Source organism: Euleptes europaea, chromosome 6, assembly GCF_029931775.1.
Source record: "Euleptes europaea isolate rEulEur1 chromosome 6, rEulEur1.hap1, whole genome shotgun sequence".
NCBI lineage: Eukaryota > Metazoa > Chordata > Lepidosauria > Squamata > Sphaerodactylidae > Euleptes > Euleptes europaea.
In genome coordinates this window covers 99027587-99089368 of record NC_079317.1, presented here as the reverse complement: position 1 = coordinate 99089368, position 61782 = coordinate 99027587, and the positions used below count along the sequence as shown (strand labels likewise).

The 61782-nt window shown below is 41.2% G+C and overlaps 2 protein-coding genes across 2 annotated transcripts; one reads left to right on the top strand and one right to left on the bottom strand.

Annotated features, from left to right (window-relative positions):
* Window positions 1-4909: 4909 nt before the first annotated feature.
* INCENP (inner centromere protein) lies at window positions 4910-44618 on the top strand. The gene is made up of 17 exons (XM_056852161.1): window positions 4910-5043; window positions 7375-7482; window positions 12689-13422; window positions 14580-14628; window positions 14855-14888; window positions 17521-17602; window positions 28707-28758; window positions 29431-29545; window positions 29623-29760; window positions 35779-35888; window positions 35977-36088; window positions 36480-36578; window positions 37121-37266; window positions 39730-39841; window positions 40040-40120; window positions 43073-43223; window positions 44392-44618. Exons 1-17 carry the CDS (start codon window positions 4910-4912, stop codon window positions 44607-44609), a joined length of 2475 nt encoding a protein of 824 aa, XP_056708139.1. The 3' UTR covers window positions 44610-44618.
* A 4565-nt stretch (window positions 44619-49183) lies between these two features.
* On the bottom strand, window positions 49184-60750 carry NLRP6 (NLR family pyrin domain containing 6). The gene is made up of 7 exons (XM_056851983.1): window positions 60468-60750; window positions 55612-57262; window positions 54822-54893; window positions 53080-53250; window positions 52081-52230; window positions 51055-51228; window positions 49184-49370 (listed from the first exon to the last, which is right to left on the bottom strand). The coding sequence occupies exons 1-7, from the start codon at window positions 60748-60750 to the stop codon at window positions 49184-49186; spliced, it is 2688 nt and encodes an 895-aa protein (XP_056707961.1).
* Window positions 60751-61782: the final 1032 nt, after the last annotated feature.

Below are 61782 nucleotides of genomic sequence, written 5' to 3'. Positions count from 1 at the left end.
TCACATGACACCTGCAAGGCCGGCTCGTTTGCATAACGGGCGTTCATTGGCTCTGACCTTTGCAAGCGCCGCCCCGCTTTCATTGGGGGTGGGTGGGCAGGCGGGCTTCGTTTGCATATCGGGCGTTCATTGGCTCTGACCTTTGCAAGCACCGCCCCGCTTTCATTGGGGGTGGGTGGGCAGGCGGGCTTCGTTTGCATATCGGGCGCTCATTGGCTCTGACCTTTGCAAGCGGCGCCCCGCTTTCATTGGGGGTGGGTGGGCAGGCGGGCTTCGTTTGCATAACGGGCGTTCATTGGCTCTGACCTTTGCAAGCGCCGCCCCGCTTTCATTGGGGGGTGGGCAGGCGGGCTTCTGGCACCACATTCCCCCTCCCCCCCCAGGTCTATTGTAAGCACCAGATACTTTTCATAGCAACTTTGGCTAACTCAGTACTTTGGCTAACTCTTGTGCTGCATTTTCCATTTTTGAACCCTTAAAGAGTGTTCCCCCCACTTAAATGAAATGACTGCAGCGGAAATGTTTGGGGTCTGGGATAATGCACTTTTGGACGTCCATTATAAAGATGAATATAAAAGCAAATGAAAGATTTGTTGCAGACCCACAAACCACCCTTAGCTATAAGAAACATGTTGTGCATAGTTTTCCCCCATCTTTTTTTTAAAGAGGGATATGTTACTAGATCTGCATTCTCAGTTTACCAGAGTACGAGGGTTTCTATTTTACTGGACATCTATTGCGAACCTTCGAGCGATTCCGAATTTATGCAAGGTGGGGATACACTTGATTTAAAAAAAAAATTCGTGAAAAGAAAGAAAGGTCAGGATGGGTAGCCGTGCTGGTCTGTCGCTAGCAGTAGAAAAGAGCAGGAGTCCAGTAGCACCTTGAAGAATCCTGCAAATTGAAGGCTGTGGCTTCCTTTATTGAGTCCGTCCATCTCTTGTTGGGTCTTCCTCTTTTCCTGCTGCCCTCAACTTTTCCTAGCATGACTGCCTTTTCCAGTGACTCTTGTCGTCTCATGGCATGACCAAAATACAATAGCCTCAGTTTAGTCATTTTAGCAAATTTTGTTAATCTTTAAGGTGCTACTGGACTCCTACTCTTTTCTAGGAAAGAAAAAGCGTGCAGTATCTTTTGTTAGGACCAACCGAACAAAACGCAAAACATTGGGCAAGCTTTCGAGTTCACCAGAACCCTTTATCAGGCCGGATCGCTGCAAATGTTCAAAAGATTACAAGGGCAGGATGTCGCTGACCTTCTCTGTCAGACCCAAGCAAGCAATCAGCGTAACTTTAGGGCTGAGTTGCGGGTGGGTCTCTGGGTATTCACTCCATGGGCGAAAACATGCAATGTTTGGATGCACATTTTCCCCATCTGAATTCTCAGAACTCTGCATGGGGGGGGGGGGGCTCATTGTTGCGTTTTGAGAATTTGACGGGGAAACGTGCATGCAGAGAGCAGCAAACCCAAAGCAAAACCTCCCAGGCGTTTGCGCATGTCCTCCCCTGGCTCGTTCGGTCTCAGAAATAAACCACGCCCCTTCCTTAGTAAGAAAAGACCCGCCTCTTCCCTTCCGGCTCTCCCTTCCTTTCCCCCCCACCCCTCAGTGGCGTTAAGTGACACCTCAGCCAATAGAACGCGCCGCTCCGGGAAACGTGGCCTCCTATTGGAGCGCAGGGAGGAAGGCGTAGTTTAAAAATTGAAGTGAGCGCTCTGGCGGCTTCTTCCCTCGCTCTGCGCGTGCGGTGTCGTTAACGCCTTTTGGGGGTGGGGAGCGCGCGCGCTGGCCCTGGCCGGACTGAGCCCTCCTTTGAGTGGGGGGTCGTGGTGAGTAATTTGTGAAGGGGGGTGGTGGTTGGGGGGCTGGATCCCTGGGGTAGAGGGGGAACCCGCTCGTGTGGCGGCTCCCCTCGCCCGAGAGGACTGTTGCACCGAACTGAATGTGATGGGGGGTGGGTGGGGGGGGGTAGTAAAGCTATTCAGGCCCTGAGGAAGCTTACTCGGAAGAAAGCGTCGTCGGTTTCAGTCTGGGTTGGGCCTTCACGTTTAATTTGCACTCTGCCAATGCTCAGACGTTTAGGGCCCTATAGGTTTTTATAAAGTGAAAAGAAATAATGTATTAGTAGTGTATTAGTGCTCTGTACATGGGGTTTTTTTGTATTTTGTTTTTAATTTTTGTTGTATTATGATTTTTTTTGTATGTCTTATTATAAAAAAAGCAATAAATTTAAAAAAGAAGAAGTTAAGCTGCAGCTGTTTATATATAGTATAAGATAATTTTAAAATACTGACAATACCTCTCCGGAAGTCCATTGGTGGTGGGATGCACATGTAAGGTGGGTGGTGGGTATTTGGGCACTGTTTATTCTGTAATATTATAATGGATGATGTAAAGCTATAGTATAAGTGCTCTTTTTGTGTTTTTTTATGTGATTATAATTATGTTTTTTTATAAAAACTAATCAAAATTTATAAAATAAAAAAAAGAAGTTCAGCTACAGCTACCTATGAAAAGCAAAGATGCACACTGGGGGCAGGATTGCTCTATGTTTTGTTGGGGCGTGAGATTGCCAATAGAACAAAGGAAGTTTAGGGGGGGAGGGAGCCCTCCCACTATGAGGCTGGTTTAGTATTGTATTGTATTTATTGATACGGTCTGTTTGACCAGCCCAAAGTTAATACATAAAATTATCTGGCTTGATAAAACTGCGAAACTAGTATAGTAGTTCAGAAGTTTTCTGTGAAGCTCTCAAAAAAGGGCCGAGTTCTTCCTTGTAGGGAGATGGAGGGAAAGCTTTTTGAACTGAAGCAGGAGGGCCCAACCTTTTTGAGCCTGTAGGTACCTTTGGAAGGGGGTGGGTGGATGCCTGTGGGGAAGTACCATGCTGTTTTGGCGTTTAAGATTAAGTTAAAGGGGAGTGGGGCAAAAGGTTGGGAGGGGGCTGCAAGGGAGGGGGGCTGGGAGGTTGGAGGGGCTGGAGACGTGAGCTGTGGCTCACGAAAGCTCATACCCTACCAGAAAATATTTTTGTTAGGCTTTAAGGTGCTACTGGACTCTTGCCCTTGTTGAATAGTCATTGAAGGCATAATTTAGCATTTTGTTGTTTTAACTGTATTATATTGTATTATGTAGACTAACTGTTGGAAGCTGCCCTGAGCCCGACTTGGTCGGGAAAGGGCAGGGTATAAATTTAATAAAATAAAATTAGAAGATTGTAAGTGGTTTCACAGTGAGGGCCTCCTAATGGAGTCCATGCAAGCGGTGCTAACCTTGCAGCTGTGAGGCTAATTCAGGGTGTGACGTTTGGTGGGGGAGGTTAAAAGGCATTAGCTTCTCCCTGGTTTTTTAACAATTGATAGGTAATTTATTTGCGGTACTTAGCCAGTCAAAACATGATAAAACGGAAAGCATGGACTATTCGATTCTTACAATCAAAGATTTTTAACAATTGTTTTTCTGTCAATGATAGTTTTTGCTAGGCAGTTTTGATGGGTTTCCTTTGCTTGTTGTCAGTTGGGAGCATTTTGTTTTTGTTTCACTTTCTTTAAAATAAATCTTGATATTTTGTAAAGCTGTTCTTATTGGTGAGTGCAATTGACCTCAGAAACGAACCGAAGGCTGGAGAGACAATCCTTGAGGGAAGGCAAGCTCTCAGTCTTGTTATTAAATGAACCGCACCTTGCTGGCCTGGAATCTGCTGGGGCTGTGGTCAGCATTCAAGGCCAGGGTGTGAGGTTGTGGGTTCATATAGTGCCCCTACAAAACGGCTGCTGCAGGAGGCGGAGGCAAATACAGACCTACCTGGAAGGGGGAATGGGAAATATAAACATATGGAAATGGGGTTAAGGTTATAACACACACAAAACACATAGAGAAGATGATGGAAGGGGTAAAACACATATACAAGACTGCCAAATAGGGACAGGAGAAAACTAAATACACATCTTTTTTTTCTTTGTATTGATTTTGTGTATATATTTAGGAAAGACTGGGCCAGAAATGACTGAAGAAAACTCTCCAGTTGAAGAGTGTTTGGTCCTTTATGTCTTTGCCTACAAATGCTTTATGTACAAACATTTTGTGTATCTGTTAAAGGACACTTCTGTTTAGATTACATGTTTCTGGAATAGACTTGATTAGTTCCTCAGCTGGTTTAGTGGATCTGTTGTCTGGTAGGAATGCCTCTTTACCTCTACCTGTGCTATCCCAGTGCATTTGTGTAAAAAAAAAAAGCAAATTCTACAAAAAGCAGTAAGCTTCCAGAGAGAAAGCATCATATGCACATGTTAGACCTTGGAGCATCTCACCACTGGGAGAAGTAGAACACCTGTAGTAATGTTCATGCTTACTTAGAAATAAGCATGAATCTGTTCAGTCTGGGTTTACTTACAAGCAAGTGTGCATAGTGCTACAGCCTTTGCTTAAAAGGAAAGCAAAGTACTATTGTTTCACGCTTTATAATAATTGTTTTTCTCCTATTAGCTACTTCTGAACGCCTCTTGCCTTGGAAACCCTACAGGGTTGCCATAAGTCAGCAGTGACTTGATGACACTTTTAATCACCACTTGCATACACCTGCTTGTGAGGTTACTTAGGTAAAAAACAGGGTATATACTTGGTTTCGTAATTACAGTTGCTCTTAGTGCTGTTGTATATAGATGTATTAAAAGATCATTCCTACTTTTTGGCTCTTGAAGCAGTTTGTTTTGACTCCAGTTAAGAATTCGTGTTGCTAGCTTTTGCATGCCTGTGCATATTTGGGTTCATGTCACTTAAAATATTTGGAATAATGTTGCTGGAGTGGAGAGCCAAGTCAAGGGTTGTGACTTAATGTTAAAATTGGGGCTTTAGGCGGGCCACTGAGGTAATGAAATTTTATTCTGTGACTTCAGCAAGAACTCCTTGAGGATGAAGATGTTGGACATTGGATGCCTGGAAGAAAAAGGCGACAACAACCTTTCAGAGTTCCTTCGCAATGTGGACAACAGAGACTTTATATGGCTGGATGAGATTCTTGAAGAAGCTAAAAAAATATTCAAGAGGTAGGAGCTAGAGTGCAGACAATGCTGCAAAAATACTGTTCTATCAGTGAAAGAAAAACAGTACAGAAATTGACTATAACAAAGTTGTGGCTGGATTTAGGATTGCTGCCCGGTCTTGGTTACCAGAATCACCAAGAGAAAAAAAAGATTTTAGAGGGGCAGAGATGTTACTCAGCTGCAACGAAAATAAGATGTGGGCTGTGGCCCTCCCCGTTCTGTATGTAGCTTTGACTAGAAAAAAACAAAACCATGTAATCCCTTTTATTGAGGACAAACCGCATGCCGTAAAACATTGTTCAAACTTTTTGAGTTATATAGAATCCTTTATAAGGCAGATGTTGCAAAATTTAAAAAGTGAAGGAAGAAAAAAACAAATTTTCCAGTTCTAGATATTAAGACCTTGCCATGCTGATCTTTGACGTTGGGTGCTTGCGGGTTCTCAGTTTGATGGCTGTAGATGTTGGATTACAGCACTTGCTTTGAAGTAACTTTTCCATTTTGAAACTCTTATGTTTCCAAAGCAGGCATGCCAACCAGTTTCTAGAACAATTAAACAACCACTAAATGTGGCATTTATTCAGTTTAGAAATATAATCTCAGACCTTTGGTGATGCAGTTTTGTATTGCAGGTTTATATCTGCTTAAAAACAAGAGACAGCTCTTTCTATACTAAACTTGGCAGTATGGTCCAGGAAGGTAATAATGCCACTTTGTAGGTGTCACTGGCGGATTGTGCCAACGCCCAGGAATAACCACCAGTACCAGTAGAGCTTGTAGAAAATGCAGTTGTTTATTCACAGTGCTATACACACACTCTTCCACCACTATCTCCCGACATAGACTCATGGAGTCAAATACTTATATACAGATGCCATCTCCAGGCAGCAATTAGTGTTACAAGGCTGAGTCACCCTCCAGGTGCAACTCAGTCTCAGGCCTTCTGGGGCTTTCCAGGTTATTACATCAGCTTAGCTTGACACTTAGATCCCCTGAATCTAAATCCACCTGTCATAGCTAATAAGAAACAGACTTGCATATTCTGTCAGTACCTTCCTATTTCATCAGATTGCACCCTTGGCATGCTCAGACCGAACAGCAAAAATAGATCCCCAATTTTTTTTGCTGCCTGTGCCCTGCATGCCAAGGGTGTACACTCATATGGTATCGCACCATACACACAGTCCTCTGGTGCTGGCAAAGATATAGCCTGATAACATTTACATCCTGAGCCTATTCAAGTCTGCGTAACCATACCACACAACATGTTGACAGAGGCTTGAAGGTTATGGCCTTGAAGGTCCCCTACCATTTCCTTTGGATGTTAAAAAACTATCCTGTTGAAAAGTTTGAGAAAATGTCAAAACTTTGTTTGTCTGTGTAATACATTGGCATGTTTTATTTAATAATTTTAAATATTTCACGTATATTTGTAACTCAATGCTTTTTAAAATGTTTTGTTTGCTGCCTTGGGGGCCCTAAGCAGGGTGGAAAGGAAACATATTTTACGTAAAATAAATAATAAAATAAAAATATAAGTGATATTGTTTCAGCTGGTCAATAAAGACTAAATTCTTCTTATTAGATGAGTATAAGAATCCTGTGTCAACCAGGTAGGCTTTAAAGCTGCAAGCTAGCCACTTACCGCTCAGCCTTTCCCCCAGATTGAAAGTTTGGAGATATGTCTATGACTGGCCAGGGAATCCTGCTGGAGTTGCCTTAGAACAAAGGAGGGATATCTTCTGTTTAATTCTTTCAGCATGCCACCTCCTTCAGCAGGAGGTGCTGACAATCTCAGCCAACAATAGCTGACCTTCTTGGGTTGGCACAGGAATGGATCTCCTGGCAGCCCCCTGTTCTGCCAGTTCCCTTTTCCAGCCTCCCCCTCCCTTTCTTGCTCACAACCAGGCTGTTATGTATGTTTTTATCCCCCTTATAGTGTGTAATTTAACTTAGATATTGTTTGGAAATGGGGAGCTGATGATGATTTAGGTGCCCCTATTTTAGATATATGCTTTCATGTAAATCATACATTTTATTGTTACTTGCTTGTAAACTGTTGGTGTAGTGTTCTTATCTTCCTGTTGTAAACTACCCTGAGCCCTACTTTAGAGGGGAGGATATAAATATAATCATATTTTTAAGTATTTTATGTTTGGTCAAAGGACCGTAATGAACAATTTATATTATATGTACTATATTAATTGAAACTGTACAAAGATGTAATGGCCTCCTGTACTGAAATTAAGCATTTAATCTAATTATCAAGATTACTAGATAATAGCATCTTGCACAAAAGTAAATAAAGTGTTGCCCTTTTCCCTGTCAAAACAGCAGCTTTGATGGAGAGCCCGAGTTAATGCCAAAAACTCCATCACAGAAAAATCGCAGGCAAAAGAAACGTTTTTCCAAAACTAAGAATGATCGGTTTTCTGAAAAGAGGTAAGAATGGGTCGGGTGTATCTTCTGTGGATGGTTCAGTAAACTGGAGAATCGGATCCGGTTCAAGGTGCTGGTTTTGACTTTTAAAGCCTTACACGGTCTGGGACCCTCGTATCTTTGGGACCGCCTCTCCTGGTATACCCCCTGAAGGACACTAAGATTTTCTGACTAAAATGTACTGGTGATCCCTGGCCCTAAGCATGCAGCTGTCCTCGACAAGAGCCAGGGCTTTCTCGGCCCTGGCTCTAGCCTGGTGGAATGCTCTGCCTAGTAACATCAGGGCCCTGTGGGATCTGAAAGTCTTCCGCAGGGCCTGCAAGACAGAGCTTTTCCACCAGGCCTACAATTAAGGACAGCCACCTATATCAGCTTATATTATCTATACCATCTTACTGGCCTCCCCCCCTTCTCCCCCTTGAGTGGGAACAACACAAGCGAAGGGTTGCCACATGTATGGTCTTTACAGTTTTAAACCTGGTGCGCCATCATGTTAGCTTTTAGAATTTTATTGTTGGTTTTATCATGGATATTTATATTGGTTGTTGTATTTTAAAATGATGTTACCCACCCTGAGCCAGCTTGCTGGGGAGGGCGGGTTATAAGTCTAATAAAAAAATAGTGTTTGCCATTCCCAGTATATACTTCAGGGAATGTCAGGGATTCAACATTTACTTGATCAGTTAAAAAACTTTTAATTAAAATAATATTCCAATTTGTTGGGCAGCAGACTTTTTAAAAACAATTATTTTTCATCTAATGCTTTACTGTTTATGGGAACAGTTCCATCTTTGAAAAAGTTCTCTCTTCTCTTAGAGGAAGGAATGTGCATGCCGTAACATGTGTGCCCAAGCTTTAAAAAGTTCTTCCCCCTTTAGAGTTCTTTTCTGCTTCCTTGTATATTTCTTTATCCATGTTGAATCAAGATTTCTTTGTTCTGGTGACAGCCCTAGCCAAGAAAGTGTCAATAAGCATGTGGACAGGAATGAGCCTGTGGATATTGTGTATTTGGATTTCCAAAAAGCTTTTGACAAAGTCCCCCACCAAAGACTGCTAAGCAAACTTCATAGTCATGGGATAAGGGGACAAGTCCTCTTATGGATTGACAGCTGGCTGAAAAATAGGGAGCAGAGAGTAGGAATCAATGGTCAGTTCTCACAATGGCGGGATGTGAGCAGTGGGGTGCCTCAGGAATCTGTGTTGGGACCGGTGCTTTTCAACCTGTTCATCAATGACCTGGAGTTGGGGTTAAACAGTGAAGTAGCCAAGTTTGCAGATGACACCAAATTATTTAGGGTGGTTAAAACAAAATCGGACTGTGAAGAGCTCCATAAGGATCTCTGCATACTGGAAGAATGGGCATTAAAATGGCAAATGAGATTCAATGTGAGCAAGTGTAAAGTGATGCATATTGGGACAAAAAATCCCGACTTCACATATATACTGATGGGATCTCCTGGCAGCGACAGACCAAGAAAGGGATCTTGGGGTGGTAGTGGATAGCTCAATGGAGATGTCAACCCAGTGTGCGGCTGCTGTAAAAAAGGCAAATTCCATGCTGGCCATAATTAGACGAGGAATAGAGAATAAAACTGCTGATATCCTACTGCCCTTGTACAAATATATGGTGAGACCACACTTGGAATACTGTGTACAGTTCTGGTCACCACACCTAAAAAAGGATATTACAGAGCTTGAGAAGGTGCAGAAAAGAGCAACCAAAATGATCAGGGGACTAGAGCAACTGTCCTGTGGGGAGCGGTTAAGACGCTTAGGGCTGTTTAGCTTGGAAAGAAGGCAGCTGAGTGGACAGGGAGAGGTTTTTCTCCCTCTCCCATAATACTAGAACACGGGGTCATCTGCTAAAGCTGGAGGGTGAGAGATTCAAAACAGATAAAAGGAAGTATTTTTTCACACAATGCATAGTTAAATTGTGGAACTCCCTGCCCCAGGATGTGATGATGGCTGCCAGCTTGGAGGGCTTTAAGAGGGGAGTGGACATATTCATGGAGGAGAGGGGTATTCATGGCTGTTAGTTAGAATGGATATTAGTCATGCTGCATACCTATTCTCTAGTATCAGAGGAGCATGCCTATTTTGGGTGCGGTGGAACACAGGCAGGATGGTGCTGCTGCACTCATCTTGTTAGTGGCTTCCTAGAGGCACCTGGTTGGCCACTGTGTGAACAGACTGCTGGACTTGATGGGCCTTGGTCTGATCCAGCAGGGCCTTTCTTATGTTCTTGTGTTCTAAGAATATTTTTATGAAAGATCTGTTCACATATGGTGGAAATGTCAGGGTAACTCAGTTGACAATAGGGTAGGACTATGAAATCAGGTTGCATACTGTAAAGATAACTGGCCAATTAAGTAAAATGCTTGAGTAACAGAAGCAAACTAATTCTCCAGGGGCTTTAATGGCCAATTTGGCAGATATTTCACAGAATGCATTAAAGGGGTTTGGCCGCAGAAGTCACTTTCATTTGTCCATTTCCTTTATCTTATAAGGAGTCTGAAACATGTCTTTTTAGTGTACATCTTGTCTTTGAAATGTCAAAGGGTGGTAGTAGCTTGGATCCAATGTCTGCAGAACACAACTTCCTTGCCTCACCCTTTTTGCTGCAGCCCCAAATCCATTGCCCTAAAATGCTGTGGGGGGTATCCTCTATTTTCCAGGAGCAGTATTCCAGGGGGCAGTTTGGGCTTCCATGGGGGGGGCTTCTTGCCACAGAAATGCTCCTTTGGATCCTAGACAATATGAAGGTGGTTCACATGCATTTTTTCTTGCTTATGGTTGATTATTTACAAATATCTACTGGGTCAGATTAAAAGATAATCCATTTGTCTTCTCTTGCACAAATATATTAACAATGAAGGAAGATTTCATTCACTGGACATTTTAATCAAAGCAGAATGAATACATGGAGAGCATCATGCTTACTACTTGATGCATGTTGACTGATATTCATTGATACTTATTAGAACTGTCAACCAATTAAAGAACTTTTGATTAAAACTTGATTTAAGCCTGTGCCTAACCAGTTAATCAAAATTTAACCAGTTAATCAAAATTTAAATAATTTATCACCAAAACCTGAGTGTGGGCATTTTTTCAGGTTTTAGAGGAAGCATAACAATTGTATATTACTAAAAACTGTTTCTCAAATTGACCCTAATTTTTGAACTTTTATTTGGGGAAACAAAGAACCAGAACTGCCTACAAAAAAAATTAAAAATACCAATTGAAAAAGGAGACTGAATGCCCTAATTTATATCCCTATTATATAGCTTTTTTAAGGAGCACAAACAAAATGCTGGCATAAATCCCCTTCAGTTTCTGTTTGCCCTCTATGAGCACAAATAGGAAAAGTTTTATTTCTATCTTTGGCTGGAGGGCATTAGGCTCATATAATCTGTGTAATCCAAACACATACTGCCTCAGCAACCAGAAGAATCTGGGAAGAAATTATTTTGGCCCAGAAATTTGACCCATTTTGTACACTCACTGTTAACTCTATGATTGCAACCCTAATGCTAAAATCACAGGCAAATCTTTCATATGGCTGTCATGGGATGAATCTGGTATAATTTCATTAACATACTTGGTAAGATATTAAACTTACAAGATATTAAACTTATATCTTCCTTTTATTGAGCCATTGCCAGTATCTGCAGTTAACTAATTGCCTTCGTACCAAATTTGGCCTGGAGGAACTTGCAGCTTTGGACTTCCCTGACGTGTCATTGCTTTCTGACGTCTATACAATCATCACCCAAAGTGCCCAAATTTGGGTTTAGTTCAGGCTGGTGGTAAAGTTGGTTTAATCAGCAAGCATGCTGAGGTATCGGGGCAGGGAGAGATAACCAAACTGGACACTCTGGAGGGTCTTATTCCAGTGCCTACAGAGGAAGCTCTTGGTCCTGACTGTCAGTCCTTCAACCTTCTGCTACCCAGTATAGGGGGAGCGTAATCTTGATGGTCAGCATCTCTCAGCGCAGTTTTGGTGTGCAGACAAATACAAGCAAGGAGCAGCTTGGTTATCAGTTTGTCCTTGAAACCAAAGTGGGATTGGCCATACACTGGCAAAGCTGTTGAGTAGCTGCTTAAGGTACCTGCACTAACTGGGATGCTAAAGATTTTACCAGTTGTAGTTCAGCTATTAAAGTTAATTTGGGGGGGAGCGATATGGGGGCAAGGGAGATTGCCTACTTTCCCCCCGAAACAATTAAAACTATAGCCCTATGTGTGTGTGTTAAGTGCCGTCAAGTCGCCTCCGACTCATGGCGACCCTATGAGTGAAAGTCCTCAAATGTCCTATCCTTGACTGGACACCGTCTTCAATTTTCAGTTAACAGCCTGAACAAGGCTATTAATGGTAGGACATTTTGGAAGTCATTAATTCATAGGGTCGTCATAAGTCAGAAGCGACTTGATGGCACATAACACACGCAACCCCAAGTTCATTGGCAGTAGCAAAGCCTTCCAAAGGTACCACCCTGCAAACATAGCCCTATACCCTTTATAAAAATGTCCTCCTAAAGAGTACCATCTTGCAATACCATAGGCATGCAGGATTTTTTTCTCACTTTCATCAGGCTGGCCGTTCCGCCAGGTACAGGCAGCTGATAATCTTAATTGTTTGCAGGGTGGTACCTTCGGAAGGCTTTGCTATTGCCAATGAACTTGGGTTTGTGTGTGTTATGTGCTATCAAGTCGCTTCTGACTTATGATGACCCTATGAATTAATGACTTCCAAAACGTCCTACCATTAATAGCCTTGTTCAGGCTGTTAACTGAAAATTGAAGACGGTGGCTTCCTTTATTTTGTAAGACCTGAGCAAAGCTAGTAGTGATAGGGCTTTTTGTACTTGGATGAAAATTATCCCCTACTAATTAATCGAAGCTTTGGTTTATTGTTTAATAAATTAAAGGATGCCTCACTAATCTTTATGCTTCCATGAATTTGTCTAAGTTTTTTTTAATTTTAGCAATTGGCCATTGTAAAACACTGACTGAGTTTCATGGGTCAGTTTTATACTGTGTCGTTTCCCCCTTTCCGATATGCATTTGCACACTTTAGTTCCCTCCTAACTACTCCCACTGCATGAAGGGCTAAATAGTTTGTTCTACTCTTGTCAAGTATTTCTACCAGTTCTGGCCTGTTTTGAACTTGCTTTTATTGCATTCCTGAGAGTGTTTGTGTTAACAGGTTATTGGAGAGAGACAGTAACCAGTCAGGTCCTGTTCAACGCACTTCCAAAAGACTCCAACAGAAGAAGAATGTAGAGAATGCCTCTCCTTATTGTCGGATGACCAGATCTCAGGCTGCCAGGATCTCGAATCCTACGTGTAAGACAGCAGCGGTTGACTTAAGACGGATACCACTAGTAGAAATTAATAACCATGAGAGGCTTAGTGCAGAGTTACAGCTTGAAAAAACAGCCACTCAGAAAACTGAGAAGACTCCTTTGGCCAATGAATCATCATTGAATGATGAGAACCGTTTAGAGACATTGCGACCTTTGTCTAAAGCTTCTTTGCTTGTGATCCCAGACACTCCTGAGACTCAAATAATAAAAGAAGGCCGGAGTGCATGCAAGCTGAAAATAGCAAATGTAACTGTTGTCAAAACCACTGGAACTGAAAAACCCAGCTCTCAAGCGGAAGAATTACTTGCTCAACCACAAGAGAAGAGCCAGGATTCAGAAACCAAACTTCCTCAGAATTTAAATGAGAGTGCACTGACACCCACAGCTCCGAAAGCAAACCGTCAGTCTGTGCGCCGAAGTCTGATGGGTAAAACCTCTATGAATAAGGCTTCACTTGTAGAAAGATGTTCACTGGCTAGCAAAAGGGAAAGAGCGATCCAGAAATCTGGCAGGAGGACTATGTCCACAAGAAGCACAACTCGGGAGCAGTCATCCGCTTGTAGACGTGTGAGCTGTAAGTTTCTGCGTATGAAGACTGCAGGACCTTTCTTTTATCTCCCCCCCATTCTTTTTATCTGATTGTCCATTGAGGTTTTCCAGAGCTGAACAAGAGCACAGTGGCGCTGTCTTGATGTGGCTATGGGAAGTACTTTGTGGGGACTTAGGATATTCCCATGAGAAGCCCATTTTGAGCTTAGGAAATTTTAAAACATGTTGCTAATGTTCAGTAAAATTGCCACTCTTGGCCCGATACAGTGAATGGCAACACTAGAGCCCATCTTATGTACGTTTACTTGAAACAAGTCCCACTCCCATGCAATATGTACAGGGCTTAAACATTTGTGTGATAAGTGGCTAGCTGGAATAGAAATGTCAGAGAAACACTTTTCTTGAAGGGTAGCTACTAGTACCAGAAGGTTAGGTGGTAGAATGGATTAAACCCTCAACATACTGGAACCCCTTTATTTCAGGTCACTTTTCATCCTGTTAAAATGGTCCACCTCTGATTTGTAACAACTTTGAACACAAAAATGAGTTAAGATAGAAGCTGATGCATCTGAATATATTGTGCCAAGCTAAATACGACTTGTGCTTGACATATATATTTGCAGGTTTTATTTTTTCTCAATGTACTGGTATTTTAGGTGAGTATGGGCCAAAATGATCCCATACTTGCTGCTGATAACTAATTGTCTTAATATTTTCTGTTGCTTTTTTTGGACATGATTGAATTTCGGTGTGCCTCCAAAGTAAAAAGGTCTGAGGAACTGATGCAGCCACCATGTCACCTCTTTTTGTGCCCTCCTTGTGCTTGGCACTCTGATGTCACCTTTGAGATGACCCTTGTCCAGTTATAATGCTGACAGTTATCTGAGTTCTCTGCTGGAATTCTTTGTATGAGTTGCAAGGTCTGTGCAAATGCAGATCTGGTTTCTCCCATTTGGGGTTTTAACCCTGACCCTATTTTTGGAACTTTGAATTCTTCTATGAACCTGAAGGTTTCTCTTAAGTTAGTATAACCCCCTCACTACCATCTGTACATGGCTTTATTGTTTGGATGTTTTGACCTGCACTCTGGGGCCATGTTCAGATAAGGGTAGTAAGAGGTAAAGTACAGCTCTATCTGCAGATGGTGAGTTTTGATGCTAATTTGTGTGTCTTCCCCCTCAGGCCGTGTTTCTCTGGTGAAATTATTGCCTGAAGAAATTAATGAATCTAGGTGAGTTTAAGTTCTTCCCTTTCTAAAACTAGGAAGACCCTGTTTCAAAGCATGGCAAGTGTTGACTTACTGCATGCCTTTCCAGAACTCTTTAATATGGAACGAACGTGGAGTGCAGCTGTTTTAGCTGAAGATGATGTATTTGTACTTTCTGCACCATAAGAGTTTGAAAAGAATTATACTATTGCCATTAAATACTACATATTTCTCCCTTTCTTTTTTCTAGACCACAGTTGGATCCTGCTTCCCATTCTCAAGAGGCAAGTTCTATGAAAAGGGAACGTAATAAGAGAAACTAGAGAGGTGGACTGTGGGAATTTATTCTGCCATTTCAATTTATGTATCCCACTTGAGCATGTTCTTTGTGTAACACAGGAAATTAGGGCTACTTGTTGGTTGATGGAACCTTCTTGGTTCTGTTCAGGGTATTTTGAAAATGCACTGTAAGAATTCTTGACTTGGTCAAATTTAGGACAATTCTAAAGAGTGACACTTTAAGTCTGAAGTCAGTGTGCTTAGAATGGTGCAACTGCTTAGGACTTTGCCGTTAAAGACCTTTGTAGTCTACATTGATTCAACGGGGAGTTTAAGTTGCATTTCATGTGTTACCTTTAATTTGCTGAAGGCATATAACTTATACAGTGATGTTACTGTAAACTTAATGGCATGGAATATTAATGCTTGACCTTCTGGATTATCTCTTTGATGGATACTTAGGTGGATGCTTACAAGTAATTCTTAAGATTCTGGGAAGGTCCACATTTGAGTTAAAAAGATAATAATTCTTGGGTTTCTTCTTCCTTTTAGTTCAGTCCTTGTTATGTAGCAGTCAGCCTGCTTTGCAACATTAACTTAAACAAAACCAAAAAACAACCAGAAAAGCTTGAGTCTGCAAATGCTTATGCTTCAGTACCTGCCTTCTTAGATGCTGTAGGTTTCTGGTCAGCTATCCCACCAGAACCCATTAATTCAGGCTTAGTTTGTTTACATTCAGCTGACTCAAATGGTGGGCTTTTATTACACAGAAAATTCAATGTGCATGATGCTTTACAGAATACAGGAAGGAAAGACCCTGCCCCAAGGAGCTTACAATCCAAAATCTGAGACAAGGAAGATGACGCAGAAGTAAGGGAGAAGGTGGAAGTGTGAGGAAAGCTGGGGAAGAATGTGTGTTCATTCTGGTGGCATGTACATGGCATGGGGTTAGTTCCTGTAGGGGAGAGGTGTTAAGGGTTTGTATGAAAGTTTTCAGGTTTTTCCTGGCCTGTACCTCTTGTACACGTGAGGCAGTTTTCCTGAAAACATTTTTTACACCATCTGAAAGAAGATGAGGAAGAGGCAACCTAGCAACTTATTCAGGAAGGCATTCTAGAGCCTTGGGCCATCTGCCGTAAAGGCAAAACTGATGTTCTTACCAGTTAGAATAGGGTTGGCAACTGGCATAGTGAAAGACGTCCTGTCCCTTTAGTAGATTCTTAATGCCTGGAAATAGACAGTTGAAGCTTTTTGTGGCATGGAGGTAAATAATGTCACCTGATAAATGATGTCCCATTAATTCTCTATTAAAGGAAGAGGACATTTTTCTCCAGGCCAGCTGGCCATCCTACACATCTTGGAGACATCATTAACTTGCTTAATGACAGGAAAAAACTGTATTTGGTATTGATGAGACTGGGCTCCTAGATCCAAATTGTTTTTTCAGGGCCACATAGCAGCCAATTTCTTTACATTTCTAGGCATTTACTGTTAATACTGGAATGCACAGTGCTGACCAAGATTCTGACATTTGACATTATTGCCATGTGGAGCTTTAAGGATGGTTGAGATTAAGCTTTTCCTGGTTGGAGCATATGTGCAATGGCAGAGCAGGATTGCATCCATCTGTCCTGCTGTTTTGCATTGGATATTGACACAGTAAAGAAGTTTGCATAGGGTCGACATGTAAGGAGTCCAGCATACACAGGTTTACTCCATGCAGTCATTCCTGGATAGTGATTATTGTTCAGATGCAATTTATGTGTGTTGGATTTCATGAATGTTTGGCAGGCAGGTGCAAGTGATCCCATTTTCTGTGAGCACAGAACCTGTACCTGCAGGAGGAAATAATAGTTCAGTGCTCCATTGTTTCCTCTGCCCAGCAGATAAAGCACCAAAGCTTGGCTGCATACCTGCTATAGGAACAGTATGCAGCTGTAAGTTACTGGTTCTTCAGTATTGCCAAAGGAAATGGATGGTTAGCCTTTAAAGTGATAGGATTTTTGCTATTGGTCGCCATAAGTCGGCTGCGACTTGACGGCACTTTCACACACACATAGCTCTGTTAGCTTCTAATAATGTCCACAGCTTGTTTTTCCAACTGCTGAGCCTGCTGTATTCTGCTGGAAGGGAAAGAAGATACAAGTCTCTCCTAGGGCAGGGTCAAACCAAGTGTTGCTGCAGTTACGGCTCTCCAGCGCACGGTGTCCTCCTTTCCTGAAGCAGTATGTAATTGATTGGCAGGTAGAGCCGTATGGTAGACAGCGTAGTACCCTTCCAGCTGAGGAAAGACTGCAGTGTGCATTACACAATGTTGAGAGACTTCTCTCCACATGAATGGAGTTAGGACAGCTGATAATTGGTAAATCAAGATAACTGGGGTTGCTTTCTGTTTCACTCACCTGAGATAGGTGGTAAGTATTATAGAAGATTCATTCCCTAGTTAAGCAAAGGTAGCCATGGATATAATACTGATATCTAGAGCGCTAAGGCAGTCCTACTCAGAAGTCATCTGACAATAGTAATGCAAGAATCATTAGTAAACTGGGTTTGTGTGGAACTATGATCACTTCAAATGTGTGCAGTCATACTTTGCCGACATTGCTGGAATTTATAATGTGCTGCTCTTTGCCTCAGGTTGCTGATCAGCTGTTCAGTCATTCTCACAACGTCCCCAGGGCTGCAGCTATTGAAGAACAACAAGGCAGCGAAAAAAAAGGTAAGTGACCAGGAGTTCCTAGAAGGATGAACTGGGAAGGTAAACTATGAAACCCAAGAAGCATCTGCATGAGAAGGGTGGACAAGCACTTTGTGTGCAAGTTGCTAGCTTGATGTGCATAAGCAAGGATAGATATCTGTTCTGTGCAGTATCATGGGCCTGAGAGCCTGCATTTGACTGATCAGAACCAAAATTGAAAACTCTGCTAAGTCCAGAAGAGAGGGCTGTCCCAGTGCACAGAACGAGGAAAAGCAAAAAAGCAGTTAATACAGTGGGGAAAATATTTTATTAGACTTAAAGACCCTGGAAAGACGGTCATAACTGATCATTTGAGAAAAATAGTTAATACAACAATATGAGAAGTTGGGAGTCTCATTTTCCCCTCCTTCATGACATCCTCTTTTCCTTTCCTGAAAGCCCCGTGGCCTTTTCTGCTTCCTTCTCTCCTTTCCACCCACCAGCCAACTGGCCTTTATCTGCCCTGCTGTCTTCAGATTTCCTTCCTTCCCCCTGGCAGCATCTCTCAGGAAAACTATGGCCCAGTTATGTGGTGCCAGTTGAGTTGGGCCCATTTGCACTGGGGGGAACCTGCAAGGACTTGCGTAGGGCACCTCACTTTGTCCTGCATACCCTCTTCCCCCATTGTTTCCTCTTTTCCTCATCCCTGCGATTCCTATATCCTCACTTTTCCGTACTTCCTTCTGTCCTACCCACCAACCCACATTTTATCTCCCCCCCCATGTTATTTATTTACTTCATTTACATCCTGCCTTTCTCCACAGTGGGGACCCAGTGCACCTGACATTATTCTCCTCCATTTCATCCTCACAGCAGCTCTGTAAGGTAGATTAGGCTGAGAATGTGTAATTGGCCCAAGGTCGCCCAATTAGTTGCCACAGCAAAATGGGGATTTGAGGTCCCGGTCTCAAACCAGCCACTACGTCGCACTGGCTTTCATGGGGTGGCTGTTGAACAGTAGCAAGTAGCCAGGCATGGATGAGTAAAGCAATTCGGGTGGTATCAAGTTGTCTGGTGTTTGCTGCCAGGCTTGGTTTTAATAAGTCCTCAAAGGCCAAAATAGCCCCTTCCCCCCCCCCGGCCTTTTACTGAGAGAAATCAGGCAGATACCAAGCCTGGAATGCCAGCCAAACTCTGGTGGTTGCCTAGCATGTGCTTCTTTCACCATTTGGTTTTTTTTTTAACTGCCCAATGTATTTTTGTTTTAGATTTCAGGTTTTTCTGGAAACCTGAGGCCTTTTTCAGGTTTGCCAAAAGACCCATCTTTTCCATTCACTGCTGTAGTCTCTGGATTTAAGTATTCTCAGAGGGGCCACACTTTGCTAACAGAATATACAAGTGGGGACCTCAGGGTGTACAGGCCTTTGCTTCCTTCCCTCTCCCCCCTTCTCTAACATTAATCTTACTCCCTCTTTCTCCCCCACCCATTTGCCATCAGTTTCCCCACTCTATTTCCCCCTTCTCTAACGATCTGCTCCCCATCTCTTTCTCCTGACAATGCTCCCCCACCTCTGTCCCCTCCCCCCACTCCTTACCTTGACCTCCACTGGGGCTGCCCTTGCTCAGAGCCACCATGTTGGTGGCAGGGCCCCAGGAGCCCCCATGACAGCAGTCTGCAGAAGTGCAGACAACATTGTTTTGGGCAGGATTTACGCACTCTCACCCCCATTATAATTTTGTAAGTTTAAAGGTTTTTTTGCAAACCTGGAGTCCCCCAAGTTTGGAGAAAAATCTTTCTGTCAGTGTGGGCCCAATCCGCAGATTTAGATGTTCGCTAACCGGCTCACAAATGGCTATTAGATATACATAGATGATAATATTAATGTTTGGGAGCCAGAAACCAGTACACATTGCATGAACCATTATATATTTTGTTACAGGTCCATCATAGGGACATACTATAGAATGTGTGTTATTGGAATTGTAGTTCTTAAACAGAAGGATACAGGCTAGTCTCTCAGATGAACATAAGTTGAACAAAGATGAATAGAGCTAACCTGTATTGTAACACTGCTAGAAACTTGATTTAAAAAATAATGCAAAGTATAGGCTATAAACATGTTAGATTCTGTGCCTGATGAGATATCACACTTGCACAGATGGTCCTAGCAACTTTATTTACTTAGTAGACTTAATCCTGTTTCCCTGTTCAAATGAACACCCAAGGGAGCTAACAATAAATAAATAAAAACACATGGAATAATAGAATAACAGGCATCAATCAATTAAATTAAAAAACATGAAAAATCTAGCAGCCTTAACACTTCAGGGTCAATTACTTTCAAAGACTCTGGAACAGATGCATTTTCAGATTAGCATAATTTGCTATTTAGGGACAGCAGCTTGAAGATCCCCCTCATGAACCACCAATTATATTTTGGGTAATGCAGATTCCTATAACAAGACTGCACTGGCTGATTTCAAAACTCACATGGGTGAAGATGGCCCTTTGGGTACTTTGACCCCAAGCCGTTTATGGGTTTAAAGTCCAAAACCAGCCCCTTGAGTTGGGGCTGACGATGCTGGAAGGCAGTTTAGCTGGTAAAGCACTGGTTTTATGTTCCTCCCACAGCATCTACATCTGAAAACGGACTATCTGCAGGCTCTTCCCTTCTGTCCCATGACTTTCTAATCCCTACTTGCAGCGGAAAGACGCTTCCTCCCTCCCTGAGTATAAATCATCCAGCTCCCTTGGACCCCGCAGCAGCTCCATCTCTGCCTGTTTGCCGTCCAAAATCCAATGGGTGTATCATTAATGATACATATAAGAGGCTGGACTTAATCGAAGAAATTGAATGACTAGCTTCAAAGCCTCCAGATAGTTATGTTAAAATGGTATCTTGGAATATCTCAGGTTGGAACAGTAAAAAACTAGATTTTGATTTTATTAATTATATTAGGAATTTTGATTGCGTCTGTTTACAGGAAACATGGATGTCTGGGAATTTTTAATGTAAATGGGTATTATACCTTATCTCTGCCTGCATATAAAGAAAATGCAAAGGACGCTGCAAAGCCGGCTTAGCCATTTTAATCAAGCAAAATGTTTTCTTCGATATGTTTTCTTAGGATCTTGTAATTGCATTGCTCATGCAGTTTTACTCTTTTATTCCTCTCCTTGTCTCATTTTAATTAATATTTATTTACCCCATTCTGACAATGACAAATCCTTAGAATTAAACTGGCAAAATCTTGCTAACTTTGTTTTAAACATTTCCATCGACCCCGATTATCCTTTTAGGAGATTTTAATTCACTGATTGGACATGATACTCGGAATTGGGCCCTCTCGGTTGGTTTAGATGACACTGAGCCTTCACCTTCGCAGCTGGGTCTTCCTCGCCAATCCCAAGACTCGTGTTTTAATAAAGCTGGCCATAAACTAATTGAATTTTGCATCGAACATGACCTGATAACCTTAAATGGACTTCGTCAATTTCCAGCTTCGCAGTATTTTACATTTAATTCAGGTCAAGGGAGAAGTGTAATTGATTATGGAATTTGTTCCCCCAGATTTTTACCTTTCGTTAAAGCGGTTAATATTGACTTTCGCAAAGAGAGCGATCATCTCCCGATTTCAATCTCCTGGCTCTGTCCGATGGAAAATTCCTCCCCACATGAATCGTTTCCTGCACAGCAGGCAAATATGATCTTGAAAAGAATTAAGTGGTCTGATCCTCTGATTACTTCCCTTACCTCCCTTTTTAATACTAAGGAAATGCTTACACTGAATTAACTATCTTAAACTCTGACTCGCACTCCGAGATATTGTCAGCTCTCTCTCTGATTGAACTACATTGTTTCTCACTGGCCGAACCTATACAGTCTAACTCTAAAAAATCTGCTTCATGGTTCGACAAGGAAAGCCTAGCACACAAAAGACAGCTAAGAACCCTGTTTAGGAAAGCTTGCTTGAACGTCACTTGTGATAGTCAGCAAGAAAAGCAAATGAGCCAGCTAACTGAGATGTTAGCTGAAAAATTGGACACTGTAACAAAAGAAGTGATGGAGATGAAGACTCAGGTTACTTCACTGCAGTCTGATATGAAGACAATGGATGCCTCTGTCAAGAAAATGACTGAAGAACACAAAGAAGTGAGGAAGAAAGTGGAAGGCCATGAAAAACTACAAACAAGAGAAAACCATGAAAGAGCAACTTGCTATGATGGACTTGAAAGTCAGAGAATCTAATCTACGCCTGAGAAATCTACCCGAAGACTGCGGTGCTACAAGAGAATCACTGGTGAAAACATTGGCTGCCTTATTCCACATAGAAAAACAAGAATTAGACCATGCAATAAATAAAATCTATGGGATGCCTTTGCCCCCTAAATTGAAGAGAGCAAAGGCAAGTGATGTTATGATATCCTTCTATGATGTCAGGATGAAAGATATAATCAACAGCATTACAAAGACCCAATAGTCCTGGAAGGTAATGCATTAATACTCCTTAAGGATATACCAAGACATCTGATGACAAAAAGGAATATTTTTAAAGACTTCACAGCAACTCTGAGGAAAAGTGGAATAAGATACAGATGGTTGTTACCATAAGGACTAACATTTACTTACAAAGAAGTGAAATACACTATCACTACAATGGAAGATGTTGGGAAATTTTTGAGAAAATACAGAAAGGAACTCACAAGCCTTATACCAGACCAGAAGCAAGATTCTAGTCAAGAAGAAGATGATGACACAGCGAAAGGAGCAGTGGGTGGACTATAAAATCTATATATTAACACTCTGACAATATGGCTAAAGTTATTTCGTGGAATGTAAATGGTCTAAATAAAAAGGTGAAAAGAGGACGGATTTTCAATTTTTTACAAAAACAAAAATACTCTTTAATATGTTTGCAGGAAACTCACATTTCTAGGAAAGACAAAAAGTACCTAGAAAGAAACTCTGGGGCAAATCTTCATCTCTTCATCAAATACAAAAACTAAAGGAGTAGTTATTGATGCACATGCCTCATTTGCTCCAGAACTAGTATATAAAGATGAAGAGGGCAGAATACTTATAATCAGAGCCAGGATATTAGGTCAAGAAACGTTGGTGGTAGGGATCTACGCACCCAATGAGGGTAAAGCACAATTCTATAAGCAGCTTCACGACATTCTATTGCAACATGCTGAAGAACAAATACTGTTAATGGGTGACTTCAATGGAGTTATAGATTGTGCAATTGATAAAAAATCAAAGGCCAAGGATGATAAGGAAGGCTGCCTTCCTAAGACTTTTTTCCAACTTATTGAGGAATTTAAAATACAAGACATTTGAGGAACAATGATTATGATATCTAAAGAATACACCTTCTGTTCCGCAAGACATGACTCTCACTCCCGTATTGACATATGGGCAAGTAAATCTATATTTACGCAATTACGTAAGGTACAAGTAATGCCTAGAACTTTTTCAGATCATAATCCGGTTTCTTTCGAATGGAATAACAGACAAGCATTCAGATGGAGGTTGAATGATAGGCTTTTACGAGAGGACAAAATAAGAAAAATACATACTCTTATTAAGGATTTTTTTGAGATCAATATGAATGGAGAAACCAGTTTAAATATAATTTGGGATGCTTTTAAAGCTGTGTTGAGAGGATTTATGATTCAAAAGAACACTGCATGGAGGAAAAAACAACTACAACAAACAAATTATATACTCTGGGAATTACAAAATTTAGAACAACAACTTATAATGGAATCTAAAGAAGACCAGAGGAAAAATATTCTTCTAAAGATTAAGGTTGTCAAACATCAACTCAATCTGGTGGTTATGGAAGAAATGAATAAAAATATGAAATATGCAAAGCAAAGATACTTTGAACATGCAAATCGTCCAGGCAAACTTTTGGCCGGTCAATTAAGAGACTCTATGCAGAAGAAGAAATCAGTAAAATAGACTGGAAAAGGACCGGTTTACACTACAACAGACGTACAGAAAGCATTTGTATCATTTTATACCAGACTATACCAAAAAGATCTTATTTCAGAAAAAAAAATTGGATAAATATTTGAGAACAGTAAATATCAACAAGTTATCCTCCCAACAACATAAAGCTATGGATGCTCCAATCACAACAGAAATAGAAGAAGCAATATCTAAACAGAAGATAGACAAAACACCTGGCCCAGATGGAATTACAGCTTTGTTTAAGTTGTTTAAAGATGATCTGAAGAATCCGTTTTTTAAGATATGTAACACAATATTAGATACGGGACTTTCTCCTGAGACGTGGTCTCATGCTTTTATATCATTAATCCATAAAGTTGGAAAAGACCCGGAAAGAGTAACTAATTATAGACCAATCTATTAAATGTGGATTACAAAATATATGCTTCTATATTATCGAATTGCCTAAAACAATTTATTACAACCTTGATTCATGAAGACCAAGCGGGCTTTGTCCCTGGAAGACAGATAAAAGACAATCTGAGAATTTTATTAGATGCAATGGAATATTATGAACAAAATAATTAACATAAAGCTGCTTTTATTTTTTTTGATGCTGAGAAGGCTTTTGACATGGTTTCATGGGAATATATGAAGTTTTGGAAAAAATGAATTTTGGTGTAAGATTTCGCACGGGGATTAATGCTATTTACAATATGCAAAAATATACAATATGCAAAATATTAGTGAATGAATCCATATCCGATAATTGTGAAATACAAAAAGTAACTAGACAAGGATGCCCTCTTTCTCCTCTGCTTTTTATTTTGACTTTGGAAACATTTAAGATACGTGATACAGACGCAATCCACGGTCTTAAAGTAAACAAACAATTCAAAATGAGAGCTTTTGCTCATCCTGAGTGACCCGAATCAATCTATAAACAATTTGTTGAATGTACTGAAGCAATATGGTGAAGTATCTGGATTTAGGATCAGCCAAGATAAGACTCAGATATTGTTTAAGAATCTCTCAAAAGAAAAACAAAAAGACTTTATAAATACTTCAAGATGGGAGAAAACAAAGTAAAGTATTTAGGCATTTGGATTACAAACAAAAGTAAAGATTTAATAGTTAACAACTATATTAAACTATGGGAATTAGTTAAAAAAGACATGATATTGTGGTCCAATAAAAATATTTCTTTTTTGGGTCGTATTTCAGTAATACAAATGAATATTTTACCAAGACTGTTGTTTTTGTTTCAGAATTTGCCAATAATTACACAATAAATACTTTGATGTGTGGAGGAAGGACTTGCTGATTTTTGTTTGGCAAGGGAAAAAATCTAGAATTGCCTATAAGTACTTGGTTGACTCTAAAGAAAGAGGAGGATTTGCTCTTCCAAATTTTAAATTATATGCGGAAGCATTGGCATGGCTAAAGGACTGGATACAATTAAAAAATACACGGTTATTGTATTTAGAAGGTTTGACAACAGATTTGGGTGGCATGGTTACTTATGGTCTGAAACTTAAAAATCATACAGCTTTTCAACATCATATTGTAAAATCCTCCTTAATAAAAACTTGGTTAAGATATAAACATCTTTTAGAAACCAGAACACCTCTATGGATCTCTACACAAGAAATGTTAACATTACGACCACTGAGACCATCTCAATTTGTAACACTACAGGACCAGTTGTTATGGGAGGGCAATAAATGTGCCCTAAAGGATCTTGAAGACCTAATAGAACATCTGACTTGGTTTCAGTATCATCAGATAAAATCTGTATATATACAGGATATGAAAATAGGTTTTACTAAAGATAAATCAACTTTACAACAAATGTTATTGGATAACAAAGATCTAATTTCGAAGATGTACAAGCTGTTGTTGATATATACAGAACAAGATCAAATCAAACCTACAATGATAACTTGGGCACAGACACTGGGTTATAACATTCCTTTGAATAGTTGGGAAAGAGTTTGGTCAAGAAATATGAAATATATACTTTCACAATCATTAAGAGAGAATATTTACAAGATGATCTACAGGTGGTATTTGACACCAAAAAGGTTAGCTAAAATGTATAGAGCAATGTCACCAAATTGTTGGAAATGTCAAGATGAGGTTGGCTCTTTTCATCATGTATGGTGGCTATGTGAAAAAGCCAAGAACTTTTGGGATACGATTTATAATGAGTTAAGACTGATAATACAACAAAACATCCCTAAAACTCCGGAAATGATGTTAAGTATCATACCGGAATCTATACTGACTCAGATCTTTTTTGATATATGCCACTACAGCTGCAAGATTGGTTTATGCAGCAAAATGGAAATTGTCTGAGACACCGGATAAGACGGACTGGGTTAATAAAATGTTGGAACTAGCAGAAATGGCTAAACTTACTGGATTAGTAAATCAAAAGGAGAATATGGAATTTGTGGGAGAATGGGAGGCATGGACAACATACTGTGTAAATGAATTTAACTTGGGAAATATAAAAGGTTATGTTTTGATCTAATTCAACTGATTAAACTAGAAATAATAATGTTAATATTCAGATTAAGTTGAAAAGATATGTAATTAAATTTATAAATGAAATGCTATAATTAATTAGAATTTAAATACAGAGGAGAACAGACATCAAATAGAAGAGGGGAGGTCAACAAGTTAGAATTTATATTGTTTAGATAAATATTGTTTATGTTGTACAATTATGTTAAATTGAATGATGGAACGGAATGTGATTTAAGTAGAAAACAAAAAAAATTTATTAAAAAAAAACGTCACTTGTGATAGTTATGATGACTGCCTTAGAAATAAAAAGCTATTCCTAAACCTAGTCACTGAAAAGAAGAAATCTTCCTACACAGATGGTCACATTTGCTTTCGTCTCTCAAATCTTGTGATAGCAAATCCTTTTGGAAGGCAATCGCAAACTCAGATAGTAACAACTTTTTACCAGAAGTTAGCATCCCTCCTCAAAGTTGGGTTGAACATTTTTCTAAGGAGTTTAATTCACACAGTAACTTCATGCTTAATTCTGATGAAATGATCCCTTCCACCTACCCTAGATGACCAGCTGTAGATGTTGAAGAAATTATTGAGCTAATAGGTAATTTAAAGCCCGGCAAAGCCCCCGGTCCTGACGGTCTCCCTTCCGACTTACTTAAGAAATTTATCGAATGGTGGGCTCCGCTCCTTGCCAGTTTTTCACATCTATTGATCTGTATGGCATTTTGCCTAACTCTTGGCTGAATTCAATAATAATCTCTATTTACAAGAAAGGCGACCCAACCTTACCTGAAAACTTGCCCTATCAGCCTCTTATCAGTCTTAGGCAAACTGTATGCAAAGCACTTAGAACAACGTCTCCTTAGGTGGGTTAAGGACAACTCCATCGTTGGCCCTGAACAAATTGGCTTTTCCAAAAATAAATCAACTTTAGATCACTGCCTGATTCTTGCCACTCTTGCAGAAAAGTACATGAATCTGGGTAGTAAGAAACTTTTTGTCGCCTTCATTGATCTAAAGTCAGCCTTCGACTCTATTAACAGATAACCTTTGGTCCAAGCTGTCTAAACTAGGAATTGATCCCCGTCTCCTATTTCTTTAAAAAAACCTTCACTCATCTACAACTTGCCAGGTAAAATATTCTCCTAAAGGTGACCTTACTGATAAAATTCCTTCGACCAAGGGTGTGAAGCAAGGCTGCATCCTTTTTAACTTATTTCTGTCAGACCTTGCTTGCTCTTTAGATTCCCATCAACAGCCATCCGCCAAAATTAGGAGGTAAAGCCGTACCCCTTCTTTTATATGATGATACCGCCATTTTATCCTACTCCAGAATTGGCCTCGAACGCTATCTAGGGGCAATTGAAAATTATTGCCATCTAAACCTTAATATCAATTACTCTAAGACTAACACCTTAGTCTTTTCTAAGAAGTGGTCCCCCTTCAGCTGGTGTATTGGTAAGGCCAAAATACATCAGGTGAAGAGTTTTAAATACTTGGGCATTACCTTCAACTATAATCTGAAATGGGTAGTACACAGAAATAGAGCGATCGAACTAGGGAGAATATCCTCGAGCCAACTGAAGTCATTCTTTTTCTATAACGGCAACCAATTTGTTCCCGCCTTAGTTAAGGTATTCAATCCCAAAATTTTACCTCAGATCTTATACGGTATTCCAATTTGGGTCAATGCTTTTAATCGCGATTTGGAATCCTTTCAAGCAAACTTGTAGACAAGTTCTGAGTTTCCCGCGATGTGTCTCTTATCATGCAATTTATTCTGAGTTAGGCCAAAGTTTGTGCGAAACCAAGGCTTGGCTAATAACGATTTGTTTCTGGCTTAAACTGTATTTCAGAACAGAGTGTGGTTCTCTTTTATCAATGCTGCTGAAAGAACTACATAACACTACCTGGGACCATATAATTCTGACCAAAATAAAATCTTCTGGAGTCTCCCTGGAAGACGTGGCCTCAGCTTCTGAGGCTCATATTTTAAAAATTGTTAAGCAACGCTTTTTAGATATGGAACTACAGAGGCTGCATCCCACTCAACCCCCGGTCTGCTCCTCATCTGCGCTGGGTCTTATGAACAAAACTGACAGTATTCCCCATTATTTTTATAATTTGGACATCCCTCCCCTTCGTAGAGCCTTCTCTCTTGCCAGGGTCAATGCCTTCCCTTCAAGGATGTTGTATGGAAGGTACTGTCAAATCTCAATACAGGAACGGCTTTGTACCTGTGGGTCCAATTCCCTGGATACGATTGATCATATACTGCTTGATTGCCCCCTATACCAAATATCCCGTGAGAAAAGGCTTAAAAATTGGATACATTCAAAATATTATCTTTCCAATAAAGCAAAATGTCAACTCCTATTAAATGATTTTGCTCCAATGATTACTGTGGATGTTGCCAATTTCCTGATGGATGTGATGAAAATTCAAAAAGCTTGCAACCTTTGATTTTTGAGCTCATTTTATTGATATTAGGTTTCATTGTCATTGTCACAGGTTTTATGTATTTGATGTATTCCATTTAGAATCCTGGGTGCTAAATTTTGCACCAGCAGTGCTCTTCTCTGAATACATGGCTGTAGCTTTAGTCTGTACAGCAGAGAACACCTCAGTCAGCACTAATGGTGATTTTGTTTCTGCAGCAAACAGTCCTGAAAAGAATGCTGAGGTCCAAGAGCAACCTCAGAGTGTCAGGTATGTTTTTTTTTGTTTGCTTGGTTGGTTGGTTCTTTTGTCCAACTCCATGGCCCATTTTGTATAGATGATATATTCTTTGAACCGGTGTCCCATAAGCTTTGGGTAGGTGAATTCCAAGTGCCTATGTCAGAGGCCATCACTCCCCGCCCCCATTCACTTTATCTGGGAACTGGCATGAGGATCCAGAGCATAACCATTGAGTCTAAAGGAAGTAACACAGGGATTTTTAGAGCCAGGCACCGTACGCTGGTGGAAGAAGGATGCCAGAGAAAGCAGATTTCCCCCCTTCCCTATGGGTGACAGGCAGGGCCATGCACTAGTGGGTGATGAAGGGGTCCAAGACTCTAAAGAGGGATGAAAGGAGGAATGATAGGAAGGAAAACGTGGGAAGAGTTTCCAATTCTTTGCCCTGTGCTCTTCTCTGCCAGACCATGCCCCAAGCAGCGTGTGATAACTCCAGAGTAGGTGCCATGGTGGAAGGTTAGTAAATAGGACTAGCACAGTTATAAAGGAAGACTTCATTACTATATAGGAGGAGCCATCTTACTTCTATTTGGGTCCATTGTGAGTCCCTAAGGATTGGAACCATGATCCTTCACTAAGAATAGTGGGTTCTAGACTTCTCCTTTGTACTATTCTGGGTATTGAATACTTTATTAACACTTGCAGACGAAAAGCAAGCTATAAGAGAGCAGTGAATGAGTTATACGATGGGCAGCATACAGAGGATGAGCTCTCTCCTCCAAGGAAAAAGTCGCCATCCCCTCAGTGCCCTTCTAGTAAGGTAAGACATTACAGCCTATCCTCAGGTCCCATTAGTTGCTTTATAAGGACTGGTAATGTTCTGTGCTTTGTTTTCAGGTTGCCCGCCCTTTCAAGACTTTCTTGCACACTGTACATAAGAACAAGGTTCTCATGATGACCCCTGGCTCCGTGAGCCAAAACAGCGCCGTAAAATCATTTCTCAAATACAACACTCCTGTCCAAACCAATCCTAAGGTAAGGGGTGTTGCTGCAAAAAGTAGATGAATTTTGCATCGAAAGTTATTACATTACATATGCTAATAGCAAAGTAATCCAAACCTGAGAATACTTAGGTCTGATGACTGGAGCTGGCAACAGGCAGGTCATATCTTTCTGCAAACCTGAAAAATGCCTGAAAAAGGATTGCAGAAAAATATGAAATCTTTAAAATAAATTATACTGGGAGGTATTTAAAAAAACAAAAATGAGAAACAAAGGGCCTGTAGGTTTAAGCACCAGCTTACCTCAGTTGCTGTTGCTAGACAACTACAACATTCAAAGGCTTCATTTCTGTCAGTCAAAGGCAGAGGGGAGGGGGCATGGTCCTTTCCAGGCCTATTTTGGCCTTTGAGGGAAGATGCATTGAGGCCAGGCCTGACTAGGGTTGCCAGCTGTAGGTTGGGAAATTCCTGGAGATTTTATGATGGAGTCTGAGGAGGGCAGGCTTTGGGGAGGGGAGGGAAGAGGCCTCGGCTGAACACAATGCCACTGAGTGCATCCTCCAAAGCAATCAGTTTGTCAAGGGGGATATGTCTCTCTTGTCATCTGAAGTTCAGATGTAATTTTGGGAGAGTATAATGCAAGCTGGTCCCCACTGTGGAGAAAAATTGGGTAAAAATGAAGCAAGTAAATATAGCTGAAGATGAGAAGCAGATGAAAGGTAAGTTGGTGAATAGCTGAGGAGGAATTGGGGAAAGGGGATTGGATATGGGGGTTGCCAGGAGGAGGGAAAGAGGAAACAGTGTGGGGAGGGCCCAGTGGCCAGTACCATACAACTGGGTCACAGTTTTCCTAGGTAGAAGCTTCTGGAGGAGGAGAGGGAAAGCTTAAGACGGGCAGATAAAGGTAGGTTGGCTGTTGGGTGAGAAGGGGAGAGAAGGAAGCAGGAAAAGGAGAGAGGCTTTGGGGGCATTCAGGAAAGGGAAAGAGGAAACAGTGGGGGAGGGAATTAGAAGTCTGTCAAAGTCCTTGTGGGTTCATGCTTGTCGGTTACTGTTTTTCGGAAAGACAGTAAACTATGAAAAATTTAAAATTATTAACTTCTCAAAAAACTCTTGTATCAAATAGAGACTATGGAAGATCAATGGGAAAAAGAAAACAAGTAGCCCATTTTGAATATCTGAGTTTAATGTTTAGTTAAACCTTACTTGTAATGCTCACATTCATTCAGCTGCAAAAATCGCTGGGGCAAATATAAATGCTTTTCTAAAGGTAAAGGTCCCCTGTGCAAGCACCAGGTCACTCCTGACCCATGGGGTGATGTCCCATCCTGACGTTTCCTAGGCAGACTTTGTTTACGGGGTGGTTTGCCAGTGCCTTCCCCAGTCATCTTCCCTTTACCCCCAGCAAGCTATGTACTCATTTTACCAACCTCGGAAGAATAGAAGGCTGAGTCGACCTCGAGCCAGCTACCTGAAACAGACTTCCGTCGGGATAGAACTCAGGTCGTGAGCAGAGCCTTGACTGCAGTACTGCAGCTTAGCACTCTGCGCCACAGGGCTCCCAAATTCTTTTCTACTGTTCTATTATTCCAAAGGGCGAGACTTTTAATGCTAAGGTTATCCCAAAAGTCTTACTCAGGGCAGGCATTTAGGTAAATGGGGTCTCCGAAGTCTGCTGACCATATTCTACTTCAAATTTTACACTGGATAGCAGATGTACCAAACTGTGTGGCAGGGACTGCACTCTCATTTGAGTTTGTGCAGTGCTCAGTGGAGTCCAGTGCCTGGATAGGTGCCATCAACTTAAGTCTGAAGGCCCTCCTTTCAATGTCTAGTACCGGGGCAGGGGTCTGTTTCATTTACTGATGAAATCTTCCTTAAGAAGTGTATGAGGAAAATGTGTGTGAAATTGAGTAGTGGTTCATAATTTCTCCCCTATACTGGTTAGGGACATGGGGGGACATGGGCTATCCCAAAGTTGTAAGGTTGAGTAGGAAAAGGGTAATTGAGTTTAACCATGCCTGCACACAGGCCCATGAAAGGCATGTATTCACCATTTTTGCAATGGGGATTCCCTTCTCTTTGATCCTCCCCCTGTATGTGAGCCTCCTTAAAATTCCTGGCCACAAGAATACTTTTATGTTAGGTTAGACTGAAGTCCTGCCAACTGCAGGGCTCAGGGGGTACTTCAGCAAAACTCCATATTCTGATTACTACATCTGTGCATCTGGAGTAATTGAGTCCATAGATCATTATATCTTCTGTGGTGGATGGACATCACTCAGAGACCTCTGAATTACCTGTGGAATCTCATGTGATCTCCTTTCTGTTGGCAGACACCAATCTGGAAGTAATGCTTTTTGTTCCCAAATCTTTAGCACTTGTGGTCTCCGTAAACCATTACAGAGATGGGTTTTAATTTGTCGTGGTGTATTTTAATGTTCATTGCTTTGTATGTTATTTGTATTTGAATTTATTTTGCCCAGAGAAGCGTGATAATAAAAGGGAAGGAGAAATTGGCTCAGTAGTGATTGTCTAGCCCAGGGGTGTCCAATCTTTTAGCTTCCCTGGGCCACTTTGGAAGAAGAATTGTCTTGGACCACACATAAAATACACTAACACTAACGATAGCTGATTCATAATGTTTTAAGTAAGTTTACGATTTTGTGTTGGGCCTCATTCATAGCCAACCTGTGCTGCAGTTTGGACAAGCCTGGTCTAGCCCATATTCCATGGTGACAACCTAAGGCAAGCGGCAAATTCTTATGTGACCAACTCCCACTTGGGACACTGCACAAGTGTTCGGGCTTCAGACATTCTGAAATCTGTTTTCCCTTTGAGGAATCACAGTGTAAGATAGACCTGACACTTGCTGCCTTGCCCCAACTGAGAAGGCATTTGGGATTTGGGGAAAAACATAATTTGGGTCTGGGGCAAAAGGATCTCTGAGGGTGGGCAAGGAGCCTACAGACTGGGAGTGGGAGAAGAAAGTGAGAGTGAGTGCCAACAGGTTTGAGAATGTTTGCTGGAGAAAAAGGGTGGCGTGCAAAAAGTACACACAGCATAGGCTCTCGAGGAGTGGTCTTATGAGGAAAATTAGTGGGTAGGTCAAGGGAGCGTCTCCTGGGAGACAGAATGATGCAGAGAACTCAGGGAGGGTGGAGCTAGACTTGGTTCTCTTAACTAGCCATCTCTTTAGATCCAGGTGTCTTATTTTCCATGCTTTATTGCAAACTGATTCTGTCCTATATACCCAGCTTCAGCAGTTCAATAGCCTTTTGGCATAAGTGTGCTGCAAGCTTCGCAAGCCTCTGCTGCTTCTCAGGGTAATTTGACACTGGGGGAGCACAGCAGGTTGTGTCCTGTTAACGGTGGAAGAGGACAGAGGTGAATCTGAAATCAAAAGAGCTGCAAGGAATAAGTGCTATGACCCAATAGTTTGGTTTCATCTGCAGTAAAGCACTATTTGGTGTTAACATCCAGAGGTATTAACTACATCTCATTCTTTCCTTCATACAGCTGGGGTTCGTTGTAAGTAATGAGAATCTTACACTAGATGTGTTTGCACATCCTTAACACATTGTCCGTTGTTGAGTGGCATCTCTAACCCATGTGTAGTGACCTAACACTGCTTCCTTCTAAAGGGAAGTCTAGCATTTATTTACTGCTATCTCGAGACAAATAAAGCAATAACTTAATGAAAATGTACGATTCTTATTACAGAATTATTGTATTCAGACTTCAAAATGTCTTTTCACTTAAATGTCTCAGCTTAGGTATTTTCACAGTTAATTTTACATTTAGAGAATTCAGAACAGGTAAGAAAGGAAAGTGTTCTGGATTTTTGCTGGGGGAAGGAGTTTGTCAACACCCTTTATCTTTTATTTTGGGGATGCTTCACACATTACACTCTGATGTTTAAGTGAGTTTTATGCAAAAGATCTTTGGTCAAAGGAGCTCATTAATAAAGGAAAGCGAGTACTTCTAAATGAGAAGTGAATACAGCAAATATAACTTACAGGGACACTCATCAGGGAGCTGTATTTGGCAGAAGCTTCTTGCTGGGTGTACACTTGGTGGCTTGCCCCTAGGCTTGCCAGCCTCCAGGTGGTAGCTAGAGATCAGTGCACCTGGAGAAAATGGCCACTTTGGAAGGTGGACTGTAGGGCATTATACCCCACTGAAGTCTCTTCCCTCCTCAGGCTCCACCCCCAAAATCTCTAGGTATTTCCCAACCCTGAGCTGGCAACCCTAGACACACCCCTTGGTTGCAGCTAAATGCATTAATAAATATACTGGATTGGATCCTACAAAACCGTTTTGCTAAAATTGATGCTTTCCTCCAGCACAAGGAGCTTTATGTTAGAGGGCTTGAGCTGGAGAAAAATGTGGACAGGCTCTGTAGGTTCCAAGCTGCTATCACTTGCCTCGGTTAAGCCCTCCATTGGAGCAGGTATTCTTGTTTTCCCAGAGATGCTATTTGAAGGCTTTCTGCTTTTATGTCACCACAGGAGACTTGGTTTGCCTCATAATGATGAGTAAGATTTGGTATACTTTGCTGGAAGGACTTATAGAAGTCCATTTTGGGCAACAGACGTGTAAATATTTGCAGGGATAAGCTAGGAAATGGAGGCTAGCAAAGCAGGACAGATTTGTTATTGGTTTAGATCTGAGATTTTCTAATTTATGCTGTTCACATTTCAGTAACAGTTTTAAAAAATAAGGTCAACATCAGGTAAATGTGGTGTGATAGCTGCTGGGATGATGCAATTTTTATATGAAATGCAGCTACTTCACATAAGCTAGTTGCAGCCCGCACAGTGTATCTACCACAACAGCTATTGCTAAGCAAACTACCTGTTCTTGCTGTGGTCTGTTCTCATTGCTGGCCACATTGTGAACCGCTATCTCCACGGATAGATTTCTCTTTTCTGAGGAGGCAGTGAGAGGTTTAATTTCATTATATCATTGTCTAACATACCCAAAAGAGTTTCTTCTACAAAAGTACAGATTTTTTTGGGGGGGGGGGGGTAATGTGGAAGAGCCAGTTCCTGTAGTGAGAACATGCAATCCAGTTGCTTATTCTAAAACATGTCTGGTGATGCAGAAGCCAGTTGGTGGCTGCTGTTCAGAGGAACACTGAATTTCAATAAACAGCCTGTACAGTGTGATGAAATTCTTATGGAGCAAGTACTCATCATCAGATCTTTGACACCTGCCTCTCCAGCTAAGTAGAGAACACTAAACACTTTCTAAAAATCAGGTTTCATTCTTTTCCTCTTCTGCATACTCTGTAGCTCCTTGGTTCAAGGTTTCATGTAGCAACTAGGATTGCTTTATTCCATGTGGGGGGAGTGCTCTTGTGGGTTGATACCTGCATAGATTTATCATTTGCAGACACACTATTTTATGTTTAATTATGACAGACTGCACTGGCTTGTACATAATTGTGGGCTTAGAAACTCCATTAGGATTGGCTGGGTTCTGGCTCTTTCTGAAATGTGTAGGCATTGTGAAGGCTGGGCCGAACAAGAAGACTGTTGGTATTAACGCATAACTTTCTGCTGTATCTATGATAGCCTTTATTTAACTTTGCCCACCTTGAGACAGGTGTGTCAGAGTATTTTTTGCAATATGTAATTAGATTATGCTTCTTCAAAGCTAATTATTGAAAAACACCCATCAGATGTGAGTACAGTAGTTAGTGTTGGTTACTTCCCAACTTAATTCTAAGGTGTCAGGGGTGCGGTGTTAAGGACATACCAAGAATTATTTGATTTCTCACACTGCCTGTTGTTCTTCCCCCCCCCAAAAAAAACAACAACCCTGATAGCTAAATGGGCACAGCTATGATTCTTTAGCGATTCAATATTCATCTATCCAAGAACAGTCTTGAGTTTTAGATATATTTGTCATAGTACAGTAAAGCTGTTTCCCTTGGTTAAAACTGCAGTTTAGTTGCTTATCTTTCACACTTGTGCCTGTTCCTATAGTTATTGCTTTGTGGTACACACATTAGTAGTGAGCTAATACATGTTTCTTTCCTACCTAGGAAAAGGAGAGGCAGCGCTTGGAGAACTTAAAGAAAAAGCAGGAGGCTGAACAGCAGAGAAAACAGAAAGTGGAGGAAGAGAAAAATCGGCGGCTGGAAGAGATGAAGCGGTATATGTGGTATTCCTACTCGTCCAGTTGATCTTTTTCTAGTTTGTTTTTGAATTGTTTCTAACCAGGTTCTCTCATATGGTATCAGGAAGCGTGAAGAGCGCCTCCGCAAGGTGCTGCAGGCTCGTGAGCGGGTAGAACTAAGGGAAGAGGAGAAGAGAAAACTTCTTGAGCAAAAACTTGCTCAGCATAATGAGAAGGTAAATTGAAATGTGGTTAACAGAGTACAAGGAATGGTAGGGTGGGGGAGGGGCGTCCCTAGGGTAATGGCCACAATAGGGCAAAGTTCTGAGATGCTAGTAATGTGATGCCTTGGGCTGGTCCTTGTTGTAAAAAGCCCTCTATAAGGAAAAAGGGTTTTAATTAGAAAGCTCATCTTCAGAATTGCAGGCTTTGGTCTCATATCGGCCCATCAAACCATTCCTGTGTCTCCTCTGACAAGATTAGAACAGTAAATCTTGTCAGTCACCTATATCTATAATTATCAAGGGTTTTCAAACACAGAGTTGGGTACAAAGGAACTTTGCACAACATACGCAAGAGGACATTTTGCTCTATATAAAGGGAAGATGTACACATAACCTTTTCTAGGTGCGAGAAGAGAAAGTGGCAGAAGAAAAAGTGAAAAAGGCTGCAGCTGCCAAAAAAGCTGAAGAACTTGAAGCCCGTAAACAGAGAGCCCTGCAGCTGGTAAGGCAGAGGTTGTATGAACGAGGGAAGAGGATGTGGCGGGAACTTAGATGTATACAAGGCTGGGAAAGGACCCAAAGTAACATCTTCCCATTTGCTTAATTCAAAGTTATGTGGCTGCAACAGATGAAGATGTTGGTTTTCACTGTTGTGAATCCACTCTGAACAACATAGCTTTATAATAGTAACTAAAATGAGCCATGCATAGCCCTTTCTAGAATCTTGAACTCATCAGAAATATTCTACCCCTCATGATTAGAGGAAACATCAGAATTACCAGAGCATACTGTTTAACATGAAGTACTTGGAGACTGCCAGTCCTTCATGTATCTTCAAACAGCTGAATCGTAAGCCTAGTTTGGCATTTAGGATGATGCTGAACATTTCAGGTTAGGACTCCCTAGATAGACTAATGCTGTCGAGGTTCTGATATGCCATCTCGTCAGGCTTGCCATGTCCTATCAAGCTTATTAATCTCAGAACAGTTGGCTCTTGGTTCTCTGACACCTGCTTCACAGCAGCATCCCTTTCCCCCTTTGCAGGAAGAACGCAGACAGCAGGAGCTGATGCAGAGGAAAAAGGAGGAAGAACAAGAGAAAGCTAGGCAGGCTGCAGAACTGGAAAAAAAGCTGGCTGCTGAGAGAGAACTTGAGAAAAAGAGAGAACAAGAAAAGCTTCAAGCACAGCAGTGAGTATATTTCATCCAAAGTTTGGCACGAAAAGGACAGCTGATAGGTGCTGCTCAAGTGATCACTCGGTTCAGGTTATGCTGAAGGCCATGCGCCTGTCTCACATGAAGCTGAATCAGACCCTCAGTCCATCAAAGTCAGTATTGTCTACTCAGACTGGCACCAGCTCTCCATGGTCTTTCACGTCACCTACCTGCCTAGTCCCTTTAACTGTGTAGCAGTCTCTGACACGATCATGGTACCTTGTGAACATGTGTTTAAGCTCTATATGGAATTAATTCTGCACATCATGCAAACTGTGCCACTATAGAGGATTGTGTAATGTATAATGAAAGTCTGTGTCATGCTGACAGGCTAGCTCTGTGTCAGGCTGACAGACTACTCTCAAGGTTAGCTCTATCAAAGCTAACTACTAAAGTTACTCTGGCTTTGTCCTTGAAGGGGCAGAGCTGAGCACCTTCCCTTGAAGGGGCAGCGTAAAGCACTTTGTCCATAAAGTGTGCAAAAGTCACCTTTCTGACTCAGCTGCCAGATGTCAGAATCTCAAAGAATACCAAAGGCAGAATACTTGGCCTTTTCAAGGTCTCAATAGCTGAAATTGTGCTTATTATAGCTTAAAGGCATTAATGTTCTCTCAAAGATAAGAGTAACAAGCTTTCTTGCCTTTTGTAATCTGCCCAAGGCTGTCAGTTACTAAAAGATGTTACAAAGTGACAAATGTCAATAATAATTGTGTTTCATGAGTTATATAGTTAAACGTTGTGCTACAGATTTCTAAGTAGTCTCATTTAATGCGTATTGTCCTAACGAAGAGGATGGTATAGAAATTAAATATATAACGTGATCATGTAACTCAGAAATGAGGGTTTATACTTTAGGCACAGAGGAATGAAAAGGAAGGATGTCCATATTTGGACAATAAGATATCAGAGGACAGGAGCAGATGCCACTAAGCTCCTGGTATCTGATAAGAGAGAATAAAGGTACCCTTTTGAAGGATAAGGAAGAGGGGATAAAGGAACACTCTTAATGGGTCTAGAAACAGCATAAATACAGCTGCAGAACAGCTAGCACTTTTAGAGTGTTATGACTGGCAGACTGCAGCTGTCTGAAGTAACACTTCTCCATCTCAAAAGGCTTGAGATGTAAAACATTGAAACTCTGGACCTTGCGTGGACAGTAGTTCTCAGATATCTTGAAGTATCAAGATCTGGGTATTTCAACATATCTTACTTAACAGTCTTCTTGTGAGACTGCTCTATTCCTAGAAGAGGATAGAGACCCTTAGAATTCCTATTCTTTGAATAGGAATCTAAGTGCAGTGATCTTTCCATGTATTGGAACACTGAGAGTCCATCGGATTTATGGATTCTTACAAACTAAGCCTATTTGGCTTACCAATGCTAAGAAGCATCCTGAATACAGGGCTAATAGCTAGACCTCTGAGATTGTGTCAGAACGTCCTCTACTTAACAGAGGGACTTCTGAACCTCCTCAGAGCAAGAGACCAGAGAAGGGAAAGGAGACTCTCTGTACTCTGTGAGATATGCACAATGCACATACACAGATTGGCACAGTCAAAGAGACTGTAAACAGCTTTAAGCTAACATAGTATTTATACATTCAGCATTGCTGTCTAAAACTAGAAAGAGCATGCATAGCATGTACATAGACAATGCCTGATCTTAATGATGATCAGTTAAGAATATTAATAGAAGTCTTTAAAGGATTCAAGACTTAACAAATACAGATACTCTGGGATAACTTCATATGTTCTCATAGAGCTTAGATTCTTAGAGGACTCCAGATGACACAGCAAGGTATAGTGTGTCTTCTGTACAGAAATGTTATGATGTTTTGAATGGTTTAAGTTAGGATGCTTCTAACCAAATCTTTCTCCAAAGAATTAACCATATTTTGACAGGATTTCTGTAACCTTATATTCTGAATGAAGGTGCATTGCACTAAGGATACTTTATGAGTATATTCTGACTAAGATACTCCTTTATGGAGGCATAGAGAATGTGAATGATTACTTGCTACATAAACATGTTTAAGACTAATGATGTCTATCCTTATATGATATTTTAAGGCTTTGCAACCAAAAAGCATATATTATATAATGTAAATAAATGTGTTTTTTATATACTTCCACTCTTGTCCATTATTATAAATTTATTGGCGTGTTCAAGAGATGTCCTAGGAGCAATAACAAGTTTCTAGGAACCGTTGATTCGGGTCTAGTGGTGTCTCGCTGAATAAGATAACATATCCCTTCTCAGGAAGGGGTCCTTTCTAAGAGTGTAGGCACTTAACGGCCCGAACCGCGACAACTGGAGATGCCGGGGATTGAACCTGGGACCTTCTGCATGTCAAGCAGATGCTCTTCCACTGAGCCACAGTGGTAGAGCATCTGCATCTCCATTTTGACAGTGGTGCAGTGATATGTTTTTTGATTACAGGGAGCGTGAAAGGAAGGAGAAAGAGAAGGCTGCTCGCTTGCAAAGAGAATTAATGGCTGCTAAAGAGAAAGAGCAGCTTCAGAAAGAGGCGGTGGAGAAAGAAAGGAAACTGGTAAGCCTGGCCAACGTTCAAAGTGACTTTCTTCATTTTAGTGCGTTATGTGCCGATAGCTTTCATTATTTTGTCGTGAGCCGCCCATTGGTTTCGAAGGCACATTAAAAGGAAAATAAAGTAAACCTTGTGTGCGTTTCCCCAGAGCTGGAAAGTAGGAGTTATCAGCATGTTATAACTCTCTTCTATTTTAAATAGCAGGAGGAGGAGCAGAAGCAGAAATCTACTTCTGATGCAGTGGTTGGTCACAAACAGCTGAATGTAACAATAGAGATACAGGTGAGCCTGGAATCAGAGATGAGATTCTAATAGCTGAGAAGAGCAGTAACTTTTACATCAGACTTTGTTCTGCCAGGAGAGGGCATGTTACTGCAACTAGAGCAGTTCCTTCTTTCCTTCCTTCCTTCCTTCCTTCCTTGAAAAAAGGATTTCTCTTGCTGTAGCCCTTGGTACCTTTAAAAAAAAAAAAAATATTGGTTTTTTTTTATTACTATAAATTCTTCATAATTTTAACAACAGTTTAAAAGTAATGTCAAAGTCACGATTATATCCATTGTTGTCTTGATTACAAATAAACATAAAAAGAATAAATTGACTTCCCCACCACCTCCGTCTACCTCTTAGTAATGTATTACAATCCATCGTTAATATATTCTGATCCTAATATTAATCTCATTCTAAAGTTTCATATCTTATAAAATTTTACATTCTGGATCAGAGTAAAGAGTAACGTTCCATTTTTCCCAGATCTTATACATTTTCACAATAATTCATCCAAGCCTCCCATTTTCCCATAAATTGTTCATTGTCTCTTTGATTTAATGTAGCGTATTAATTTCTCCACCTCCACCAGCTCTAACATTTTAATAATCCAGTCCCTTTTTTCTGGAACATCTGTCCCTTTTCATTTGGCTGCATTAAACAATCTTGCAGCCATTGTAACAAAATCATACTAAATAACATCATCTCCGGTATTTTAGGAATATTTTTCTGTATAATCAATCTTATTTCATTGTGAATCATATCCCCAAAGTGTTTCACCTTATCACAAGTCCACCACTTATAAAAAGAAAAAAGAAAACCAATATCCTTATTACATTGCCAACATATTCCTTGAAGTGGTATTCACATTAGTATTAATAGTTCAAAAATATGTTTATATTTCATCCATAATCTATATAAGGAGGACTTGATTATATGATTCCGGAATGATGTCTAAATCTTAATTTTATTATACCGTAAATAGCCATGCCACCCATTTATATTATCGAAGCCTTCCGAATCTAATAGTCATATTTGAGCCAATCCTTTAGCCATGATCTAATATTTCCTTCTGCATTTGAAACCGGTCAGTCAGATGTAAGAACAGGATCTCTTTATTCTCTCTCATCTCCTCGGCCGGGTTACGTAAACAAAGGTAATTTTCTCTCACCTTCATCTCCATGGCTAATTGATCCTTGACTGTATTCTGATTATTTTGTGTTGCTTCAATCTGTTTTTCTTGACCTTCTATCTTCTTCTTTGTTTTCTTATGTCTTTCCATAACTGTTTTAACTGAAAAGTCCATTGCTTGCATATCTGTTTTCCTAGTCACAGGCTGGTTACGTTCTTGATCTTCTATCTTCTTCTTTGTATTCTTGTGTTCTTCCATAACTTTTTTGACAGAAGAATCCATTGCTTGCACGTCTGTATTAATAGTCATCATTTGAGCCTTGAGATCTTTTATGTCTTCTGTAACCACATCCAACTTCTGATCATTGGTTTGTGATTGGTCAAGAATAGTCATCATTGAAATCAGTTGAGCCATCTGTGTTGATATCTGTTTTAATTGTTTAACTGTCGCCTCAGATTGTTTGACTAACATGTCCTGTACTTTTTTCTTCATGGCTAAATTCTGTGAAGTTTCCTTTAATTTCGTAAAGGCAGGGCTATATAGTAAGCCAGAACAGGGACGAGTTCCAGACATTTACATAGGTAACTAAGCCGAGAAATTGATGGTCGTCTAGCAGGAGTCCATTACATGTAAATAGTAGGAAGTATTTCATTGACCAGCTTAAATATTTTTTCAAGCTGAAAAGATTAATATTTAGCCTTAAAATAGCTTTTGAAAGTTAACAGTACCAACGAGTTTTACCGGACGCTCTAGGTCGGCAAAACCAGGAAGTATTCCGGAAGTTACCTCGTCACGGACCTTCTATCGTCTCTTCTCGATGGTTGTTACCTTCAGAAACGATTTTAATGTAGCACGAGTAAGACGTATTTCCGGTCCTGCGACCTGCTTCCTGTTGATTTGCTTGCCGAGCAGTAGAGAGTGATGGTGAATGAAGCACAGAGTCTTCCAGTCTAAGATATCCCCATTGTTATAAAACGTGGCTGGAGGACTCTTTTTACACCGGACAAGTTCTCAAAGGTTCCTCCCTCCCCTTCCTTTAAGAACGCGTAGGATTGGCAGATCTTTAGTTTAAGCTGATCAGTTTGATAAGGCTCCTGCTGCTTTATCTGATGGATCTCATACGGCAAAGTCATCCGGTTCAATTAAGGGAGGAACGAGGTTACCAGGAATGTTTTCTTCTACCCCCCTGTTATTCGATAATGCCAGTGAAGAACGAAAGATTCTTATCTACTCACTTGGGCGTCTGGAGGTGAGGTTCTAATCTTAAAGTAGTCCTTATGTTGTTAATAAGATGGTGGAGGGTAGAGTCTAATGCCGAAGTTGTGCTCTGGCGATTTCAATCCCTTCGTGCCCGCAGGACCAGCATCTAAATCTCCGGGGGACTTAATAAAGCTCCCTCGGAGTATTTAGGAGATCAAACCGCATGGATGGCTGCAGGGAGTTCGTGCTTCTCAGCCCACTTGCAAGGGCTGGGTTGGGGTGCAATAAATCACCCCAAATTAAACGCAAACTTGGATTCCCCCCAGGAGCCCCTGGGAGAACGTGGCACTCAGCCCAGCGTCACCACTGGAAGTCAGAGAACTGGTACCTTTTTGATAGGAGAAAAAAAATTGTCGCAGTAGTACTTGCCTAAAAGTCTTTCTTGGGATTATTTTTTTTAAATCCTGCCCATTCTTCAAGGAGCTTCAGGTGGTATATTTGGTCCCCCTTCCCCATCACCTTTAACAGCCCTGAGTCATAACCTATCATGCAAGCTAACTGTTATTCTATATTGCGGGTTCAACTTCCTGCTACAGTGTCTGTAGCAAATATAACTTGCTTCTTGTAATCCTTTCCAGAGCTCGCCTTCCTGCAACTCATACCCAATGACACCACAGGGCCCCAAACAGCCAAAGTTTGAAGTGAATAATTATGGGATGGATCTGGATAGTGATGACTCCACAGATGATGAGAGCCATCCCCGCAAGCCCATTCCTTCTTGGGCTACTGGTATGTTTGAATCCCTTTGGTTCCTTTCCCAAATCAGTGTAGAAAAATTCCCTATATAGACTTTTAGCCTGCTCCTAACCATGATTACTTGGATAGAAACCAGAGTTCAGTGAAACATAGCTTTTTAAGTGTGCTCAGATTTGTAGCCTTGCTTAGTTAAACTAGTAATAGTAGTAAATTAGTCCTAACAATGTGTCCGGAGTCATGGTATTTTAATGCAGTGTTTAGTTGTGGGTTTTCAATCTGTCAGAGGTGTTGTCTTGGAAAGGGGTGGGGCTGTGGGGGTTTCTCTCCCTTCTCCACTGCCCTCTTCAGCTCTGAAGCAGGCAAGGGCCTTAACTGGGTTCTAGGGCTTTACTGGAGAGGGCCCAGAGCGCCATCCCTGCCCCTAGGCATCCCTATGACTTTTGTCATAGTGTGTCCTGATATGACCCAATATGACTTTGGAGTGGACAGTTTACTTTACTGTTGCAGTATTTAATAGGAGAACCGTTACAAAAATGGGGCAGAATTAATACAGGGACACTACAACTGCACAGGGCAAAACTCTCACAGAAAGAAGCTGGCTGGAAAACAACAAAGCTCCTCAATGCAGCTGCCTTACTTAGTTCCTATTCCAGTGTCGATACCTATTCCTAGTAGGCCAGACTCACTCCACCACAGGGCGAGGGATCAACTGCATCCAAAAGCAGCCTGACTACTACTCAGCTTCAGGGAGTAAGCGTCCTCCCTCCCTGTGCAGAGTCTTGTATGCTCTCTATCCAAGTTCTTCTTCCTCACTAGTGATTGGCTTCTGCTTTCCCCTCCATTTCCCCCCAGCCATAAACCTTGTAGGCTTATTGGAAAATTTACCCAAAGGGCCTCAAGTGTTTGTAGAAAAGAGGCTCCTTGAGGCCTAACAGTTGCTCGTTTTTCAGCCTTAGGCTTGGGATCATGACATTTGTGTTTCCTCACTTGATATTATATATGTGGATATGTAACTTCAGGAGCCTTCAGCTGCATTTGTGAGACTTGAATTGCTTGAGGTAGGAGAAGTGAATGTACATTAAACTGAGTTGGGAGGCTGAGAAGTTACTAATGCTTCTTTTTAGTGTCTTGCCCTGTGAGCTGTGAGACGGGTGCGTTGAGTTTTTTGATAGCAAAGACACTTTCTGTTTTTTCCCTCTAGGAAATCAGCTAACCCAGGCCATCATTCACCAGTATTATAACCCTCCTGATACTGATGCTTTCTTTGGGGTCATTAAAAGTCCCAAACTGGAAGAAATCTTCTGTAAGAGTAAGCCACGGTATCTGAAGCGCACAAGTTCTGCAGTATGGAATTCGCCACCATTCCCAAATGGCAAATCTATGGCAGCGCAATCATGGCAGAGCTTAAAGAGATGCTGAAGTTTTCTTGAGATTCGCTGTTGTATTTTATCACTTTTAAATGTATTAACTTTTTGTAACTTTAGTTTGATGTCAATAAAGAGTTCTGCCCTGCTGCGGCACTTAATATACTGTCTCTTTATTTATATTCATGTGCTGTTTGTCCAGGAACCTGCTGTACCTGGCTCCTAATGGTAAAGATCTTATGCTTGAAATGTCTGTTGAAAAGATGAATGCTTTATGACCCTGTGAGCTGGGGGGACTGTGGGGAATCACAGGAAGGGGCCAGTCATTTGGGGATTCCACCCATCTGCCGAAACGTCCTCCTGCTAAGCTCTGGCTTTTGAGTAGGCTGATCTTGCCGCTTTCTCCCCCCCCCCCCCAGCTGTGCTCAACTTTCTGTGCTTACTGGAGTGTATTTGGTTCTTATTAGGTAGGTTTTGGGCAGGGTGTAATGATGACGATCATATTTTACACATCCAGGCTTGTATTGGTGGGTATTGGTCTGGTGGGTCTCTGGGTGGCCAGCTTTTGCTGCTTTAGGATAGGCACAGGGCCATCAGCTTTATTGCTTAATGCAGTGATATTTGGTACAATCGACTGGTTATATATATATCTTAATGGTCTGCTACTACATTGATGTTTCAACCCTTGGAGTACAATACAGCGCAGAATTAGGCGCACCTGAGCCTGTTTTCAATGGGCTTAGTGTATAACTTTGCCTACGATCGTATGGCTAATACAGATTGCTGATGCTCCATATCATTTCCTTAAGGAGCCAATGTCTCCACAGAATCACAAGTTGATTATTTCACCAATGTAGTATGTTCTTCTGCCTTCTGTACAAAGGCTTTGTATATTATTTAATACTACGTACAAACTGAAATGGTTCAAGACTTTCTATTCCTTGGCTCCACCATCAACCAAAAGGGAGACTGCAGCCAAGAACAATTAGAAGGAGATTGAGACTGGGAAGGGCAGCCATGAAGGAGCTAGAAAAGATTCTGAAGTGTAAGGATGTGTCACTGGTCACCAAGACTAGATTAATTCATGCCATCGTATTCCCTATTACTATTTATGGGTGTGAAAGCTGGACAGTGAAGAAAGCTGATAGTGTCAGACTCAGAGTTTTGTCCCCCGGGTCCCTTCAAGCAAAACTCGCTCAGGCAAGGCTCTGAAACAGGTTAGGCTTTATTCAGGGTTCAAGATAGGACAAAGTCAGTAGTTGACTGCCAACTTAGCAGAAGAAGGCAACTAATGGAGAATTGGATTACAACACAAGGTTAAAATACATTGCCTGGTGTCACACAGTCCAGTAGAAACTATGATAAGCGTTCCCAGGGTAGAAAGTCATAACAATGTATAATAAGGCATAACAAGAGTGCAGCTGTGAGTTGTAAATAGGATGGCCAGTAGGCAGAGAGATAAACTACACGAGCCTGAGAACCAAAGGACACATGATTGGGTCCTTGTCAGACAGGCCTGCTGTAAAGTCAGGCCAAGCAGCAGAGTCTGGCCTGACAGATAGGAAGAAAATAGATTCCTTTGAAATGTGGTGTTGGAGGAGAGGGTTACGGATTCCGTGGACTGCCAAAAAAGAAACCAGTGGGTTCTAGATCAAATCAAGCCTGAACTGACCCTAGAAGCTAAAATGACTAAACTGCGGCTATCATATTTTGGTCATGCCATGAGACGACAAGAGTCACTGGAAAAGACAGTCATGCTAGGAAAAGTTGAGGGCAGCAGGAAAAGAGGAAGACCTAACAAGAGATGAATGACTCAATAAAGGAAGCCACAGCCTTCAATTTGCAAGATCTGAGCAAGGCTGTCAAAGATAGGACATTTTGGAGGACTTTCATTCATAGGGTTGCCATGAGTCAGAAGCAACTTGATGGCAGTTAACACACACATAACACACACACAAACTGAATGGTGGGGAAGGGCAGACCTTAAATTTCCCATCAATTTTAGATGAAGATATTCTGCAGTATTACACCTCCAGACAAGCCTCATCGCTTCTGTCATATAACTCATACCTTTTTTTGTGTTACTTGTAAATGTGTGATCATGCTTGTATGTTCATTGTTAGCCAAAATGCTCGGTTAAGAATTATTATATGGGGGAATTAGCATTCAATAACCGGCACCGGACATAACTTAAGCAGGGATGCAACCTTTGTATACCAGAGTCCGTACCATGAGCAGAAAATGAGGCAGAAGCAATGGAATTAGGTTTAAAAGAATTTTACTCAAATTATATGTTCACACACGCATACAAAATTACACATACACAGCACACAGTCTAGGAATCAAAGGTGTTAGAGACATTTGCCAATGTGGCAGACCCTCTGAAGACGGGTCATACTGCACCTGGTCCAAAAGTGGATTTCCGAGGTTCCATGTGGTTAAAGGAGGGGGAAGGGGTAGGGATTCCCGTGGCTTAACCAGCCAGGCTGGAGAGCTGGGTGGTCTGGCATTGCTACCCAGACCGACAGAGTAACATCAAGTATGCAAGGGGAAGACCTAAGGTAAGGTATGGACTAGAGGAGACCCGTTATACCTTTTTCCTGAGGCTGGGGTGATTAGCTTACCCCTTTGTGGTTCCCATGTGAAACAAAAGGTGACAAAAAGACTAATGGTTGGCTGCCAGGGTGGGGTAATAGGGCAATTGAGACACTATTCTACTCCTACTGATTTGTGTAATTCCAGGAGGACCGGGAGTCATTCATAGATGGGATTAATGAGCTGGAACAAAGACGCATACAGCTGGGTCCGGGATGCGTGGTTTTGCATAGCTGGGGGAGCGATCCTCCGTTACTGCTATCTCGATGTTTTCCAGTGGGCCATCAATCATGCAAATGATGCAGGGAGAGGGGGGGCGTGTATTGGCTACAACTACGTGCTTGGCAATTCCCTGTGAGATGGCTTCTGCTGGAACGGGCTCACAGGAAAATGGATTCCCTCTGGTTTACAGGAGGGGTTGTCCTGGCCGTGGTTCCTTGGCTGCTGGTTTCGCGGGACGGCATAGGAGCCCTTTCAGTGGCGATTCGGGCTGGTCGTTATGTCTGGAGAGGTGGCGTCACACATCTGTTGGGGTTGCCATGACCAGTCCGGGAGATTGGCAACCCGTTTGCTTACACATACTTGGGTAGTTTAATCAATGAGTGTGTGTAAAGAATGTAATAGCTGAGTGGTGTATGAACCCGCAACCTCATGCCCTGGCCTTGAATGCTGACCACAGCCCCATCAGATTCCAGGCGAGCAAGGTGCAGTTCATTTAATAAGATAGAGAGCTTCCCTTTCCTCCCCAGCCTCTGGTTTGTTTCTGGGATAAATTGTACTCACCCATAAGCACAGCTTTACAAAATATCAAGGTTTATTTTTTAAAAATTAAACAAAAATCCAAATGCTCTATTTACAACAAGCAAAGGAAAACCTTCAAAACTGCCATCAAGAGGGGGCGAAAGCTCCCCAGCCAGGGCGAAGCTAATGCCTTACAACCTCCCCTGCCAATCAAGGTCACACCCTTAATTAGCCTTGCAGCTGCGAGATTATTAGAGCTTGCATAGATTCCACTAGAAGGCCTTCACTGTGAAAGCACTTACAATCTTAAAGCCAAAACAAGCCTGAGTAAAGGCATGGTACTTCCATACAAGTGGTTACATGTGTGTTCAGGAAGCGATGAAGTTACTTAGCACAAGGGTGGCAGACCTTGACCGAGTGAGTACAGTAGGGCAAGGCAAGTGCCCCACTGCTTCTCTATGAACTTCTCCACCTACCACCCTTCATATTTAAAATTCCTCACAGCTCCCAGCCATAGGCGAGTTTTTATGCTCGCCAGACTGAATGCCCGTCCAACAGCTGAATTGAGCGGTCGGTTTGATAAAATCCCATTTCAGATAGGCTATGTGTCTGTGCATCAGGAGCAATTGAGACAATAGATCACCTGTTATTTTGTGATCTATGGGCTACACCCAGGGCTACCTGGATTGCACCCATTTTATCAAGGTAATCATCTTCCTGTTGATTCTTGGGTGGTCCCATTTCTGTTGGGTGATGCTCAATTTTTGGTTATTGTGATTTTAATTTTACATGTTTTTAAGTATTTTAAGAATTTAAAGTCACTTCTGTTGTACATTTTAATAACCTATAATGTTAAAACTATTTTATCCTATGCACGTTGTGCTCAAGACCTTTGGTCAGATGAGCCTAAAATAAAAGGAAAGGAATTTTTTTTTGGGGGGTGGGGTAAGGCTGCATCTGTTTCCGCATCTCCTGCTGAATCTTCATCTAGTGGTATAGTTTAGATGGATGCACTTGGAACAATTCCAGAAAAACCAATGTAAAATTTCTTTGACATAGTACCAAGCAATCACTTGGCATTCTTTTCCGCATGCTTGCCACAAACGGCTACAGAGGGAGGTCATCACAGAGTACAAACAGGAAAGGAGAATAGTTATCACCAGCATCGCTAAAGGTTTTTTCTTCATAGGATGCTGAATAGATGCGAATGTTCATCTTTCCAGCCCAGATCCAAATAAAAACCGTGTATACAAGCACAACCATTTCAGCAGCTACAGACTTCTTCAATCAGATCTATAAGCGTATTTTAATTCTGTGGTTCTGCTGCTTCGCTTCTTTTATCCTGCTGCGTTTTTCAGCTTCCAAGTACCTCTTGAGGTCTTCGTTGTTGTATAAGTCAAGCTCTTGCAGAGACTGGTTCATCCTGAGAGCTGCACAAAGATATTCCCAGCATGCTTCTGTTAGTTCACATGAATCCAACCTAGGAAAGGAGTTCATAGCAAACTATTACTCTTGTCTAATGCTCAGCGAAATGAAAGCCAACACACTTAGTGATTACTACTGCATCCATCTCTAAAAAGCAGTCCCTCAGGTCTCTGAGTCACAGCAAAGTAAAAACAGCATGATTATAATAAACACATTACAATAGCTTTCTCCTTTGCCCATCACTTAAAAAAAAAACCTGGAGGTATTCTTCAGCAAGAGAACCAGCAGCAGCCCTTCTGAAGGGTACTGACAGAAGGACATCAGATCTGCATTGAAAGGGAGTTCTGATTGAAGGCATCCATGGACACAGCAGTAGATACAAGAACAAGAAAAACTGCAGCGCTGGGCTGTCAAGGGGAATTTAGCCCCCACCCAGCAAGCTCCCCCTCCAGGTCAGAGTCTTATCCCTCATTTAGTTCATTGCTGGCTTAAACTTTCACAGCTCCCCATGATCCCCGTAGTTTTCAGAACCGTTACACAAGAAAGTGAGGCTCTTTCAGTGTGGAATATTGTTAAATGTTTTGGGTCTGAATATTGGAACGATCTTGGTTTTCCTCAAAGGACAGTTATTTTTTTCATTAGGTGACATCCATCTCTTTCAGAGATGAAAGTCACCAATGGCATACTTTCCTAAAGAGTGTAGCAAGACCCTGGCTTTGTGCTTCTGTATCTTTGATTTACTTAAAAGTAAACACCTATGAACTCAATAGCTCCTTTCTTTGTCATTTTTGTTGTTTTGGTTTAATTTGTCATTTATACTGTTTAAATCCTTCAATGAAAACTTCTAGAATGCTAGTCTTTAGCACTTTAGCTTTATTTTTTCCCAGGCTCTAAGGAAGCGTAAAGCTATAAATTCCCTTAAATATCATATAGAAAAGAGAAATATCCACAGGATTCATATCATAAAATTTATTGCGGTCTTTGACCAGTATAACAAAAGTTATCACAAGATTTAACAAAAGTTCCAGATTTTAAACAATGATTCAATACAACGGAAGAATAAAAGTCTACAGCTTTACAACAGCTTTACTATCATTCCCTGAGTCTTACATATCCCAAGGCAAAATTTAGCAGCTTGTCTGGATGCCCAGTGATTTTTATCGGACAATATGTTTTCCAATTTAATTTCATCAGATTCTCCCAGAAAGCCATCAAGCACAGGCTGAAGATATTTTAATCTGGCCTACTTGTGATGTGGACTTCTCAGAATAATATGCTCGATTGTTTCCACCTCCTCCAACGAGCATGAACATAATCTTTCTGAGTATGGAATCTTTTTAAATCTCCCTACCAACACAGCAGAAGGAAGTTCCAGAGTAAATGCTCTTCTACTGTTGATAGATTCTATTTTAGTTAGATAAGCTGCCGGAGCAACCATGTATTTTATGCTCGGCTGGCATTTAAAATTTGTGACACAGGATTGTACTGCATATCTATGATCTCTCCCCTGCCATTTTATGTAACAATGCCTACAGTGAGATGGCTTCTTACTGTGATGGGGGGGGAGCAGTAAGTGTGATTGGCCTCCTGAGTCATATCAGTGTGAATATATAGTCAATCATTCAGCCTAAGGTACTTATGAACAGCTTGGACAAAGGATTCTTACACCATCACTCAATTGCATTTCCAAAATCAAGTATCCCTATCACAATGTTGAATACTTTAAATATGGCAATTACCTGAGTGCTGCTACCTTACAGTTTGGGTGTAGCAGGCCTTCACATAAGAGCTGCACACCAGCTGCTCCTATCCTGTCATTCTGGCCTAAGGACAGCTCTGCCAAGGTTTGGTTGGTACAGAGGACAGAAGCAAGATCCGCACAACAAACAGCAGAGATACCACAGCTGTCCAAGCTATTAAAAAGGGATAAGAAAGAATTGGCTAATTTTGCTGTGAAATCCTTTACAAAAGACGATGGAGTAACAACAATCAAGTTCAGCAAAAAGATATTGAATGAGAATCTAACTCCTGATCCGGCAGTAGAGTCACTGATATGATCATTGCAAATTACGAAAATGCTTAGAAATTCATTTTAATATGTATATTTCATGGGGGGTGGGCGGGAAGTAGCAAGGGAATTTCATATGGCCAGACATCTATGACAAATGATGGCAATGCTGCCCATGGCCATTTTACAAAACTGTTGAGCAAGGTGATTGAACAGTGGTGGCTAGACAACTTCAAGCTTTCTTGGTTGGAGCCAATTGTTTAGATCTTTTCTAATCTGGTTTTAGGCCTGGTTGTCCTGACCCTGTGAGGTGGGTGGGCCCGAGAGAGTGTGACTTGCCCAAGGTCACCCAGCTGTAGGAGTGGGGAAACAAATCCAGTTCACCAGATTAATCTCCTGTGCTCATGTGGAGGAGTGGGGAATCAAACCTGGTTCTCCAGATCAGACTCCACCGCTCCAAACTACTGCTCTTAACCACTACACCACTCTGGCTCTCCTGTCTATCTGGTTGGACTCCTGTCTATCATTTACAAAGTGTCTGCTATGTTTTCAGGTGTTTATAATCTTCCATTTAAAAGGTCTAACATACACAGGAAAAATACCTAAAGGGAAGATGAGGGAATTATTTAAAATGTGATTTCATTACATATGTTTTAATTTGTTAGCTGCCATGGTGGCCCATGTATGGGCAGAAAGGAGGGATATAAATTTTGTAAAATAAAAATGAAATCAATCACGTGAATTATTGGTCACTCACCTAAGTACCTGCAATTTGCACTCGGGATGCATCAGCATTTGGCAGAGCTTTGCCACCCCAACGTCTCCTATATCATTATGGTCCAAATGGAGCTCTCTCAGGTGCTGGTTTAGAGGAATAATAGAGGCCAGCTTCTCACATGATTTAGATCTGAGGTTACAACAATGCAATCTGGAAGGATGTTTGAGAAAAATGAAAAATTTAAATGTAACAAATTCAATTGTGTTGCATAAAGAGGTACTTCTTGCTGGCCTGAGCTTGATTCCAATTATTCCCTTTGGATTATTTCTGTACAAAGATATATTCCTAGAAGCTGCATCCCCTTGGTACTATTTTGTGTGTATGTGTGTGAGAGAAAGAGACACACTACCACTGAATGGTTGTATGGGTCTTGCTCACTTGATCACCATCTACTCTTTGAGGACGTATTAGAAATTAGATAGGAAAGACCCGTGCAATCTACCCCAATCTGATGGTTGCGTTTATTCACATACATGCATGGGATAGCTCTAGGGAGGAGCAGCTTCCATGCAGTTTTGTTCTGCAGGACGGAGATCCTCAGGTGCTAGTGTTCTAAGACAAAAAAGATAAATCCTTTTATAAATATTTCTAAACATTGAATTTTGCCTTTCCACCGATGCAGCACATGCTGGCAGTTTGAAACTCATAATGTGAGTGCAGAATTCTGCCCAGTGGGTTGGATCCAGTGCAAAATTGCTACTTGTGCTAGAGCTCTTGCACAAGCAGAAATGGAAGGAAGACCACAGGAGCTGTTTGCGTGAAGTCAAACATTTTGTATCCCCACTTGCATTTCTGCTTGCGTAAGGCATTGTGCAACCAGTTTCGGGGTGCTATAATAGATAAGTGTTGCATGAGATCTCGTGCACCTCTGGATCCAAGCCATTATGTATTTGTACATGTCCTAGCCAGGAGCAGCCTTACTTACTATAGTGAAGTCATCTGGAATGGCATCACCTTGGCCAATCAATAAACACTCACCGAAGTATCTGTAATCTGCAGGTGGGCTGGATGAGTGTTTGGCAGAGTTTTGTCACTCCATCTTCTCCTAGATCACTGTACTGTAAACTGAATTCTCTGAGGTGCTGATTTATAGTAAGAACAGAGGCAAGAATCTCAAAGGATGTATCTCTGAGATTACATCTCTTGAACCTGAAAGAGACAAACCATGTTTTTATGCTCTGGTTGTTTTAAATGGCTGAGTTCTTTTATTGCATTGTTTTATTTGTGAGCCTCCTCATACAGGTCTCTGCAAAAGTGGCATATAAATTATCTAAATAAATAAAATACAGGTAGGGAGTTCTACTAGCCACAGTCTCAGAGGACAGGCTCTGATTTATAGGGGTAAAACATTAGCTTTGCATGCAGAAGGTCTCAGATTCAATTCCTGGTATCTCCAGTTAAGTAATCAAGTAGTAGATGATACAAGAGACCCCTTCCAGAGAGCCTAGAGAGCCACGGCCAGTCAGAATAGGCAATACTGAACTTGATAGATCAATGGTCTGATTCAGTAAGGCAGCTTCGTGTGTCTATGTGTCCTTCTTTGCAAAAATTTGATATCATATGATGTTTCTGTCACATTAATTTAAAGTCCTACTTCTCTAGTTCATTTGTATGCTGTTTTTTTCCCCATTTTTAAAAATCTTGCTATGCCACCTACTCTCTCACATCCTAATGGCCTTTATGGTTCAACAGAGGTCCAATCTAGGTCACCCAAATCCAATGTTCAGGTCCCCTATATAACTGGTGATACACAGTGAAAGTTGGTGTTTCAAAGACTGTTTAAGAAGAGGCAGTGTGCTGTGTAGTTCAACCACAGGGGTCTCTACCCTCACCTTCTACTGACAGACTGAACCCAAGTGGCATTCTACACGCAATTCTTACGTATAAGACACCAGGGAAACAGGATAACAAAAATAACTTTTATTCCTATCAGGGATAGGAGAAATAAGGAGGGTTCAATAATGAGACTTAAAACTATTTACAAGTAACACCGAGTAGCACACAGTTAAGATGTGAAATCTTGGGTACACCGAAACAACTAACAGCCAAGCTTGAATTCTTGAGGTGAATTTTGGCCTTCCCTCAACATCAGAATTCTCAGTCTAAATGTGAACTCCTCTTAGAAAATACAAATCATTAGTTTCCCTCTGAAATTGGGCCCTGGGACAACTTCAGTCTCTTCCTTATTCTGCTAGCCTGTTTTATCATTGGGAACAGGCTAGTGGGTCAGCGGAAGAGTATCTGTTTGGCATGGAAAAGGTTCCCGGTTCAATCCCCAGCATCGCTTAAAATAGATTAAATGGCACCCAAATGGTGACCTGAAAACCAGAGTAGCAGATGCATGAGAACTAAAGAACTGAAACAGTCAAGTTTTCATTTGACAAGCTGATAAATGAAAGCCAGGCAATTAGCTTTCTGCCTTTGATTTGCCGGCATGTTGCTAGGTGTAGCCCTCTTTTTTCTTTTCTCACTCTGTCCAAGGAGAGAATGCTCCACAACCATGGCACCATTTGGTCCTAAATCTGATTATTACCTGCTTCACTTTGGGAGGTGGGAGCATCCAAAGAAGAGTCTCTACAAAGCATGTTAATGTGGGAGTAGGCTGTTCTTCAGATACCCTGTGCCCAGATAACGTAGGCCACTGCCAGTTGAACTAAGGCAGCCACACAGCATGAGAGATCAAAAGTGCAACAAAAGAAGCCAAACTAGCAATTACGTACCGGAGTTCTTTTATATTACACCTTGGGTCCTTCAGTCCTTCAAGGACCAGAGGTATATTTTCATCCACCTTTCTATTAAAATATAAACTAGATCAAAAATAAGACAGTGAATTGGAAATAATGGGATACATGGATCATTTTTACATTAGGCAATACTGTATTCTGCACTATTATAGAATTGTCTTAGGCAAATCTGCAGTGCTAACAATCACATGGAGATATTCTCCCAGGAGGCAAGTGTGCTTCAAGACTAATTTTTAGCCCAAAATTAATACTGATATATAATACGTTGGGTTGTCTGGAATCAACTCAGTTTTTTTAAAACAATGTGCAATCTGTCATGATAGCTAAGAACACATGAAAATGTATGGACAGTATCTCATGAAGGGTAGAGCATATCTCCGTACCTTTGTCTCTTTCTCTAGTTCTTAGTTACTGTTTTTCCCAAGTTTGCTTCCCTTTACCACCCTAGTGCTTTCTTAACTCTGATTTTTTTTCAGAATGATCAAATCCAAATAGTGCAATCACAATATATTACAAGAATCAAGCTTATTTTAAAATGACCAAAACTTGTACTTTGTACAATTTGTTCTGAACATAGAATTGGGGTTCCATCATGAATACTTTGGATGGCTTTGAAGCATTACAATTCATTTGAGGTTTTATAATGAAAAACAATCATAATCATTGTTATAAAATCTAGCACTACTGTAAAGGGGCAGAACATTAGCAATTCCATGGATATACTTGTAAATCAAGTATAGAAAATATCCAAGCCACCATCACATACCTGGATAGAAAGAGCAGGTATCCAAGATGGAGCGTTTGCTCTTTTCGACAGTGTCTCAGGCAGAACGAAATAACCAGAGAGTTGAATGTGTTCACTAGGTACCTGTCATACAGCTTAATCTCTTGGAAGTGATCCATTGCTCTTTCCACAAATTCTTCTTCCTGAATCTCATACAAGCAGCAGAATATCTCAAGGTGCTTTTGAAAGTTCTTTGATGCAATCTCAGCTTCAACCCATTCCAGAAGCTCTTGTTTTGCAGTTGACCAAATTTTACAGCCTAAAATTTTCTCTATGCTTTTCTTTCTTTCTTCATTTAAGAGACCAAAGAGAAAGCGCACCGTCAGCATTAAGTACTCCTTCCCACCCTCTCCAAAATCCTTCAGCAACTTTCTCACATCTTCATGATGAGACACTGTTTCTTCAGTAGTTTCCAACCTTTCTTCTAGCATGTAGGACAAGGCTGCAAAAAACTCTTGGAAAGTTAAATGGATGAAGCTATAGGCAGACTGGCAATCAATGTCTTTCTGGAAAAGGTTCTTGTGAAGGAAAAGTGACTGGATATCAGTCTGAGTTAAGCCATATTTTTGAAGATCATCTTCCTCAAAGAGTATTCTTCTCGCCAAGACACCTTCTCTGGCTAAGAGACACAACTGACGGAGAATTGTGCCACTTTCTGACACAGTGCTGTGATCTCTGAGTAAACTAGTTAAATAGAACATGTATACCGAGGTGGTTGTTTTTGAAGTACGTGCAAGATCTTCACCTCTGTTTAGCTGTTGCTTCATCACAGTACAGATGATCCAACACACAATGGGAACAAAGCACATTGTGAAGAGCATTTCATTTGCTTTCACAAACCCGAATGCTTGCTCGGCTTGCCGCTTATGTCCAAAGAACTTGTGGAAATACTCTTCTCTGTCCTTCTCTGAAAATCCCAGGATTTCTACATAACGGGGATATTTCAGATATTCCTGCAGTTGCTCCAAACCAACTGGCCTTGTAGTGATTATTAAATAGGATTTGGGAAGAATACTTTTCCTAACTAAACTGTTAAGTAGAATTTCTACAGGTTTCTTCTGACTAGGATCAAAGCTTAAATATTCTCCTTTTGGTTCTAAATGAAACTTCAGTTCATCAAGACCATCAATTATGAAGAGAAGCTTCTCTGGGTTTGCAAAAATATCTTTAATTGGAGCATTTCTCTCAGGGCAGTTACGAAAGATTAAATCAGTCAGACTCTGCTGCTTGGTAACCAGGTTCATTTCTCTGCAGTTGATGTAGAAAGCATAATCAAATTTGCCTTGGTAGAGTTTTCCAACTGCCCAGTCTAACATAATCTTTCTCGCTGTCATTGTTTTCCCAATCCCAGCAGGTCCCTGGAGCACTACAGTTCTTGGGTTTTCTTGGCTATCATCCGGATCAAATAAAGCCCCAATCCAACAGGGGCTGGGTTGCTTAGCCATTATATTGGCATGTTTCTTTCCTGTGGACATAATTTCATGTTCTCTCTCTTCTAACAAACGATGTTTCTGAATAATCAAAAGTTGGGTGTATCTTCTGCTAAGGTTCACGCACTCACCAAGGAGTGCATTTTTGTCTTGTATTACTTGATATTCTTCCCATACATATTCTCTGTACTTCATCCTATAATCTAATAGATGGAAAGAAGGCATTGGAAAAAGATACAGAAAGCAATGCAAGAAATATGATTCATTAATAATTTCCTGGGAACCATCTTTGGATCCTTGTTGGGCCTCACTGAAAGCCAGTGGAGCTCTTCAGTGGCCATGTTCTCCCACAACAAGGGTCTTTAATAGGGAGAAGCAACTGGTTTCTCAACAGGCCTCTAAGCAGAGCCACCAATCCACACTTCCTACTTGTTAGGCACATCAGCGACTTTCTCAGAGCCCTTTGCTTGTGTCTCAGAATAAGTTATCAAAATGTATAAAAAATAAGAGAAGGGCTCTGCCAAAGCCTCTGTTTGAAAGGGGTTAAAGAGTTCTATCCTTGTGTCTTTACAGGCATGCATTGGCTGCCCTAGGAACAGCTAAAATACTCAAGGGGTCTGAACATGCTGCTCTAGATGGCTCTGTTCCCTTCCCTCCTAGTAAGTAAGTGTGTCCTGGTAGTGCTTGGCAGTCTCGGGCTGAGATTCTGTCACTGTTGTGGGCAGTCATCCTTGGATCCAGCTGTGGAGTGCATGTTCTCCAGCCTAAAGTCCCTGCAGGCAGGATCTGGAGCTAAGAGCTTGAGTTGGAGTGGGAACTTGAAGTGGAGCCTAGAGAACAGCAGGGCAAAGTTCTGTTCTGTTATCTCCCATGTCTAAGTAGTCACAAACATCCAGATGCTAAACACAAAAAATCAGCAGTTCCCTATAAAGGTTTCAAACGAGATTTGTTAAGGTGTTAAACCCAACCTTCCTCCACTAGTTTGATAAACAGAATGACACAATATAGATTTTCTGTACCGTTCGATGTTTTTTTCTGACTGGACTCCAACTCTGAAAGGAGAATTGAAATATCATTAGAATTCCAATGTAGTCTACTTCAGTGGGGGAAAGTATATTTGGCACAGAGAACAATCTGGTGGCTGAAAGATGCACTAGCGCCTTATATTAAACCAAAGTAGCAGCTGAAGCACTTTTTCCAAGGTTTGTGTATGCTTATTCAGTGTATCTGTAACATTTGTATTGCGGGTGCGAGTTGACTAGACAATCTACACTGAGTACTGCTTATTCATTGCTGTTTGCGCATTTTCAGTGGAATCCTAAACAGAGTTGCACCTTCTAAGTCCACTGAAGTCAAAGGGTTTGTTTAGCATTAGACTGGTAGTCTGTCCCTTTTTGTTCCAGAGGGAGGTGCATGGAGGGAAGGGTACTTGGGTTCCCAAGTGCCCGCTTATGGCGGGTAATCTACCGGCCATTGGTCCTCTTGCCCGCCCACTCTCAGCTGTGGGCGGGCGGAAGTAGGCAGGGAAAGGGAGGGGGAGTCATCCTCAGGAGCCCAACTGGGGCTGCGGATAAAAAAGCAGCCCCAGACGACCAACCCCTACGTGTGAGCAAGGAAGGCAAAACAGGCTGGAAAACTGCCCCATCTTCCTGCTTTGTGCGAAACAGCTGATTGGAAAAAAACATGATCAGCGGCTGTTTCGCGCAAGGCAGGAGGGGGGATGCAGCTTTCCAGCTTGTTTTGCCTTCCTTGTTCACGTGTTGGGGTGGTCGTCTGGGGCTGCTTTTTTATCCAGTTGGTGCCGGATATACATCATCATGTAGATGACGTTGATCTCCGCCCCCAGCCCCACCTGCCTAAACTTCCCGTGGGTGGTAAAGAGGGACCTGGCAAACCTAAAGGGTACACAGGTGTTCCAAAAAGGAGGAGAAAGTGTTGTGGCACTTTAATGATTCACTCTCCCTGCGCATTTCTGAATGTTTTCCCAAGTTTTCTGGATTTGTATTTAGCCAGTATCCAGGGAAAACGCAGAGAAAACTTGCAAAAACGCACAGGGAGAGTGAGGCAACCTCTGATTGTTGGAAAATGCATGCAAATTCAAAGCAAAGCCCCAAAGTAGTCGGCGTGGTGACCACGAGGAAACAGCCATGCATAAATGGCCTAACAATAATAATAATATTTATTTACGGTCATAGACCATCAAATAAAACAGGATTACAAAATTGCTTAGTGAACAGTAGAGCACGTAGACAAAATATGGCTAAAATTACAATACTTAAAATGACACAAACATTACAAAAATAATCCAGTCATATATATTCGTAAAATGAATATAAAACTAGGCTGAAAGGTTCTGGGCAGTAAAGGTCCCATGCTTCCTTAGCTATTGCGTAGATTTCATCCAGCTCTGCCTTATTTTAATTGCTAGTCAAACAAATCTGGCAACTCTATTGATTAAATTATCTATTGTATCTGATAATAAAAGATTAAGATGTTGTTTCCTCAAAGCTCTAGGACAATCTACAAGTAATGGGATCAATGTTCTTGTGCGTCTATGATCATACAGTTTGCATTCGAATAACACGTGTTCCGAGTGCATCTTGTTTACAAATACATTTGCAGGCTTTCAGTGGAAGTTTGTTATATTTCCCATCTAAGAACGTAGAAGGCAGGGCATTGTATTGGAGAAGCATAAAGGATCTGCGATACTTAGGTTTTGTGACGCCAGACAAATATGGCATTATAACATTCCTGTTAAGCAGGTTCTTTCTGAAAAGGGAATCTGGGATTTTATGTAGATCATGTCTTTCTACTTTTAGCACTCTAGTTTTAAGGTGCACCTTTGCTTTCTTATTGCCCGTCAATGAAAGAAACTGACACAAAAGGCCATAATATCCCAGCTTTTTCTTAAGTGCTATTTGCCAGGACGCTACATATGAGTCTGTTAGTATCAGAGTTATTAGTCCCTTTTTTTGAAAGAGCAATTTTAACCACAACATAAATGTGACAACCCAGAGCCTGGACTGAACATTAATCACCCCAGATCCAATTCTTAGTGCAGCATTCGAGATATTATTCAGTGCCTGAAAGATTTTCCGTAGGAACTTGGATTGAATCTTCTCCAAGCTGGATGTGTTACCAGTAACACTCAATGGTGCTCCATAAGTTATTTGGGCAAGGGCTTTGGCCTTAAGGATCTTAATAAACAGATTTATTGAAGCAGGAGACTCTGTGGCAAAGGGGGAAATTGTGAAATGCAGATTGTGATATTTCCATGCAAAACTCAAAATATAAAAGATCAATGCAGTGATCATTCACACTGGATAGAATTGGTGTTTACAAGCTATGCTGGTTGTGAAGCCCTTTAACAAGTTTAGTGGCACGGGAAGACATTCCAGGGTTCCTTACCTTTCTCGCTTTCCTCTCTGAGTTTAGCAGCCGATCCTTTTTGATTAATCTCTGCGAGGATTTGTATGGTTGTGTCTATGGCATCATCCCCACCACAGCACTTGATCAGGAAATTCTTCGTATCCACCCTGTCGGCATTCTCTAGTTGACTTTTGGGAATAAAGCCATTTCTGTTAAAGTTCGAATAGGAGAGTTTGTCTTTAAACCTTTTGAAGTCTTCCTGAGAAAGGTCATCAAGGGCACGTAAGAGCAAGTCACTGATTCGGCTGTTTTTGTTTCCCATTGTTACTCATCAAGGAATTAAATTGAAATACCTAAAATGCACACACATACATACATGCACACACACTGTTATTCACTTAATTAAACAATGTACATTTAGAACCCTGTTTCCCCGAAAATAAGACATACCCATAAAATAAGCCGTAGCAGCATTTCAAAGCATTTGCGCAATATAAGCCATACCCCGAAAATAAGACATGGTCCCGACGGGACTGCGTGAAGACCGGGAGGAGCCCAGCTGAGCAGAGGCGGTCCTAAATTTATTTTATTAATTTTTTTAAATTTTATTTTATTTTATTAAGTACCATACTTAATAAAAATAAGACATCCCCTGAAAATAAGCCATAGTGTGTCTTCGTGAGGAAAAATAAATATAAGACAGTGTCTTATTTTCGGGGAAACACGGAAGATACACTATTCTCAGAAATGGTTTTCTGTGACCATAGCTTCCACTATTACAATCATGGAATTCTTATCTTTAGCGTGTAAGTAAACACATTATTTCCAGTGGTCATTTATGGCCAATGGATGCTGCTTGGCAAAATTAGGAACGGAAAAGTTCACTTCCCTCCTCCTTATGTGCCAGTTGTGGAAGCATGACCTCTACCATGAACAAACATGATACCTGAGATTCATAGTTCAGTAACAATAGCAGTAAGGATTTTGCTGAGATATTGATACAGCTTGAGCAAATTAGGCGCCTGGAAGGAAATGAAGGAATCAGTTGAAGAGGAACATTATAAACCGTGGCACAGGGATAAAAGTAATTGGAAAAATGTCAGGAGAATCACGAAATATAGGGACACGCTTGTCCGATTTGGTGAGAGAGCTCTCTCAGACATACACCACGCTCTAAGTTAAGATGGAAGCACTGGAGAACTGCTCTTGTCGCTCCAACCTGCATTTTTAAAATTTTAATCAAATTTTTCAAACAGAAAACCACCACCCAAACAAACAATAATAAAAAACCCTTAAAAATACAAACATAGAAACAATATAACAAAAAATACATAAGACTGAATAAAATTATTGA

Excerpts from the sequence above, each read along its gene's own strand:
- INCENP (XM_056852161.1), top strand. The coding sequence starts at position 4,910 with ATGAAGATGTTGGACATTGGATGCCTGGAAGAAAAAGGCGACAACAAC. Across the intron at positions 17,603-28,706 it reads ACAAGGCAGCGAAAAAAAAG|CAAACAGTCCTGAAAAGAAT; the intron begins GTAAGTGACCAG and ends TTGTTTCTGCAG. Across the intron at positions 28,759-29,430 it reads GAGCAACCTCAGAGTGTCAG|ACGAAAAGCAAGCTATAAGA; the intron begins GTATGTTTTTTT and ends TAACACTTGCAG.
- NLRP6 (XM_056851983.1), bottom strand. The coding sequence starts at position 60,750 with ATGGGAAACAAAAACAGCCGAATCAGTGACTTGCTCTTACGTGCCCTT. Across the intron at positions 54,894-55,611 it reads TACCTGCTCTTTCTATCCAG|AAAGGTGGATGAAAATATAC; the intron begins GTATGTGATGGT and ends ATATTTTAATAG. Across the intron at positions 52,231-53,079 it reads TGCAGATTACAGATACTTCG|ATCTAAATCATGTGAGAAGC; the intron begins GTGAGTGTTTAT and ends TTGTAACCTCAG.